General features: G+C 44.5%; 3 protein-coding genes across 5 annotated transcripts; 2 read left to right on the forward strand and 1 right to left on the reverse strand.

Annotated features, from left to right (window-relative positions):
* Positions 1-28,721: 28,721 nt before the first annotated feature.
* LOC109751797 (serine carboxypeptidase-like 11) lies at positions 28,722-38,541 on the reverse strand. 3 transcript variants are annotated; one of them, XM_073500850.1, is made up of 13 exons: positions 38,333-38,541; positions 38,118-38,263; positions 37,822-38,021; positions 34,786-34,888; positions 34,667-34,704; positions 34,452-34,553; positions 34,257-34,340; positions 33,926-34,078; positions 30,766-30,837; positions 30,546-30,667; positions 30,248-30,361; positions 30,041-30,086; positions 28,722-29,231 (listed from the first exon to the last, which is right to left on the reverse strand). In XM_073500850.1, the coding sequence occupies exons 1-13, from the start codon at positions 38,500-38,502 to the stop codon at positions 29,148-29,150; spliced, it is 1,434 nt and encodes a 477-aa protein (XP_073356951.1). In that variant the 5' UTR covers positions 38,503-38,541; the 3' UTR covers positions 28,722-29,147. The 3 variants fall into 3 exon arrangements, with proteins under 3 accessions (XP_073356951.1, XP_020166275.1, XP_020166277.1); XM_020310686.4 differs by having other exon boundaries at positions 38,118-38,540; XM_020310688.4 differs by lacking the exon at positions 33,926-34,078 and having other exon boundaries at positions 38,118-38,541.
* Positions 38,542-41,941: 3,400 nt separating this feature from the next.
* Positions 41,942-45,803, forward strand: LOC109751796 (subtilisin-like protease SBT3.8). Its single transcript, XM_020310684.4, has 10 exons — positions 41,942-42,238; positions 42,344-42,435; positions 42,518-42,615; positions 42,719-42,880; positions 42,980-43,590; positions 43,704-43,780; positions 44,341-44,592; positions 44,716-44,833; positions 44,926-45,097; positions 45,190-45,803. The coding sequence occupies exons 1-10, from the start codon at positions 42,092-42,094 to the stop codon at positions 45,738-45,740; spliced, it is 2,280 nt and encodes a 759-aa protein (XP_020166273.1). The 5' UTR covers positions 41,942-42,091; the 3' UTR covers positions 45,741-45,803.
* Positions 45,804-57,860: 12,057 nt separating this feature from the next.
* LOC109751798 (germin-like protein 2-4) lies at positions 57,861-58,917 on the forward strand. Its single transcript, XM_020310689.4, has one exon. It carries the CDS (start codon positions 57,979-57,981, stop codon positions 58,663-58,665), a length of 687 nt encoding a protein of 228 aa, XP_020166278.1. The 5' UTR covers positions 57,861-57,978; the 3' UTR covers positions 58,666-58,917.
* Positions 58,918-60,948: the final 2,031 nt, after the last annotated feature.

A 60,948-nucleotide genomic window follows, 5' to 3' on the forward strand; every position in this document is an offset into this window, starting at 1 on the left:
TTTATCCTGGTCAATTGATATGGCTTAAACTGCAGAAATCTTGTGATCTTGGGGCTTAGCTTTCCGCAATGAACAAGCAGCAAATCAGCCTCAACCTTGATCTGGAATTGGCCCAGAAGAATCTCAAGACTGCTCGTGATGAAGTAGCTTCCATGGGAGGTAACCAATCGACAACTGTCTTTCTCACTGCCGGCCCTTCTCCTTTTCATTTTTTGAACCGAGTGACTCCACTCGAGCAGATGTATGTAGTGAAAACCGTCAACTCCAAGCCCGTCTGAAGAATGTTATTTCTTTAGAGAAAATGAAGCAGGCTTTGGAGAAGAAGGATCTGGATCTTGCTGCTGCACAGAAGGAAGCACGAGGGAAAATGGCACTTGCTGACAAGAAGCTTGCTTCAGTCGGTAAGTTAGAAGAGGAGAACTCCAAATTGAAGGTTGTTGTCTCTGGCGCCAATCAGGAGGTCGAGCGACTGAAGAAAGAAAAGGACAAGCTAACTGATGAGCTTGGGAGTCTCAAGGCCAAGAAGGGCGAGTTGGAGTCTTATCTGGGCCAGCTTGCTGCAAAGCTGGTCCTAAAATTTGAAGGTACTGATGATTGACTGACTTATTACGGTCGACTGTCCAGCTTGATTATATCATCGACTCATCGTTTACTCGACTGTGCAGAGCTTTGCCAAGACTTTGAAGCGGAAACTGGGCGGGTACTAGACTGCAGCTAAGCCCCCGAGTGAGAGGCTTGCTCATCACTCGGTGGGATTTTTCAAACTTAGGCGAGTACTGGACTGCAGCTAAGCCCCCGAGTGAGAGGCTTGCTCATCACTCGGTGGGATTTTTCAAACTAAGGCGAGTACTGGACTGCAACTAAGCCCCCGAGTGAGAGGCTTGCTCATCACTCGGTGGGATTTTTCAAACTTAGGCGAGTACTGGACTGCAGCTAAGCCCCCGAGTGGGAGGGTTGCTCTCCACTCGGTAGGATTTTACAAACTTAGGCGAAACGGATTCGCGGCTAAGTCCCCGAGTGAGAGGCTTGCTCACCACTCGGTAGGATTTTTCAAACTTAGGTGAAACGGATTCGCGGCAAAGTCACCCACTGGGGGATTTCAGACGTAAACAAAAGTAACAACAACCATTTAGGAAGACTGTAAAGCCCTTGTCTTTGATAAACAAATTACAAAGGTACTTCTTATTACATCTCACCCGAATGAGTACTTAAGTATAAAAGGGGCGGAGCAGCTCCGCGTTCCAAGCCCGTGGCTCGTCTTTCTGATGCTCGACATTGTAAAGATGGTATGCTCCATTGTGGAGAACTCTGGTGACAATGAAGGGACCTTCCCAAGCAGGGGCGAGCTTGTGTGGTTTCTGCTGATCCACTCGAAGAACCAAGTCTCCCTCTTGGAAGGCTCGGCCCCTCATGTTTCTGGCATGGAATCGACGCAAGTCTTGCTGATAAATGGTCGACCGGATTAAGGCCATCTCTCTTTCCTCCTCTAGCAGATCGACTGTGTCCTGCCGGGCCTGTTTTGCTTCATCTTCAGATAAGAGCTCGACTCGGTGTGCATTGTGAAGCAAGTCACTCGGTAGAACAGCTTCAGCTCCATAAACCAAGAAGAATGGAGTTCGGCCAGTCGACCGATTGGGAGTTGTCCTCAATCCCCAAAGAACTGATGGAAGTTCATCGACCCAGGCGCGTGCTGCGTGTTTGAGATCACGCATCAGTCGGTGTTTCAGTCCTTTGAGAATCAAGCCATTTGCTCTTTCTTCTTGTCCATTCGACTGGGGGTGGGCGACTGAAGCATAGTCGACTCGCGTGCCTTGGGAAGCACAGAAGGCTCTGAACTCATCAGAATCGAAGTTCGACCCGTTGTCAGTGATGATGTTGTGCGGAACTCCATATCTGAATGTCAATTCTCTGATGAAGCTGACGGCAGTACTGGCTTCAAGATTCTTGATAGGCTTGGCTTCAATCCACTTGGTAAACTTGTCGACTGCTACAAGCACATGAGTGAAGCCGCTCCTACCAGTCTTCAGGGGCCCAACCATATCCAACCCCCAAACGGCAAAGGGCCAGACGAGTGGAATAGTCTTTAGGGTTGACGTAGGCTTGTGGGACATATTGGAGTAAAACTGGCAGCCTTCACATTTGTCGACTATATCTTTCGCCATTTCATATGCTCGTGGCCAATAAAATCCGGCTCGGTATGCTTTGGCCACAATGGTCCGAGAGGACGCATGATGACCACAGGTCCCCGAGTGGATGTCGTTGAGGATCACTCGACCTTCTTCTGGTGTGATGCATTTCTGGCTGACTCCAGTTACACTTTCCCTAAACAGTTGTCCTTTTATCACAGTAAAGGCTTTGGATCGACGGACGATCTGTCGAGCCTCTTCTTCATCCTCTAGGAGTTCTTTCCTAAGGATATACGCAATGTATGGCACTGTCCAGTCGGGAGTGATGACCAAAACCTCCATGATCAGGTCGACCACGGCTGGGACTTCGACTTCAGTCGGATCTGTGGCCCTCTTAGGCTACGGGGGCTCTTCAGTGAAAGGATCTTCTTGAACTGAAGGTGTATGAATGTGTTCCAAAAAGACGTTGCTGGGAATGGCTTCCCTCTTGGAACCTATCTTTCCTAAATCATCGGCTGCTTAATTTTTCAGTCGGGGTATAAGATGGAGCTCTAATCCCTCAAATTTCTTTTCCAACTTCCTCACCGCATTGCAGTAACCAGTCATAGCTGGGCTTCTTACGTCCCACTCCTTCATCACTTGATTGACTACCAAATCTGAGTCTCCGTAGACCATGAGGCGATGGACGCCGAGTGAGATGGCCATACGTAACCCATATAAGAGCGCTTCGTATTCTACTTCGTTATTGGCGGAATCAAAGTGAATCTGGAGAACATATCTAAGCTTGTCTCCTCGGGGAGATACCAGTACCACCCCAGCACCGAAACCATTCAGCATCTTGGAACCATGAAAGAACATGGTCCAGTGCTCCGAGTGGACTTGAGTCGGCAGTTGCTATTCGATCCACTCGGCGAGGAAATCTGCTATTGCTTGGGACTTGATAGCTTTCTTTGCCTCAAACTAGATATCCAAGGGAAGAAGTTCAATCGCCCACTTTGCCACTCGACCAGTTGCACCTCTGTTGTTCAGGATCTCTGATAATGGAGCGTCGCTGACGACTGTAATGGAGTGGTCAGAGAAATAATGTGCAACCTTCTTCGTGGTCATATAAATCCCATAAACAAGCTTCTGATAATGTGGATATCTTTGCTTTGATGGAGCCAAAACTTCAGAAACATAATATACTGGGCGCTGAACTTTATAGGCTTTTCCTTCTTCTTCCTGCTCGACCGTAAGTACTGTACTGACAACTTGTCCAGTGGCTGCAATGTAAAGCAGTAAAGGCTCTTTGTTGATTGGGGCAGCAAGCACCGGCTGGGTGGAAAGCAGGGCTTTGAGCTCTGCAAATGCTGCATCAGCTTCAGGAGTCCACTCGAACTTATCAGACTTCTTCATCAGTCGGTAAAGAGGCAATGCCTTTTCACCGAGGCGAGAAATGAATCGACTTAAGGCAGCCAAACAACCTGTAAGCTTCTGAGCATCGTGCACACGCACAGGGCATTTCATTCGGAGAATGGCACCAACTTTCTCTGGGTTAGCGTCGATCCCTCGTTCGGAAACGAGAAAACCGAGTAATTTTCCGCCCGGAAATCCGAATGTGCACTTTGATGGATTAAGCTTGATATCGTACCTTCTGAGGTTGGCAAAAGTTTCAGCAAGGTCAGCCAGCAGGTCGGAACCTTTACGTGACTTGACCACAATGTCATCCATGTATGCTTCCACATTCTGACTGATTTGAGTGAGTAAACACTTCTGAATCATCCTCATGAATGTGGCTCCAGCATTCTTCAGGCCGAATGGCATGGTGACATAACAGAAGCACCCAAATGGAGTGATGAAAGCTGTTTTTATCTCATCGGGTCCATACAGTCGGATCCGATGATACCCGGAATAAGCGTCCAAAAAGGACAAGCGCTCACACCCTGCAGTCGAGTCGACTATTTGATTGATGCGGGGTAGAGGAAAGTGATCTTTCGGACAGGCCCGATTGATATGCTTGAAGTCAATGCACATGCAAAGTGAGTCGTCCTTCTTGGGGACCATGACAACATTGGCTAGCCACTCGGAGTGGTAAATCTCTCGGATAAATTCAGCTGCTAGGAGCCGAGCTACTTCTTCACCGATCGCTTTTCTCTTCTGTACGGCGGACCGTCGAAGATGTTCTTTGACTGGTTTCACTTTTGGGTCGACTCGCAAACGATGCTCAGCCAGCCCCCTGGGAACACCCGGCATGTCAGAAGGTTTCCATGCAAAGATGTCCCAGTTCTCACGGAGGAACTGGATGAGCGCTTCTTCCTATTTGGAGTCGAGCGTTGTCAAAATTTGAGTCGGAGCAGCATTGGGATCGGTCGGGTGAATATGAATCGGCTTCGTTTCACCAGACGACTGAAATGCTGAATCCGTGGCAGGCTTCTTTGCTCGCAACAAATCACTCGGATCTGCGTTCTTTTGATACCCTTGCAATTCCACTACTGCCATTTGTGCATCGACGATCTTTGAGCCCTTTTGGAAGCACTCTTCTGCCTTCTTCCGATTGCCAGTGATAGTGATCACTCCTTTGGAACCAGGCATCTTCAATTTGAGGTACACGTAGCATGGTCGAGCCATAAAACGTGCATAAGCCGGCCTGCCCAGGATAGCATGATAAGCACTCTGGAAATCGACGACTTCAAATGTCAACTTTTCTTTGCGGTAATTCTTGGAATCACCGAAAACCACATCAAGGGCGATCTGCTGGCCGAGTGATTCAGCCTTCTTGCCAGGAATAACTCCATGGAAACTCATATGGCTTTCACTGAGTCTGGACATCGGAATGCCCATTCCTTTCAAGGTCTCTGCATACAGTATATTCAGGCCGCTGCCACCATCCATCAAAACCTTAGTCAACCGAGTGCCTTCGACGACTGGGTCGACCACCAACGCTTGCCTTCCAGGGGTGGCTATGTGTGTTGGGTGATCAGACTGGTCGAATGTAATGGTAGTCTGAGACCACTTCAAATAACTGGGCATCGCTGGGGCGACCATGTTCACTTCTCTGTCGATGACTTTCAGTCGACTTTTGCTCTCAACATCAGCAAAAATCATCAGAGTTGAATTGACGTGGGGGTAACCATCATCGTCCTCTTCCTTATCCTCAACCTTGTCTGATTCTTTCTCCTTCTCTTTGGGCTGTTTATCTCGGAATTGCTGGATTAGGAGACGACATTGTCGAGTGGTATGCTTCGGGTAAATGAGATTACCCTCCTCATCTTTTATGATGTGAATGTGGCACGGTAAATCCAGCACATCATTTCCATCTTGATCTTTTACCTTCTTGGGGTTCCATGGCCCTTTGGGCTTCCCCTTGAACTTTCCTTGAGTCATGGCTAAGGCTTCTCCGGGAGCAGCTAGCTCGGCTTTGCGCTTCTGCTTCCGACTGGAGTTCCCTCCCCCGGTTTCGTGGGCGACTGTTTTGTGCTTGCCACTCCGGAGCCGATCCTCCTCTTCACCACTAGCATACTTGGTGGCAATTTCCATCATTCGACTCAGAGACATATCTCCGGTCCGACCAAACTTCAGATTCAATTCCCGATACTTGACGCCTTCCTTGAAGGCACAAACTGCTTGGTGATCAGACACATTCTCCACCGTGTGGTGCAACGTGATCCATCTTTGGATATAATCTCTCAAAGTTTCATTCGACTTCTACACACAAGACTGTAGCTCTGTCAGCCCTGCTGGCCATTTGCATGTACCTTCAAATGTTCTGACAAATACTCGGGCAAGCTCTTCCCAGCTATAAATACTGCCAGGTGCTAGCTGATTCAACCACGCTCTGGCCGAGCCCTCTAACATCAGAGGAAGGTGCTTCATGGTCACTTCATCATTACCACCACCAATCTGCACAGCCACTCGGTAGTCTTCAAGCCAAGTGTCAGGCTTGGATTCACCAGTGAACTTGTTGACTCCAGTCGCCAACCTGAAGTTGGGAGGAATCACTGCTGCTCTGATGGCTCTGCTAAAACACTCGGGACCTGAAACATGCACCCTGCTGCCGGTCGGGTAATCTCTATCGTGGCCATCTCTGTGTGCTCTGTTCCTGTCAACCAGACCTTGAACGAGAATGGATCTCGCGTCAAAGCCCGGCTCCCGGGGGTCGACTGGAATCCTTCGCCCACCACTGTGAGGGCGTCTGTCATCATGTTGCCGAGGCGCGTATGACCCACTCCTTGGGGGAAGCGTGGGTACTCGACGACGATCGTACTGCTCACGGTTCCTGTACTGATCCTGTCGATCTCCACGTCCCTCACACCTTGGAGGCGATCTCGGGCTGTGAGCCGACTGAACTGTATCTGCCATCACAGACCTACTATGAATCCTATTCCGAGACTGTGACACAGCTGTGTTCTGCTCCCACGCCGCCCGGAGCAAAGCCCGGATCTGCATCAAACCCCTACCAGCCTCCGACTGGGAAGGTTGAATCGACTCTGCTATTCGGGTAGTAGCTGTGAGATTCTGGATTGGAGTTCGATATACTTGGGTTGGAGGCGGAAAGAGTTGACGTCGACTGGATTCAGGAACTCGCTGCCAAGCACACTCGTCGAGTGCGTGCTGGAGATTCTCCAGTCGAGTGCGCTCAGCCAAGTTGGCCAGGCGCACCTCTTCCAAGGCCCGGGCCTCGGGGGTTTCTCCACCGATAGGAGTGTGAAGTGCATCCATGTTACGGCGGCGAAGCTCTTCCCTCTGTTGCGAAGAGAGGGGCTCAGGGCGGTACTCCTCGTGGGCACGCGACGGATCGCCTCCGCCATCACCACCGTCGACGCGGGGGAAGCCAGGAGGATTGCGCGGTCCGTTAACCATCAGGACTTCCGCTGCAGGGTCACTGCTGTCGCACTCGGATGCGGTCTCAACGGAGCCAGTCGAACAGGCCGTAGAGAGTTTCGTCGGGCTCGATTGCCGCGACTTGAGGGGTGGCCGACTGGCGAGCCACCGCGTGCCTCACCCACCGCTGGAGCCTCGACCGACCGGAACGCTTGTGCCGGCGGGCTGCAGGGAGTGAAGACGCCACAGGAGCCGACCGATACTGGGTCGACAGCTGCCGCAGGAGGACGCCACGGACGCACGCGCGAAAGTGCGTTGCCCCGCGGACGGGGAGCACCTCGACGTCGAGTGGAGCCTCTTGGAGCCAAGCGGAGTCGTCTGCGATGAACACGAGCGCGCCGAGATGGATCTCGCGGCCCTCGGCCAATCCTCCGCCTGAAACCATGCTGATGGGGATCGGAAAAATCGCAACTTCTCCAACAAGTCGCTAAAACACCTGCCCCACGGTGGGCGCCAACTGTCGTGGTTCTAAGTCTGACAGTAGAATGGGGGGTAGGGATGTAAAGGCAAGGTCCTAGCTATGGAGAAGTTGTACGCACGAGTTTTACGAGTTCAGGCCCTTCTCGGAGGAAGTAACAGCCCTACGTCTCGTAGCCCGGAGGCGGTCGACTAGATTATATGCGTGTGTGTTACAGGGGGTGCGAACCCTTGTGCCAGTGGAGGGGGTGGCTTATATAGAGTGCGCGAGGACCCTGGCCAACCCACGTTACAAGGAGTTCAATGTTCATAAAGCAGGAGCATTACAGGTAACGTCTGTAGTAAAGTAATATAAATGACTATTAAGTCTAAGAGTAAATGCCTGACCGTTGCTGCGCGGAGTGGCTTTAGGTCTTCTGCACGTCGAGTGGTTTAGTGGTTGAGTGACATAAACAAAGGGGGGTCTCCGAGTGAATGGTAGGTCGAGTGGATTACACTCGACACCTTTGTTGGGTCCCCTCTATTTACTCTTGAACCTCTTCGCTTCTAGGACAAGGACCTTAGGTAGGAGGTATAGGTCAGGCCTATTACCCTACCCTAGGTCTATGTCCTCATCACTATAATTGTGGCAATGTGAGCCACTTTGTTGCGGAATGCCCTTATGAGAAGAGGGAAGACAATGGTGGCAAGCTCATCCGAAAAGACAAGGCCAAGTCCTTCCCTAACAAGAACAACTTCACCTAGAGGACTCCTCCCAAGGGGTTGGTGGCACAAGAAGAGTATAATGAGGATGATGATGATGATGATGACGGTGAGTCGGTTGCCATGGCCTCCGTTGCCATTGCGACAACTCCACGGGTGTCTCTCTTCGACTCACCCAATGAGACCATCACCGCCAAGTGCCTCATGGCTAAAGCCACCAACAAGGTAACCCCCAACATCAAAACTACCATCATTAATAATCCTTCTTTGACGGATTGCATTAGTGAACATGAGGGGTCTAATGTGGAGGAGAATGAATTTGAGTCTTTTATGAGTAAACTCAAAGGTAAATCCAAGAAGCACTTCGTTGCACTCTTGGAACAACTTGGTGAAGCCAATGACATGATCGAGGCTCACGAAGATACCATCTCTAAGATGGAGGGGCATAGTCGTGACTATGCCGATGAGATTTCAGATCTTTCCAATGCTCTTGAGGAAGAGCGAGGTCTTCGTCTGGCTCTTGAGGAGTCATACAACGATGACCACGCTAAATTAAAGAACTTGATCATGCTCTTGTTGTATCTCGTGTGCTAAACTCCGAGAAGGCCAAGCTTGGCGTTGATCTTCCTAGACTCAAAGAGGATTTTGACTTACTTGACAAGGCTCACAAGGTCTTGAAGGGTGCTCATGCTAGCCTCAAAGAGTCTCATGATCAACTCCAAGTGAAACTAACCAAGGAGAAATCCACTTTTCCTCATATGGTCTTAATTGATAATGCAAATGCTACTAACCCGTGTTGTGAGCATGTGCATCTTGTTGAGGAGAATGCAAAGTTGAAGGAGCAACTTGAGAAAGGCCTTGTGTCTTGCATACAAGGCGAGAAGAATCTCAACGAGCTTTTGAGCAATCAAAAGGAAGTTGTGGCTAAGGAAGGGATTGGGTTCGCGCCCAAGTCCAAGAACAAGAAGAATTACAAGGCCAAACGACCTCCTCCTCTCAAGCAAACCTTTGTGAAGGAGGGAGAGGGTGCTTCTAAGGAGAAGAAGAAGAACAATGTGAAGGGTATTGATGCCAAGAAGGGCAATGCTACCCCTCCCAATAAAGCCGGCGACTTTAACCCTTCTTATGTGTTATGTCGTGCTAGTGATGGACATGTTTATGCCAAATTTGTTGGTTCTCCTTATGAGTACATTGAATGGTCTATTTGGGTTCCTAAGACCCTTGTCACTAACATCAAAGGACCCATTACAAAATGGGTACCTAAAACCAAGCATTGATCTCTTGTAGGTGTTTGCTTCCGGTGGAGGATCATGGTTGCTCGATAGTGGAGCCACAAATCATATGACCGGAAGCAAGGACTTGGTGGTGGACGTGCACAAGATTCCATCTATGCCCACCAATGTCGAGTGGGGTGATGCCTCGTCTTCTAAGGTATTGGGACTCGGCAAGGTTGTCATTTCTCATGATATCACGATCGAGAAGGTCATGCTTGTTGTGTCCCTTGCATACAATTTACTTTCCGTTCGTCAACTTGCACTCATGGGCTTTTCCACTTTCTTTGATATTGATACCGTGGCCCTCTTGTGGAGCAAGACTCTTAAAGTAGCCTTTGTTGGGCATGTCGAGAACGGTCTCTATGTGATTAACTTTTTGGAGCGACCCACTAAGACCGCGACATGCCTAATGGCTAAAGTTGACGTGGGATGGCTTTGGCATCGCCGCTTATACCATGTCAATATGAGATCTTTGCAAAGTCTACTCAAGGGGGACCATGTCCGTGGACTAACAAATGTTAGTTTTGCCAAAGATCGTGCTTGCAGTGCCTGTATTGAAGGAAAGTTACATGAGAAGGCTCACCCTCCCACGACTATCATTTACTCAAAGAGGCCTCTGGAGCTCCTTCACTTGGACCTCTTCGGGCCTCCATCCTTTGATAGTCTTGGGGGTAGAAAGTATTGCTTGGTGATTGTGGATGACTATTCAAGATACACTTGGGTGTACTTCTTCAAGAGGAAGAGTGAGACCCAACAAACCGTCATCAACTTTTCAAATGAAGCTCAACGCCAACACAATGCAAAGATCTTGACAATAAGAAGTGAGAACGGCACCGAGTTCAAGAACTACACCATGGATGAGTTTGTGAGTGATGAGGGGATCAAGCATCAATATTCCGCACCTTACACCCCTCAACAAAATGGTGTAGCGGAGAGGAAGAACCGAACGTTGATGGATGCGTCAAGGACCATGATGGCGGAGTTCAAGTCTCCATACAACTTTTGGGCCGAAGCCATCAACACCGTGTATCATGCATCCAATTGGCTCTATCTCCGCAAAGGCTTTAACAAGACTCCATACGAGATTCTCACCGGTAACAAGCCCAACCTCAAGTACTTCCGGGTGTTCGGGTGTAAGTGTTTCATTCTCAAGAAAGGTGTTCAGTTGTCTAAATTTGAGGCTAGAGCTTATGAGGGCATATTTGTTGGTTATGCTACAAACTCTAATGCTTACCATGTCCTCAATAAGTCCACAGGACTTATTGAGGAGACATGTAACATCGAGTTTGATGAGAATAATGGCTCCCAAGTGGAGCAAAGTGGTACTTGTGATGTAGGTGATGAAATTCCTCCCCAAGCCATAAGAAGAATGGGTTTTGGATTTATCATACCTATTGAGGAACCACTTGTGGCCGAAGGAGTGGAACAATAAGTGGAACCATGATACGTCTCCGTCGTATCTACTTCTCCAAACACTTTTGCCCTTGTTTTGGACTCTAACTTGCATGATTTGAATGGAATTAACCCGGACTGACGCTGTTTTCAGCAGACTTTCCATGGTGTTATCTATGTGCAGAAACAAAAGTTCTCGGAATGACCTGAAACACCACGGAACGTCTATTTGGAAATAATAAAAAATCCTTGCAAAAGATGAAGACCAGGGGGCCCACACCCTGTCCACGAGGGTGGAGGGCGCGCCCCCCTACCTCGTGGGCCCCCTGGAGCTCCTCCGACCTCAACTCCAACTCTATATATTTGCTTTCGGGGAGAAAAAAATCAGAGAGAAGAATTCATCGTGTTTTACGATACGGAGCCGCCGCCAAGCCCTAAAACCTCTCGGGAGGGCTGATCTGGAGTCCGTTTGGGGCTCCGGAGAGGGGGATTCGTCGCCATCGTCATCATCAACCATCCTCCATCACCAATTTCATGATGCTCTCACCGCCGTGCGTGACTAATTCCATCGTAGGCTTGCTGGACGGTGATGGGTTGGATGAGATCTATCATGTAATCGAGTTAGTTTTGTTAGGATTTGATCCCTAGTATCCACTATGTTCTAAGATTGATGTTGCTATGACTTTGCTATGCTTAATGCTTGTCACTAGGGCCCGAGTGCCATAATTTCAGATCTGAACCTATTATGTTTTCATGAATATATGTGAGTTCTTGATCCTATCTTGCAAGTCTATAGTCACCTACTATGTGTTATGATCCGGCAACCCCGAAGTGATAATAATCGGGACCACTCCCGGTGATGACCATAGTTTGAGGAGTTCATGTATTCACTATGTGCTAATGCTTTGTTCCGGTACTCTATTAAAAGGAGGCCTTAATATCCCTTAGTTTCCATTAGGACCCCGCTGCCACGGGAGGGTAGGACAAAAGATGTCATGCAAGTTCTTTTCCATAAGCACGTATGACTATATTCGGAATACATGCCTACATTACATTGATGAATTGGAGCTAGTTCTGTGTCACCCTATGTTATGATTGTTACATGATGAACCGCATCCGGCATAATTCTCCATCACCGATCCAATGCCTACGAGCTTTTCACATATTGTTCTTCGCTTATTTACTTTTCCGTTGCTACTGTTACAATCACTACAAAACACCAAAAATATTACTTTTGCTACCGTTACCACTACTATCATACTACTTTGCTACTAAATACTTTGCTGCAGATACTAAGTTATCCAGGTGTGGTTGAATTGACAACTCAACTGCTAATACTTGAAAATATTCTTTGGCTCCCCTTGTGTCGAATCAATAAATTTGGGTTGAATACTCTACCCTCAAAAACTGTTGCGATCCCGTATACTTGTGGGTTATCAAGACTATTTTCTGGCGCCGTTGCCGGGGAGCATAGCTCTATTCTTTGAGTCACTTGGAATTTATATCTGCTGGTCACTATGAAGAACTTGAAAGACGCTAAGACAACAATTTATCCTTCAACTACGAGGGGAGGTAAGGAACTGCCATCTAGCTCTGCACTTGATTCACCTTCTGTTTTGAGTAAGCTTGCGACACCTAAACCTGCTTCTGCTATTCGTTCTGATATGTCGCATGTTATTGATGATGCCACTTCTGCTATGCATGATACTTATGATGAAACTACTTCTATGCTTGATACTACTGTGCCACTTAGTGAATTTCTTGATGAACAAATTTCTAGGGCTAGAGAGAAAGAAATTATTGAAACTGATTATATTGATGAAAGTGATGATGAAGACTTGCCTGCTATTCCTGAGGGTTATGTTTTTGATAAATAAGCTTCTTTAGCTATTTTAGCTTGCAAAGATAGATATGAACTCAAGAGGTTATTAGCTAAATGGAAGCAGCAATCTCTTAATGATAGAATGAAACCTGACCCTGCTTTTGCTACTTCACCTATCTGTGTTACTGATAAGGACTATGAATTCTCTGTTGATCCTGATATAATTACTTTGGTTGAATCTGATCCTTTTCATGGTTATGAATCTGAAACTGTTGTGGCACATCTTACTAAATTAAATGATATAGCCACCCTGTTCACTAATGATGAGAAATCTCACTACCTTTATATCCTTAAAATATTTCCGTTCTCATTAAAGGGTGATGCTAAGATATGGTTTAATTCTCTTGATCCTGGTTGTGTGCGTAGTCCCCAGGATATGATTTATTACTTCTCCGCTAAATATTTCCCTGCTCATAAGAAACAAGCTGCTTTGAGGGAAATATACAACTTTGTGCAAATTGAAGAAGAGAGTCTCCCACAAGCTTGGGGGAGGCTTCTCAAGTTACTTAATGCTTTGCCTGATCATCCTCTTAAGAAAAATGAAATACTTGATATCTTTTATAATGGACTAACCGATGCTTCCAGAGATTACCTGGATAGTTGTGCTGGTTCTGTTTTCAGGGAAAGAACACCGGATGAAGCTGAAATTGTACTGAATACTATGTTGACAAATGAAAATAATTGGACACTTCCGGAGCCAGCTCCTGAGCCTATTCCTAAACCAACTCCGAAGAAGAGAGGTGTTCTATTTCTCAGTCCTGAAGATATGCAAGAGGCAAAGAAATCTATGAAAGAAAAAGGTATTAAAGCTGAAGATGTTAAGAATTTACCTCCTATTGAAGAAATACACGGTCTTAATTTACCGCCTGTTGAAGAAACATATGATCTTAATCCTTCACCTATTGAAGAAGCTCATGTTCTTGATAACCCGACACAGGTAGTAAAGGTAAATTCTCTCTATAGATATGATAAAGCTGAAATCCCTCCTACTAAAATTGCTAGCCAATGCCTGGATGAGTTTGATAACTTTATGGTTAAGCAAGAAGATTTCAATGCTTATTTTGGTAGACAATTAAAACAAAATGCTTATATGATTGAACACTTGGGTGATTACATGGTAATGTTAAAGGTGAACTTAAACTCATTACTAAACATGCTTCTATGGTTACCACTCAAGTAGAACAAGTACTTAAGGCTCAAAATGATTTGCTCAATGAAATGAATAGTAAGAAAAATGATTATGCTGTTAGAGTGGCTACTAGAACTGGTAGAATGACTCAGGAACCTTTGTATCCTGAAGGCCACCCTAAGAGAATTGAGCAAGATTCTCAGAGAAATAATATTGATGCACCTAGTCCTTCTAAAAGGAAGAAAAAGAAAAATGATAGGACTTTGCATACTTCTAGTGAACCTGTTGCTGAAACACCTGAGAATCCAAATGATATTTCTATCTCTGATGCTGAAGCACAATCTGGTAATGAACATGAACCTAGTGAAAATATTAATGATGATGTTCATGATGATGCTCAACCTAGTAATGATAATGATGTAGAAATTGAACCTGTTGTTGATCTTGATAACCCACAATCAAAGAATCAACGTTATGATAAGAGAGACTTCATTGCTAGGAAGCACGGTAAAGAAAGGGAACCATGGGTTCAGAAACCCATGCCTTTTCCTCCCAAACCATCCAAGAAAAAGGATGATGAGGATTTTGAGCGCTTTGCTGAAATGATTAGACCTATCTTTTTGCGTATGCGATTAACTGATATGCTCAAAATGAATCCTTATGCTAAGTACATGAAAGATATTGTTACAAATAAGAGAAAGATACCCGAAGCTGAGATTTCCACCATGCTTGCTAATTATACTTTTAAGGGTGGAATACCTAAGAAACTAGGAGATCCAGGAGTACCCACTATACCATGCTCCATTAAAAGAAACTATGTTAAAACTGCTTTATGTGATCTTGGAGCCGGTGTTAGTGTCATGCCTCTCTCTTTATATCGTAGACTTGATTTGAATAAGTTGACGCCTACTGAAATATCTTTGCAAATGGCTGATAAATCAACTGCTATACCTATCGGTATTTGTGAGGATGTGCCTGTTGTGGTTGCAAACGTTACTGTTTTAACGGACTTTGTTATTCTTGATATTGATGAGGACGATAGTATGTCTATTATTCTTGGAAGACCCTTTTTGAATACTCCAGGGGCTGTTATTGATTGCAACAAAGGCAATGTCACTTTTCATGTTAATGGTAATGAGCATACGGTACACTTTCCGAGGAAACAACCTCAAGTTCATAGTATAAATTCTATTGGAAAAATTCCATCGATTATTTTTGGAGGTTTTGAATTTCCTCTTCCTACTGTCAAGAAGAAATATGATATTCTTATTATTGGGGATGTGCATATCCCCGTTGAGGTAACATAGTGTTATTCAAAATTTCTCCGGTTCCATGTTAGTCGGAATGAGTTTGTTAACAAGACTTGATCAACCTTGTTAGTGGATTCCTTTTGATGAGCATGAGATGGATGAAACTAGAAGGCACAACCTTCTGTACCCTCCTACTTTCTGTTATTTAGTTGAAATAAAGTAAAAATAGTATTTTTCTGTCTGTTTCCTGATTTATCCATGCAATATAAAAATACCCCGAAAATAAAAGTTCTCCAAATGCCCTGAAAATGGAATATGACTTTTTCTAGAATATTTGAGAATATCTGGCACTGAGAACACAGCAGGAGGGGCAAGCACCTGGCCACAAGGGTGGAGGGAGCGCCCTACCCCCTGGGCGCGCCCCCTGTCTCGTGGGCCCATGGTGGCCCCCCTCCACTCATTCCTGCACCCACACATTCCTTCTTCCTCCCACAAACACCAATATCCAGCTCAAGCACGAGTTCTAGCTCATTTTGCTGCGATTTTCGATCTCCTTGCTCAAGGCACCTCTCACAAAACTGCTTGGGGAGATTGTTCCTTGGTATGTGACTCCTCCATTGGTCCAATTAGTTTTTCTTCTAGTGCTTTATTCATTGCAAATTTGTGCTGCCTAGGTGACCATGTTCTTGAGCTTACATGTCAAATTTATATGGTTCCAAGTAGTTCTAATGAATGATATAGTCTCTAGGCACTTGTAGGAGTAGTTGCTATCAATTTTGTGGAGTTTGGTTCACTTTTATTTGAAGTTACTAAAAATTTCAGAAATTTTTCAGAGGAAGAAATATGCTTAGGAAAATGTTCCAAGGTGGTTCTTCAAGGAAGCAAGGACCCAGGCTTGCAATGCGTGATGCTGATGAGGAGCCACCAAGGGACGCTCCAGTGCGGCCTTGTGAATGGCCTTCAGAAAATTTTATGGATCGGGCGGGAATCAAAGAAGAATTTAACACATACTTGCGTAACGCTAATCTTGTGAGCTTTTAGGCAGACAAATGCCGCCAGTATCACTATCTCACTAGTTCCTTTGTGAGGAGGTTTGAATTTTCATCTTCACGCAAAAGGAAGATATGTTATTACTAGAGAGGAGGCAGATGAGTACGAGAGGAGGGCGGAGGCAGCTCGCCGCCATGCTGCAGCTCAGGAGGCAATAACTGCCGCAGCTCAGTACGACCCCAGCTACAACTACGGATATCTGCCAGGCCATCCTTGGCAATAAACCAACTTAGGCCAAAAGCCTAAGCTTGGGGGAGTACGTGTTTCTCACCGACATTACATTTATGTTCACACACTCATTACTAGATGTCGGTGCTCATATTCTTTCACTGTAATATCCATGCTAGTTTATTTTCTTTTTACTGCTTTCTTCTTATGTGTTTAATAAACTTTAAGAAAAACAAAACAAAAATTAGTGTAACTTTTAGTTAGTTTACTTTTCTTGCTGTAGTAGTCATAATTAAAGAGAAAACCCAAAAATATTTCCCGTTCTTCTTTTGTTTGTTGGGAGCTTTCCCGTGTAAATAGTTTTATTTATTTTCTTTTCTTTTGGGGTCGTAGGAGAAGACCATGATTAAATTGTTGAAGTGGCTCTTATATGCATTATTGTTGATTTAACCAAGAGCCCATATTGCTTTGTCTTCTCCTGTTTATTGAATGCTCGCAGATTTCAGCTTAGTCCAATGCACGTGCACTCTTATTATTATTCACATCGTTCGGTCGTGCAAGTGAATGGCAATTATGACGATATATGATGGACTGACTGAGATGAGAAAAGCTGGTATGAACTCGACCTCTTTGTTTTTGTAAATATGATGAGTTCATCGTTCCTAATTCAGCCTATTATGAATAAACATGTTTGCAATGACAATTAGAGATCATAGTTGCTTGTGACATGCTTGATTAGCTATGAGTTATAATGGTTTACCTTGCGTTCCAACATGCTATTAAAATGGTTGTGATGTGGTATAGTGGGGTGGTATCCTCCTTTGAATGATTTAAGTGACTCGACTTGGCACATGTTCACACATGTAGTTGAAACAAATCAACATAGCCTTCACGATGTTTATGTTCATGGTGGATTATATCCTACTCGTGCTCGTACTCAATGTTTATTAATTTTAATGCATGTTCATGACTGTTGTCGCTCTCTAGTTGGTCGCTTCCCAGTCTTTTGCTAGCCTTCACTTGTACTAAGCGGGAATACTGCTTGTGCATCCAATCCCTTAAACCCCAAAGTTATTCCATATGAGTCTACTATACCTTCCTATATGCGGTATTTACCTACCGTTCCAAGTAAATTTGTATGTGCCAAACTCTAAACCTTCAAATAAACATTCTGTTTTGTATGCTCGAATAGCTCATGTATCAACTAGGGTTGTCCGTATCTTCCATGCTAGGCGGGTTATTCTCAAGAGGAGTGGACTCCGCTCCTCACTCACGAGAAAATGGCTGGTCACCGGTATGCCCAGTCCCATGCTTTATGCAAACTAAATAAAAATAATTGCAAACAAAACTCCCCCTGGGACTGTTGCTAGTTGGAGACACTCGTTGTTTCGAGCAAGTCATGGGTTGATGCTTGTTGGTGGAGGGGGAGTATAAACTTTACCATTCTGTTTGGGAACCGCCTATAATGTGTGTAGCATGGAAGATATCGCCATCTCTTGGTTGCTATGTTGACAATGAAAGTATGCCGCTCAAAATATTATTTATCTCTATTTCAAAATCGAGCTCTGGCACCTCTACAAATCCTTGCTTCCCTCTGCGAAGGGCCTATCTATTTACTTTTATGTTGAGTCATCACCCTCTTATTAAAAAGCACTAGCTGGAGAGCGCAGCTGTCATTTGCATTCATTACTATTAATTTATATTGGGTATGACTATGATTGGATCTCTTTTACCATGAATTACAATGTCTAGTCAGTCCTTGATCTTTAAAGGTGCTCTGCATTTATGTTTTGCGGTCTCAGAAAGGGCTAGCGAGATACCATCCTGTTATATCATATTATGATTGTTTTGAGAAAGTGTTGTCATCCGAGATTTATTATTATCGCTCGCTAGTTGAGTATGCCATTGATATGAGTAAAAATGAGACCTAAGAGTTATTGTGAATGTGGTTAGTCATAATCTTTGTTGAAAACTTGAATGCTGGCTTTGCATATTTACAACAACAAGAGCAAACAGAGTTTGTAAAAGTTTTTCTTTATCACTTTCAGTTTATCAACTGAATTTCTTGAGGACAAGCAAAGGTTTAAGCTTGGGGGAGTTGATACGTCTCCATCGTATCTACTTTTCCAAACACTTTTGCCCTTGTTTTGGACTCTAACTTGCATGATTTGAATGGAACTAACCCGGACTGACGCTGTTTTCAGCAAACTTTCCATGGTGTTATCTATGTGCAGAAACAAAAGTTCTTGGAATGACCTGAAACTCCACGGAACGCCTATTTGGAAATAATAAAAAATCCTTGCAAAAGATGAAGACCAGGGGGCCCACACCCTGTCCACGAGGGTGGAGGGCGCGCCCCCCTACCTCGTGGGCCCCCTGGAGCTCCTCCAACCTCAACTCCAACTCTATATATTTGCTTTCGGGGAGAAAAAAAATCAGAGAGAAGAATTCATCGCGTTTTACGATACGGAGCTGCCGCCAAGCCCTAAAACCTCTCGGGAGGGCTGATCTGGAGTCCGTTCGGGGCTCCGGAGAGGGGGATTCGTCGCCATCGTCATCATCAACCATCCTCCATCACCAATTTCATGATGCTCTCACCGCCGTGCGTGACTAATTCCATCGTAGGCTTGCTGGACGGTGATGGGTTGGATGAGATCTATCATGTAATCGAGTTAGTTTTGTTAGGATTTGATCCCTAGTATCCACTATGTTCTAAGATTGATGTTGCTATGACTTTGCTATGCTTAATGCTTGTCACTAGGGCCCGAGTGCCATGATTTCAGATCTGAACCTATATGTTTTCATGAATATATGTGAGTTCTTGATCCTATCTTGCAAGTCTATAGTCACCTACTATGTGCTATGATCCGGCAACCCCGAAGTGACAATAATCGGGACCACTCCCGGTGATGACCATAGTTTGAGGAGTTCATGTATTCACTATGTGCTAATGCTTTGTTCTGGTACTCTATTAAAAGGAGGCCTTAATATCCCTTAGTTTCCATTAGGACCCCGCTGCCACAGGAGGGTTGGACAAAAGATGTCATGCAAGTTCTTTTCCATAAGCATGTATGACTATATTCGGAATACATGCCTACATTACATTGATGAATTGGAGCTAGTTCTGTGTCACCCTATGTTATGATTGTTACATGATGAACCGCATCCGGCATAATTCTCCATCACCGATCCAATGCCTACGAGCTTTTCACATATTGTTCTTCGCTTATTTACTTTTCCGTTGCTATTGTTACAATCACTACAAAACACCAAAAATATTACTTTTGCTACCGTTACCACTACTATCATACTACTTTGCTACTAAATACTTTGCTGCAGATACTAAGTTATCCAGGTGTGGTTGAATTGACAACTCAACTGCTAATACTTGAGAATATTCTTTGGCTCCCCTTGTGTCGAATCAATAAATTTGGGTTGAATACTCTACCCTCAAAAACTGTTGCGATCCCCTATACTTGTGGGTTATCAAACCATCACCAACTCAAGACCCACATGCTTCCGAAGAACAAAGTGAAGGCCCTCAACCAAATGAACAAGATCAAGGGCAAGATCAACCTCACGATGGTGGTGAATCACCAAGTGATGCCCAAGATCAAGTTCTCTCCTCCGATCTAGTTCAAGATCAAGAACAAGCTCAAGACGACGCTCAAGATGATCAAGTTTCCTCTCCTCAACTCACTGCTAAGGAGGAATTGGAGTGTCGTGCCGCTAAGATTGCATCCAAGCTATCCACCAAAGATCATCTCATGACAAATGTGCTTGGAAGCTTAAGAAAGGGGGTAAGCACTCGTAGACAATTAGCAAACTATTGTGAACATCACGCGTTTGTCTCTTGTGTTGAACCCCAAAAGTTCTATGAGGCGCTCGAGGATCCGGATTGGCTTAATGCCATGCATGAAGAACTCAACAACTTCGAGCACAACAAGGTGTGGAGATTGGTGCCAAGGCCAACGAGGAACCATAATGTCATTGGAACAAAGTGGATATTCAAGAACAAGCAAGATGCTCATGGAATTATCATTCGCAACAAGGCTCGCTTGGTAGCACAAGGCTACTCCCAAGTCGAGGGTATCGACTACGGTGAAACCTTTGCTCCCGTTGCTCGCCTTGAATCCACTCGGTTGTTGATTGCTTATGCTTCTCATCATAACTTTAAGTTGCAACAAATGGATGTGAAGAGTGCTTTTCTTAATGGTCCTATTGATGAGTTGGTGTATGTCAAGCAACCCCGTGGGTTCGAGGATCCCTATTTTCCCGATCATGTGTATCAACTCAATAAGGCACTCTATGGCCTTAAGCAAGCCCCACGTGCGTGGTATGACCACCTTACCGAGTTGTTGCAAGATCGCGGTTTTGAAATTGGGAAAATCGACCCCACTCTTTTTACTAAGAAGGTCAAAGGGGAGTTGTTTGTATGCCAACTATATGTTGATGATATTATCTTTGGTTCCCCTAACAAAGCTTTCAATGAGGAATTTGCCGCACTCATGACCTCCAAGTTCAAGATGTCCATGATGGGAGGGTTGAAGTTCTTTCTCGGGTTCGAAGTCAAGCAACGAAGAGAAGGAACCATCATCAACCAAGCCAAATACACTCAAGAGATTCAAGCTAAGTGATGTCAAGCCGGCTTCCACTCCAATGCCCGTCAAATGCCCACTTGACATAGATCCCAATGGTAAAGCGGTCGATCAAAAGGTATATCGCTCCATGATTGGCTCCTTGCTTTACCTTTGTGCATCTAGACCGGATATCATGTTAAGTGTGGGAATTTGTGCACGGTTTCAAGCCGCACCTAAGGAAAGTCACTTTGTGGCGGTCAAGCAAATCTTTCGATATTTGGCTCATACCCCAAACTTTGGCTTATGGTACCCAAGAGGAGCAAACTTCAAGCTTGTAGGCTATTCGGACTCGGATTGGGCAGGAGACAAAGTGGATAGGAAGTCCACTTTCGGAGGGTGCCAATTCATTGGTTGCTCTTTGGTGAGTTGGTCTTCTAAGAAGCAAAGTTGTGTGTCTCTCTCGTCCACCGAAGCAGAGTATGTGGCGGCCGGCAGTTGTTGTGCACAACTTCTTTGGATGAGGCAAACTTTAAAGGATTACGGTGTCATTTGTGACAAAGTGCCTCTTTGATGTGACAATGAAAATGCCATCAAGATTTCTCTCAACCCGGTGCAACATTTCAAGACGAAGCATATTTAGATTCGGTATCACTTTATCCGGGATCATATTAGGCGAGGGGATATCGAGCTCAACTATGTCAACACTCATGATAACCTTGCAGATATTTTCACAAAGCCCTTGGATGAAGCAAGATTTCGCGAGTTAAGGCATGAGCTAAATATCATTGATTCGAGCAATGTGGCTTGAACCTTTGCACACCCCACCATACTCAACATGATGTCTTGCTCTAGGTGTAGGCATGGACATAGGGGGGGTATTGTTCTCTCAATGAACTCTTCCTCCCCCCATTATGCATAAATTGATCATTTCTTTCACATTAGCCATTGTTGATGGTACTTGTGCTTCAAAGACGAGTTTTGGTCATGGGCCCAAGGATAATTCTTCGCGACGCCATACCATTTTAACTCAAACATAGGTGGCTCCGGCCACCGCCCTTGTGCTTAGGTGTTTTTCCTTGCTGTGTGTTTCCTTTTGCCTGGCTCTTTTGGTTCTCCTAGATGTTTGAATTCTCTAAAGAGTGGTTTTTTCTTGTTTGCTTCTTGCACTCTTGAGAGTCTTCTTCATCATAGTATAGTGACTTGCTTCCGTCCTAAGCCTTCTCATCCCAAGCCATCTTTTCCAAATGTACACAAGTTTGATCTCCTTTTTATACTTGGGCTGTTGCAACTTGGCGGTACAACCGGTGGTCAGAGCGGTTCTACCGGTCTTCCACTATGTTGTGTAGTCCCAGCGGTACTTCCGGTCCTGCACGAGCAATTCTACCGCTCCTTCCTGTACTAGTACCTCTGGCCGGTACTACCGGTTTTTGGAAGCGGTACTACCGCTGCGTCTGGAGTGGAAGTACCGCTCTCAAACACCGGACAGTTACAGGACTGGTACTACCGCTCCTCGGAGCGGTACTACCGGCTGACATCTGGGGCTTATATAAGGGGCGCAGGCTGAAGGGGTTTTCTTTTTCCCCTTCGCGCTCGTACCTCCTCTAATCCCTAGCCGCCGGTTGCTCCGTCCATCGCCCCGGAGCGCCCTCAGGCCCTCCGGATCGGTCGACCCTTCCTCGGATCCGCTTCGTTGAGGTCGCCTCGTCTTCGATCTACTCCCATGGATACCGGTGGCTCTAGTTCTCGTGCTACTCGGAAGCCTCAGAACACCAAGGAGAGGGCCCGTAGGGGCAAACCTTCGGATGACAATGAGGATTCCCATGAGGTGGTGATCCCTACCAAGGCCAATCGTCGGGAGAAGTCTGCTGCTGCCAAGCAATGTGTTGCGGTGCCAATGCCCAAATGGAAGATGCCGGACTGGCAAAGGTTTCGCTTCCAGGATCCCTACACTACAGCATTGAATCCTCGTTGGAACAACCCTCGGTTCCGGAATGAGTTACAGATGAGGATTGTGTCAGAAATCTTCGAGCATCACAAGAACAAGTTCACCCAGATGTGGTCCATTGACATCGATCATTGGAGGAACAACCTTGATTACTTTGGAGAAGCTCTGGCGATCTGTGAGGAGTTTGATTTGATCAAGCTCATGACCGTGAATTGTGACTTCGATGTGCAGCTCATCATCAGTTCTATGCTACAGTCCACTTCAGCTCTGATGAGGAGCGCCACCTCTCCTTTATGTGCCGTGATGAGTTCTTTCATGTCCCGTGGAGAGCTTTCTGCAATGCTCTTGGCTATGAGGATACCGAGGTGGAGGGTCAAGGTGGCATCCGTCCTCACGACCGAGCTCACCCCATGGACAAGGTAAAGCTTGCCCCTCTGTACATCCCAGGACATGGTATTGTGGGCAAGTCCAATGATCCTCTGCCCGTCTATGACATTATGCATCGTGTGTTCCGCTGTGTGCTGCTTCCCAAGATTGGGAACCGAGATGATATCTATGGTTATCTGGTGGATTTGCTTGTGGCCATGAAGACCAAGAGGGGATTCAGTGCCACGTTTGATGTCTCCAAGTGGTTGTGGGAGGAGATGTACAATATGGTGTTGTACCGCAAGGTACCGATCTATGCTCCTTTTGTGATGCAGTTTCTGAACACTGTTTGGGTTGTCCGTAGGCCAGGAGAGCCTCTCACCACCCCTGCTAACCTCACGGAGCATGAGGTTAAGGAGCTAAGGAAGAAGAAGCATAAGACTCCTCGCTTTGCTTCGGGCAATCAGGAGGATGTGTTTGCTACCTCGGACGACAAGGACTTTGAGATAGAGCCTGGGGCCCAGCCCTCGTGGGTTGAGAAGCTGACTTCCAAGATCAAGAAGACTTTTTGCATGCAGACTCATATTCAGAAGAAGCTCTACAAGGCCCATGTTGCTGAGAAGATGGCGCGTCGTAGGCAGATTCAGTTGATGAGGCACCTCAATGTGCCAGATGTGAAGAGTGGCTCCGAGAAGACCATCACTCATGAGGATACATGGTGCTTGGAGAACTGTCAGTGGTCTGATGAAGCGCCTGCTTCCTCCTCTATCCGTGTTCCTGAGGCGTCTACTGCAAGGTCTGAGGAGTCTGAGGAGTCTGAGGAGGCTGAGGAGCCTGACGATGATGTTGATGATAATGCCTCTGACAGCTCTGCGGCAAGTGGCGAGGAGATCTACTGAGCCCCGGGGCGCTAGCTTCGCTCTTTTCCTTTTTGGTGTATTGATGCCAAAGGGGGAGAGAGCTCCATTAGGTCACGGGAGTTGCATGGGTGGTTTATTTGCAGTTGGTCTTGAGAGTTTATTTGCAGTTGCTCTTTCTAGTGTCTTGTGGACCTATCCTGTGTTGTGATCTCGTGCATGGTGTAAGACATGCGTCCCTTATCTATTTATCTATGCACTCATCTATCAATAGAGCTTATGTATTGTTGGTGCCCTTATCCTTGTCTCTACTGCGTTATGTTTTGTTGTAATTGTTTTGTTGTCTCCGGTTGGTCTATAAAATCCAGGGGAGCATTGATCCTAGTGTGCACACTTTGCATTCCAAAAGCAAACTCTAAATAGTGCTCACACTCAGGGGAGCCCCTTCTTTATTTTCTAGAACTCCCGGACTTCTTGTGTGGTTGTCATCATCCACCAAAAAGGGGGAGATTGTAAGGGCATCTTCTGCCTTAGGGTTTTGGTGATGATGACAACACGCGTGTGGACTAATCGTGCGCCATAGTTTTCTCAGGTACACATTGTGTGGCGCAAGACGGTTAGGATTTCCCTCTATGCGGAAAAGATCAAAGACGGAGTTTCCGACGTTTTTATTCCTTTGGTCATAGGATATCCGTACTATTAAGAGGGAATCCACATCGGAAGGTATTGGGTGAATCACTTCACGTACACGTTCTTTGCACCCACCATATACCCTCCGTTTGAAGACAGAGAGGTTCCCCGTCCTCTGTCCTGTGCAGTTCTATCCATGGTGGTAGTACCGCTCCCTTGAGCGGTTGTACCGCTGGCCGGTAGTTCCGGTCTCACCACCGCTCCAAGTACCGCTCAGGGGTGACTCCCTTCTGTACCGGGTACGGTGGTAGACCGGTGGTGGAACGGTAGTTCCGGTTTGTCTTGACAAACCGGTACTACCGGTGTTCAGGGCGGTAGTACCGCCTCGGACCCCACCACCCAGGGACTGCTGGCCCAGCGGTAGTTCCGGCCCAACCTCCGCTCCAACTACCGGCCTGAGGGGTTTACTTTCTGTATGTGGCCCGGTAGTTGAGCGGTGGTTGTGCGGTAGTTTTGGTTTATTCCGATAAACCGGTACTACCGGGTGCGCCACCGGAAGTACCGCCTTGGTGCCCTAGCAGGGGTTTCCCACATTCACCGGTTGTACCGGTGTCTATTGCGGAAGTACCGCTCCTATGCATTTCTGCACATAACGGTTGGATCTGTGGGGGGCCTATTTAAGGAGGTGCTTCTCCTTCCTCCCACCTACCTCTTGCCTCTCTCTCTCCTCCATTACTGCCATTAAAGCTCCCTTTCCCGATGTCTCTCTCTAGCCACTCAAACTCGTTGATTTGCTAGGGATTAAAGGAGGAGACCTAGATCTACACTTCCACCAAAGGATATTTGATTCCCCCATACTTTCTTGTGTGGATTTTGTTACTCTTGGGTGCTTGGGCGCCCTAGACGGAAGAGGTCACTTCGGAGCCACATTCCATTGTGGTGAAGCTCCGGGGTTTCGTTGGGAGCCTCCAATTAAGTTGTGGAGAGAGCCCCAACCTTGTTTGTAAAGGTCCGGTTGCCGCCTTCAAGGGCACCAATAGTGGAATCACGGCATCTCGCATTGTGTGAGGGCGTGAGGAGAATACGGTGGCCCTAGTGGCTTCTTCGGGAGCATTGTGCCTCCACACCGCTCCAACGGAGACGTACTTCCCCTCAAAAGGAAGGAACTTCGGTAACACATCATCGTCTTCACCGGCTCCACTCTTGGTTATCTCGTGCCTTTACTTGTGCAAGATTATTTGTGTTGTCTCCCTTGCTTGCTTGTGTGCTTGTTGTTGTTGCATCATATAGGTTGCTCACCTAGTTGCATTTCTAGACAACCTACTTTGATGCAAAGTTTAAATTGGTAAAGTAAAGCTAAAAATTGTTAGTTGCCTATTCACTCCCCCCCCCCCTCTAGTCAACTATATCAATCCTTTCAGCAGTGACAAGGGTAGTGGAACTAGATTTAAATGAATTGTTGCCTAGAAAATGTTTAATAACGAGACTGGGCAATATTATTACCATCAAAATCAAAATCAGAAATCTGAACAACAATATTAGAATTGTTCCGCCTTCCGTTCATTGCTCCTGTAGGAATAAACCAGTTAAGAAATCTGTCAAACTCTAAACTTGCCTTCGAAAGATCAACTGACGTAGCATTCATTTTGATGAAGCTGTAAAATCATCAATCATCATATAGCAGGATCACACAACTGAATAACAAAAAAGCATACCATAAAAGTCTTAGATTAAAAAACTTCCCTGTCAGACATAAATACCTTTATTATTTTCGGGTTTGGCACCTGAGGCAGTGCGAGGGTTGTCGCACTGGTTTGGCATGGATGAGGATATTACTGGGCGAGGCATGGGATATCGAATATCCTGCATGTTCTGAAGGTAGTGATCGTGTGAGGCAGCGCCCGGGTTGGTGCTCAGGTTCAGGTTTGTGTTTAGGTTCAGTGTGTGGATGGAGTTGCCTGAGCTGGCCATGGGAGATTGGCGATCTTGCAGGCGGCTCAAGGCGGCTATGAGGTTAACACTCAGGTTCAGGTTTCGCATGTAGAAGTTGACTGGGCAGGGTATGAGGTATCAAAGATCCTGCGGGTAGTGAAGGTAGCCGCTGCCCAAGGCGGCGCTAGGGTTTGCATTCAAAATTCAAAAATAAGTTCATGTATTTTAAAAGTTCATGAAATTTGGGAAAAGGTCATGAATTTGTGAAAAGTTTTCAAAGTTTAAATAGTTTTCAAATTTGAATTGTTTTCATGCATTTGATAAAATAAAATAAAGAAAAAGAAAAAAGGCAAACAACAAGAAAAAAGGTGAAGATGAAAAAGAAAAAGAAAAAAACCTGAGAAAACCAAACAAAATCATGCTGGAAGACCGATAGGAATACCTCCGAGAAAAACCTGTGAATCCTTCGTGGGAAGGTTCGCAAATACTGATGAAAAGGATCTCACACCTGATGCGTCACCGTAGTGGGCCGATTCAATTTGCTTCTTTGTTCGTTTTCACACAACTTCTTTTCCGTTCGTCTATTTTTTCTGACGGTCGTTCTTTCTTTTCCTATTTGAAAATATTTTGAATACAAATGTATTAGAAACTAATTTACTTGTGTTTCAAGCGAATGTTTAGCGTGCATTTAGGAAAATATTCATGCTGTGTAAAAAATGTGTTCACACAATTTTAAAAATGTCTATATAACATTCAAAAACATGTTTATGGCATTTAGAGAATAATCACATTTTGCAAACATATTTTAGAAATTAATTTACTTGCCTTTTAAGGAAATGTTTAGGGCGCATTTGGAAAAGATTCATGCAGTTTGAACAATGTGTTCACACCATTTTCAAATTGTCCATAACATGCAACAACATGTTGATGATATTTAGAAAATGATTAGGCATTCCAAAAATATGTTCGTAACATTTTTTTTCAAGTGTTTCTACAATGTAAAGAAAGATTTATGTAACATAAAAGACATTTTGTACCATTAAAAAATGTTCATGACATTTTTAGAAAATTCTGAAAAACAAATGTTTTTCGCTTAAAAAAGTACCTATGGCATTTATGTTTAACATGTATTCAAAACATGTTCAGTGTGTACTCCAAATAAGTTCAAGGTGTATCTGAAAATCTCTTGCATAAATTTAGAAAATATTTGTCATGTATTTGGGAAATATTCAGCATGTATATAAAAAGTGTTCCCATGGTATAAAAAAATGTACAACATGTATTTAAAAAGTCAACATTATTTGAAAAAGGGATTGAAAAGAATAAAAAAGAACAAAAAATGAAAATCAATACAAGAAACAAACGAAAATGAAAGAAGAAAAAAAATGCGTGGAAGCTTCTAAAACCGGTCCAAAGTTGTCACTTTCGAAAACCGGTCGAGAAAAGCTACATTGGTCCGTCCCGTTAGGGGTAACGCTAGAGATAAGACGGTAGCTCGTCTCGCAATATACGAGACATAGCCCTTGCGTGTACCCCCACCAAGCTTCTTCAATAGGAGTATTTAATGCAACTTAGAACGAACCATAAAAGAATTAATGGTTCATGGGTAAAAATTAGAAAAATTCTTCCTGGGCTGTCAAATCGAACATGAACGCACCAGATTCTAGCGGAGTGATGTGTGCGCTCTTCTTTGCAGAAAGGTACCTCCGGACCTATCAGTTTTCTTACAATCTACTCTGAACGCGAGTGGCAGCTCAGGCTCAAAAAATCCCCAATGCGAGCGGCGTAGCAGTCCATCGCCCGTATTCCTGCCGACGGCGGCGGCGGTCTAAATCTTGAGCCTAGCTAGGCGACCACGACTATTGGAGGTCGCATTCCATCTACGTCCCCATGGTTCCTAGTCGTCTCCTCTCCGGCAATCAGACTGCCACGACGGATCTCCCCAATAGCTGCGCGACAATAGCCATTGGGCATTCCATATCGCTTGCTTCTACTGGGTGTCGGGTTGGTGAGGGTGCCTGACACGAAGAGGATGGAGTTTCACATTGCTAACCCCCCATCTAAACTTGGAGCCTTTTCCAAAGTGGATACAACCATTTCGGAGGCATGGGAAGACAAACTCAGGGTGTTTGTCCATGGAAAAGGTGCAACAGACCTTGAATTTCGTACCATTGGCACAAATAATGGTGAAAGTTTTGGTCAATGGCACTTGGAGAAGATCAACTGATTGGGTTTTCAGTATATTTTTGTGGGTTCAACGGAGAGGCACTTGTTCCTATATCATGGAGGAAGCGCATCGCTTGATGCTGGTTGTTTCTCACCGGATGTCAATACATTTTAGCTTGACACAGTGTGCACTTGAAAGGCGGACATGTGTGGCCTATACATGTTTGTTGTATTTGCATCTTCAACACCATCTCGTTCCCAGTTACTCCCTCCGCACCACAATATAAGATCACTTTGTAAGCTATTTTAGCTTGCAAAATGATCTTATATTACGAGACGGAGGGAGTAGTTTGCAATCTTTTGTCTCTGGGCCTATACTTGTTGCTGTAGGTTCCTGGTATGTGGCAATCAGGCAGATTAATTAGAGCGGTTCACGGCAAACCCAACGCCTGAACATCGCGAGACATCTCTCTGGTTGGAACTCTGGCGCAGTGTGTCCTCCACCCTATATGTATATTAGGAAATATGTGTTAGAAAATATGCATTCTGGCTCTCAGGTCCCGAAATTTTATAAAAAAAGAAGAAATAATCTCAAATGTACTTCATTTTTTAATGGCTCCAAGTGGCACAGGCGCATTTAGCAATATTCAGTGTTAGGAGTACTATACCATATTAGCATATTACAGAGTAGGGCATTTTGGGGACCGAGCTCCATGGAGACCTTTATTTTGAAACATTCAAAATTCAAACTTTTCAGATTGAAAAAATTCTAAAAACAAATAAACATGTATGCAAGGATGTAATGTATATGTGTGAAAATTTTCAGGATGAAATACCTTGAATTGCGAGCTGCACAAAAAAAATCAAACCATAGACTTTAAGGATGAAAAGTACATATGCTAAAAAGCCTCAAATTTGACTTTTTTGTGTAGATCTCATTTTAATGTATTCCGACCTTCAAATTTCCACACATGTTCACTATGTATCTAGGTATATGCATAATTTTTTTCAGAATGTTTTATAACAGAAAAGTTTCAATTTTGAACTTTTCAAATTAAGGCCTCCATGGAGCTCGGTCTCTGTTTGGAATTTTCGCATATTATATGCTTATATAGTGCATTATATATATACTTATTATGTTTTAAATTGTTCAACAAGAAATGTCTAATTGTAATCTCAAAGAAAGAAGTCAAGTTGAATGGTCCAATGACAATTCTGAATCTCATCTGGAGACAATTCTGTTGAGTATATGTCAAACTCCGGCCGGCAGAGACTATTTTTTTAGTACGAAGGCAGGGATACATATCATGTTACCTTCACCGTAGCAAACGTCAGGTTATTTGTGTATGTTATGGTGAATCTGCAGAGACATTATATTTCAAATATAAATGGAATTATACAAAGCAATATATAATAATAATAATAATAATAATAATAATAATAATAATAATAATAATAATAATAATAATACAACACCAACTGTGGAACTAATTACAGAACGTCACATATATGAATTCTCACCCTGCGGACTGTCCATCTAGATGCCAAGCCCTCCACTCGTCCACAATGGGGAAATTGAGTGATCGCACCCAAGACTGTGTACCCAGAAACGGCACAGCAGAATCATGGTCTCCACTATACAAGGAAGATAGATGAGGTTATAAAACGTGACAACTTGAAAATCAGAGATGGAAATGAGAGCATCTCCTATTATTTTGATGCATTTATGCTAATACAGTTCTGCACAATTGTGCCTAGCATGTGGTATAAAGCAAATATTTGTTATAAGATGTAAATTTTTGACCTTAATAGCGTTTACCTATATACTAAGGCAGGATAACCTTTTAACGTCATATTACGATGGTACTTTATTGTGCTCTTGATGTCAAAAGAATAGGGTAGATCTCCTTCATGGCACCTCACCCATTCATCCTTGCTTCCCTAAGTAAATGACGTATGGAGTTAAGATAGCAGAGTTAATATTTTGATGTAAATACCAAGATAAAATTTCTTCCCAAGGAGAAAAATTAGTAGCTTACCTTCTTGATCCCAAGGGCATCCCTGGTGATGTTGTTGTTAGCCCAAAAATATGATAGGTAAGTACCATAGTTCTGTAGATGGAAAAATTAACCTGATTTAAAAACAACTTTTGATGTTGTAACAACAATTTAACAAGCTTTGGGCAAAAAAATCCTATTTGTATTTGCGAGTTCTCAAAGTGCAATCCATGATATACTTTCAATATCAATTGTATATTAAAATCAATATGGAAAAACAAAAGAGAAATGGTAGAAATTATATCATTGAAAGGAAAAACATCCGGCGGTTAATCTGGTGGGCCATCTTTTCGTCATTGAACAACAGCCGATATATCTGCATAACTATAACTATATATATTGTGACCGATAGATTTCCGCAATTATACCTACACAAATCACAATTGGTGGTTGATAATAACTATACCTAAACATATCACTGTCGGAAGATCTTCATAAGTGCACATGAAGAGATTACAACCGATACATCTTAATAATTGTACCTAAGCAGATAAAAACTAATAGATTTGCACAAGTGTAGTGTAGTGAGTACATAAACATATCATAACCGATACATCTTCATAAATATACCTAAACATTATCCTGCGGTTCTTACTATTAATGAAGAACAATCGAACAATGTTCATAATCGTACATAAACATCACTAGGTCATGGATATTATGGACTATGAATACTAATCTACTACAAATATATTCATAATTTTACGCCTGATATACAGATAATATAAACAGCTGACAATATGAACCTTCACTCCACATACAAATCTAACATCACATACTTACAACATATTGTTCAGACCTACTCTATTAACGAACAACCGACTTGGCTGAACTTCAGTTCCTTATACTGCTCTAATATAACGCGCAAACTATTAGTCAGCTCAGAATTAAATTTTAGTTCCTTATAATAATCTGATATCATATACAACCAAACTGGTGGCCCGGTACAGTTGACCGAGAGTACCTTATTTGTGGACATAATGGACTCAACTCATTTTGCTATATATTTTGATATAACATCTCCTAGAAACAACCAACAATCCAAAGTTTAATTCTCTGCAATATACCACGTACTTATCATCGATCAACACCGAAAATGCCAAACGGAGACCGAGCTCCATGGAGGCCTTTATTTGAAAACTTTAAAACTCAAACTTTTCAGTTTAAAAAAATTCTGAAAATTAATACACATATACCTAGATACATAATGTACATGTGTGCAAATTTTCAGGTCAAAATACATTGAAGTGTGAGCTACACAAAAAAAGACAAATATGGGGCCTTTTAGCATATGTACTGTTCATCTATAAAGTCCATGGTTTTGGTTTTTTTGTACAGATCGCAATTCAAGGCATTTCGTCCTGAAATTTTTCACACATACACTTTACATCTTTACATACATGTGTAAATTTTTTCAGAATTTTTTGAAACTGAAATTTATGAATTTTAAATTATTCAAAATAAAGGGCTCCATGGAGCTTGGTCTCCAAAATGCCCTACTCGATCAACACCACCTACAAACTACTGACTGGATGGGTCACTTATAAACTTTAATGCAACATTTGATCTAAGGATTCCTACAAATGAAATATCTGGATGTAATTTGGGCTTCATTTTTTTTCAAAAGGAGGATGACCCCCGGCCTCTGCATCTAGGCGATGCATGCAACCATTTTAATAATTATTCACAAAGACCTTACAAAGTAATACATCAATAAGTTTGAAGCCACCATCTTGGCAACATCTGTCGCTACTCCTATCCACTTGATGAAGGGGTGCCGATTGTCTGAGCCGAATACCAAATAGACATCGCACAATGCCTTAAATTTAAAGCAGGATGCACCAACCAAGCCGCATGTTGCCGGGTCTCGGGAACACACCGGTCCGGCACACTCTCATAGGCCGCCGCCGCCGTCTTCCACTTATCCATCTCTAGAGCAGGTACTGATGCACCGACCTTGCCAGGCCCGCAGTCGACGCCACCATGATGCCAGACAACTCCACCATCCTGCACGTATCCATCCACACACGACCATCGTCGAAACTCCGTAGCGCCATGCCGCCGAGATCCGCCGTCAGCCTTGCGGTAGATGACACTTCTTCTCCTCTTGTCCCTCCAGCCAGCACTTGCTCCAAAACGATGCCCCTAAGAGGGAGGACGATACCGAAGGCACCGTCATCGTTCGATCCGGTAGACCTAGATCTAAGATTCCCCCCGGAACATCCCAATCAAGTTGACATGACCAGCAACGACGATTCCTCGAGAAGGAAATGACGTCAGAGACGTCGCCATCGTCCACAAAGACCGTAGTCAGACAAAATTTTCACCGGAAGCTGTGTCATCTCGATCTCGCGGCTAGCTGGAACTGTGTGGAGACGTATGCCGCTGTCGGTACTCCGACAGAGATCCTCCATCCCCTCACCGGAGCCCTCATCACGCCGCCGGCCATCCACGTGAAGAATAGACGACGGATCTGGGTGGGATCCAGATCCACAGCCACCGCCATGCCCACCATCGGCAGAGAACCGGTCGGTTCCCAGTGGCCATGGGGGCTAGCACCGCCGCCGCAAGACCAGGGGCTCCGCCTTGGCCGCTGTGCACGTGTTCCTCGCTGGACTCGCCCCAGCCGATCCATGAAGGACGCCGTCGCATCCAGCACCCGGCCCCTTCGGCGTCGGGCCCGCCACCACCACGGCCTAAGCCGGTGGCTGCGGTGGAGGAGAGGCCGTGTCATTTTTGGCTTCTGGTGGCGCTGAGATCGCCCCCTAGCGGCGCCCTGGGGAGGCGTCGCGAGGGGAGAGATTGAGAGGATAATACTTGCAATCCATCGGAAGACGAGGGGATTCGTGAGGAGAGAGATTGAGAGTAATCTGGTCTTCATACAATTACTACCTCCATCCTGGTTTATAAGTCCCCTTTATATTTTGTGTCAACTTTTGACTAGAGATTTAACTAACAAAATATTAATGCATGTCACTAAAAATTATATCGTTGGATTCATATTTGAACATAGTTTCAATTATATTGCTTTTCTGACATGCATTAGCATTTTGTTAGTTAAATTTAAAGTCAAAGTTTGACACAGAATACAGAGGGGACTAATAAACCACCAGGACGGAGGTAGTAACTCGGAAGGACTTACATGGCAATCCATTGGAAGACGAGGAGGTGGATGTTTCAATACTCCTGCTTCCTCCTTTAGGATCTTTCTTTCTATGCTCCCGTCGTTTGTTCCGGAAGACGCATAGACACACTTTTTAAACAAAATGTGTGGTCGATAGATTTCATCATACAGCTACAGGGAAACATCAATTAGTTGCTTCAAAAGCAAGATGGCATAACGATGTGTCAACCATACGAGTCAAACAGTGGAGAGTGACATGCTTGAGACAGGAAATTAGTATCCTTACTTTTCACTTAATAATTTATGTAGAAATGAAGAGGCGGGAAAGTTCAAGTAGTTTAATCCTTACTCGATCGAACCTGTCAGAAGCTTGAGCGCAAAGCGCAGTCTTGGGGTTGGTATAAACTTCCCCATGGCAGTGCTCCATTATCGTCTAGGTCACATGCAAACACATGGACACAGAATTAACTAGCCACCTACGGGCGAAACTTGTAGGCTGCGGGTCCATAGGTGAGCAGTGTTGGAGCCATGTATAATTAATCACCTCGTACAACTGGTCTGAAATTATTCCCATTCCATGAAGAAATGGCACTCTCGATTCAAAATCGATGCTTTCACCGGTGCCCGGGTTGCCGACCAGATAGCCCTGACCATTTTTAAAATCAAATACAAACTGTGGTCACAATCAGATTATTGCAGCTAAAGTTGTTCGTGACTTGAGAGCTATAATGGAATAGATATTGTGTGCATATAGTGCACCTTAAGATTAATTAACGGCCTCACCCTAGCTTCAATATCTGAAACAACATATTGTTGAACTATGAATAAACTATCCACCTTTCCAAAACACCTTAAACTGAGTCACGGTAACAATGTACCTTCTGAGATCTTCTGCGCGAGAAATGGAACGATCTTTCCACCGGCCGAGTCTCCTCCGATGTAGAAATGATTTGCGATGTAATATGGATGCTCAGTGGACCACTGATCCCGAAGATAAATACAAAATTGTAACAAACAATCAGTCAAATCGTGTGTGTGTTCTTTGTTGGAACCTCAAAAGTGATTCAATATTTTTGCAATTGTCAAAAAATTTGAGGAAAATGCAAACTGAGGGTAGCTCAGAAGGTTATGATTCTTGTGGTGGAACCAACCCACTAGAGTTCAAGTCTTACACTTGGTGCTGGTTCACGCATTTTTCTGGATTCATTTCTGCTTTTTAGGCGATGTTCGTTCAGTGGGAGGAGACGTCCCCGTCGACTACGAGGCGCCTGTGGTGACTTCGTCAATCACAAGATATTGTGTCGGCTCAACATATCAAAGGTGCTCCTAGGGTTAGGGTGTGCGTATGTGCGTTTATAGAGGTCAGTGTATGTGAGCATTTGTGATTGTACTGTGTTAAAAAATCGGGGAAAATAGACATATTTTGTTCGTATTCTTTTGGGTGTCTACAAATTTTCATGCAAAAATGCAAATGTTGCCACCTGTGGAAAAAACTAGTGCTCTGATAATAGCCTCTTTTAAGCACATGTTTGTTATTTTTTTACCAGGATCACAATACATGTCATTTATTCGTGAATATGAATGTTCTAAAAAAATAATGTTTTTTTAATGTTTTACTGTTCATGTTGTCCTTTGTCCTCTAGTATGTTTCCCACGTATAAATAGCAACAAGTTTTCGTACAAAAAAAATCACCTTTACCCCTTAAACTAATTTGGGCTCACTTGTATATAACCTCTATATGAAAAGTTGGGGTCCATAAAACCCCTTAACCAAAGGATGTTGCTCACAGATTGGGTTTGCATGACCAATTGCCACATAAACAACGGTTATTAGAATTGGAGTGTGGCGGTTTAGGGCCTCTTTCGGGAGGCTTCCCCTCTCTTTCCCCTGCAGCAGCGATCTGGGTCGAAGCAAAAGCAGCAAGCAGCGGATTTTGGCCTCTCTCTCTCTCTCTCTCTCTCTCTCTCTCTCTCTCTCTCTCTGTGTGTGTGTGTGTGTGTGTGTCAGCTCCGGGAGGAAGGCCCATACCTCGTCATGTGCATAGTTATGTTATCTTTTTTCTTCAGTAAACCGGATTCATTCCTGGTTCTTCTTCTTTTCCTAGAGTTGGTTGCAGCCATGGCGACTGGAGTGGGATGGCTTGACGGATTTGAATTCGGCTTTGGTAGCCACCGAGGTGGTGGTAGATCAAAAAATACCCTAAACCCGGGCTCTGATACCATGTTATGATGCAACTTGTGTTACTAGGAGGCCAAAGCCAGTATATATACATGTACAAGAGGATGCCAAAAGGCCAAAGGTCATCATCAGTATAACTCTAACAACAGAGGGGAGGAGCGGGGAATTAAAATTTGCAGATGGGATTGGAGCTCATCATTGTGCCGGCCTTCATCGGCACGCCATTGATCTTTCTGGCCGGAGGGCATCCGTTCTTCTACCTCCTGACTGAGGAGCCAACAAGGAGGGGGCAGGTCTGAGTGGTTCCCTCCCGGCGTCATCAAGGTTGAATCCTTTCGGCAATCGTGTTGATCCAGTTGCGTTTTTCCTTTTGCCTTTGGAGACCCCTTTTCAAGAGTCAGAGATTAGTCCGTAAACTATTGTTTGGTTAGGGTCTTATTTTAAACTGCCTTGTTTCTTGTCGGATGATACTACTTTCATCTGGGTTTATTAGTCCACGTCGCATTTTGGGCCAAAGTTTGAGCACATGTTTCAGTAGCAAAATATTAATACATGTCACAAAAAATTACATTGTTGAATTCCTATTTAACTGTAGTCTTCAACAATATTATTTTTGCTATGTATAATTTATATTTTATTACTCAAAATCATGATTAAAATATGACCTAAAATACGAGGTGACTAGTACTCACCCGCAACCAGGAATAATTGCGGCTACTAGGCCGAATAAAGGTTGGCTTCTGCTGGTCCCAACTACGTCCACACTGTGCATGAGGATGTGACAGCGTACTCCAATCAAATACTAAGTTTATTAACTGCTTGATCACCAAATTACAAATACTTAATAATTCAGATTAAAAAGTGTTTAGTTGTCAGATTTGAAATATGCTTAGTTTTTTTTGGCGAATGATTTAAACATGCTTAGTCGACAGGTTACAAGTATTTTGTTGTTGGATTTGAGAATGCTTAACTCCCAGATAATAGAGTGTTTACTTACCGGACTTAAACTTACTTTGTTGCTAGATTACGAGGTGCTTACTTGGCAGATCATAAAAGCTTAGTTGTCAGATTTTAAATACTTGTCTTTTCAGTGATTTAAACATGATTGGTTGTCAGATTTTAAGCATACTTAGCTGCTAGATTATAACTGTATACGAAGTGCTTAATCGCATGCTTAGTTGTCGGATTATTAGGTACTTGATTGCCAAATTAAAAAAAAGTTTAGTTGTCAGATTACATTTTTGAAAGTGCTTAGTTTTCGTCAGTTTCATGTACTTGTTGTTAGGTTTCAAACTTTGTACTACTTCCTAGACTACAAAGCTTTTAATAGGACGTGTTCAAGTTGCAGAGAAGAAGAAGAAGAAGAAGAAAGAACCAGCAACTCATCAGTGCAGCGCATTGTAGCATGTTGGACCGCACCGTGGCTTGCACTGTACCACCTGATATCACTGTGGCCCGATCATAGAGAACCCGTGCTGCATCTCCGCACTGACGCACAGGCGAGAATAATTTGGGCCTTTCGCCGTCCGACAGGCGTTTGTGCAATTGAAGTTAGGATGGGAGCTACCAAGCAAATTAATTTTTTTTGTTCATTGTTTCTGATATAGCTTATCACTCATGCCAAGTGGTAGCTACCAACCAATTTGAGATTTGAGAATAACTTACTGAGGCTGGCTGCAATCTTGCCGGGTCCGGAGAAGATTCTAGGATTTCCGAGGAGAAAAGTACTTCCTACCTTGGTGAGGAACTTTTTGAGCTGCAGCGAAGAAGAGACTTCTCCAACATGATAGCCTGTGGGATTCCTGGAGAAGGAAAACCCGGCGCCGACGGGCGAGTCGACGAACAGGATGCTGGCAACTTTGGTCCATGAGTAAGGATGGTACCGCAGCCGTGGTATGGTACCATTGTAGGGCTCGCCAATTATTTTTAACGGGCCTGCAAACGCAATTGATTTTATACTCAACCAATACAAGGAAAGGGAAAACCGCCGGCGAGTGAGAGACAGAGAAACAAAGTAGTCGTATCACGGACCTATCTCGAACAGCAACGCGCGGAGCACGCTGCAGCGGTCACCGCCGGTGAGCCAGAGGACGACCGGGTCGCGCCGTGGGTCGCCCTCCGACTCGATGAAGTAGTAGAACAGCTCCGAGCCCTTCTCCTCGTCCACGATCACGTACCTGCCATGGACAAAGTGCAGTTGCTTGCAGTGTGTCCAAGAACGTACGTGCCTGACCAGGAACACGTGCCCGGTCTCAAGCCGGAACGGGAGGGCTCCATCCAACCCTGGAAGCCTGGTCACCAGCGTTGGAGCCGCCTCGGCGGCGAGGAAACGGCAGCAGCGTGCCAGAGCGGAGAAGAAGCAGAGGAGGAAGATGAGCCGCAGTGCCATCAGGGGCCGAGACAGTTGCGCCTCCATGCTACTGAATTTCCCCAAGAAAACTTCGCTCAGCTACTTCCCCTGTTTCCAACTTATTATTGAGCAACCTCCGTCCGTTCATCCAACTGATCGTGACACGCGGGCTTTATTATATTTTAATTGTCTGGCAGCTGGTCTACATCACAGATCAGATCAAGGGCTCCTTTCATTCAAACAAATTTTAGAGTATTAGAATCCTTAGAAATATTTTGCAGTATATTTTTAAAAGAAAACCGCAAATGTATTCATTTATAATAACCATTACATTGTTTATGAGGATTGCTACTCAGTTGAGGCGGTCCTATAAGCCTTTTCCCAGTAGTGAAAGGCCATGATGACCATCTTCCTGCCCCAAAAATCAACTTTGATCCGTACTTCATGGAAGTGGAGGCTACGATTCGTTGAAGCATATCTGCCCGGGGCTCACGGTAGTCCGAAGAGCGGCGCTGCCGAACATAGGAAAGACATGTCATGGGGATGGGGCTCCGCCGCGGCTGAAAATAGACTAGGTTAGAATAGACTAGCCTAGTCCGCTGTAATTTGGTTGAATTATGTTCGAAATGTAAATTTTTTCGTCCAGTTAATATGAAAGTCATTTGGTTTACATGAAATTTATTCGGATAGTTGAAACGCGGTTTGAAATGTATGTGACTAGCTTTGGATGACCGGCTCCCGCACCAGTCTCCGTGGACTAGTCCCTTCCCGATTCACGGGTCATTGTTGAAGATGCCCGAACTACGTAAGTTTATCGCTGCTGAGAAGGGCAGAACATGAGTTTTCACTCCAGACAAGAAACAATGCTCCAACCATCATCATGCAAATGGATTTTCCGCTAATCGCGTCAGCCAGTACTCCATGCCAGGCCGGAGTGGCCTAGCAGACCCGGTGAGACATCGGTGTAAAGAGGTCTAGAAACTTTGGGTTCGCCACGCCGCCTCACATCCTCAGACCTGTCTCAAATGTACAAAGAGAGGGTAAAAAGGTGGAATTCACTCTAAAAATCATCACCCTTGTATTTGTATGTACCTTCACGCCAAGTCGCTGCAATTACGCGTGCATCTTTTCATTCATCGACTTCCAATTGCCATCCTTCTCGTCAAGAATCTTGTCCACCGTAACAATTCCTTCCTCGATTGCCTGGTGGATGATGAATCAATGTGCATGTTGGAGATTTCCACCATTCGTCCACAGCTCGACGTATGCATCAATGTCTTGCATGCAATAGTCGAATTGGGTCGTGACCCTCTTGGGCCCGGCACCTTCGTCGCCGCGTCCAAAGCGATAAATCAGCGGGGAGATGGGCGCCGGATGGGACCTACGGCGACTGACTTCCAGTTCGTCGGCTCTTTCTCGCAGATCAATCAACCACAAAGCAATCTGGAAGGCTCGTACCGAGAAGAAAATGCAGAATTTCCCCCTGGTTGCTGGTCAGACGTCGCATCTCGACCGTTCATATCGAAATTCATTCATCCGGAGAGTGCCAATCATACGGCCGTTGGCTGCAGCAAATTCTCTCTTGCTGCACGTTCAAAATTGGCTCCGCGCGAGACTGCATGCGATCGTGACGGCAGCCTGAGCTGGACCGCCGCGCTCACCATGCTGTCACGCGGCGAGCCTCACCGCTGCCTGCTCCTGTCACTGGTTTGCGGGTCCTAGACTATTAGCTAGGCCTTTTTAATGAAAAATAGAAAAAATTACGGGAAGATGTTTATGGGAACTAAGAAAAGTATCTATTTTAAAATTCCCGTAAATTATACAATCAGCCGGTAAAATGACTTTTAGACAAAAGTTTTTTAGGAGAACTATTGGAGTTGCTCTCAACACTTTGAAACTTTCAAATAAAAGTTTATCCTTTCAAACTTTAACCAGAAAAACTATTTGGATTTCATCAGATTTAAAATTTAAGCCAGCCATATCTAAACTAAAAAATACCTAAATTTATTTCGGACAAATTCAACTAACAAATTTCAGAAGAAAAAGAGTCCAGTGTAAGGGTCGCTGTCAGAGTATGTATCTACAATGATGCGACATCAACATTTTTCTACACATGTTGACATTTTTTTTTAACATAGTACAAACGCAAGCGCTCAGATATACGCGCATACACTCACGCCTATGAACGCACACACGGATTACCTACCCCTATGAGCACCTTCGGGAGACTGAGCCGGCATATCATTTTGAGATTTACGAAGTCACCATAGGCTCCTCGTACTCGATGGGAACGTCTCCTCCCATTGAACGCGCATCGCCGAAAATCCCGAAATAAATTCAGGAAAATGCGAGAACGATTTGGAGAGAGGAAATTGCTTTTACTAGTTTGAGTGATCCATTCAAGTGACTGAATGGTTGGTTGTTTTAAGGGAAAGCTTAGGTTGTACCACATGCCAGTGTACCCTCTTTTCTCGTTGACCATTTTTGCATCAAAGCTCATCCGAAATAACTTATTCTTTTTTGGTTTCTCCCAAACAAAAGAAGATTTGAATTTGAGATTTGCAGATCAACATCACACAAGTACTGCCATGTGCAGAAAAGTTTTTGGATTTTTTGGCGCAACATGGATTTTTAAAAATGATACAATTCATTCAAAATTTAAAATTCGACAAATTTATGTTTCATCAAAACAAATTATACAATAACGGACAACTGTGTATGCTTGTTATGCAAAGTGTCAAGGTTTTCAAATGTTCTATAGTTTGGAAGAAACAAAAAAGATAAATTTCTATATATGGATAGCACGAATCTTGACGCTAACTGAACGGTCTAGACACAAGACACTGGTATGGAGTACAAAAAATCCTCGCTCTTTTAAGCTTATTTTATTCTCCATATGTTACACAATGCCATTTATTGTTCTGCGCATGTGGTATATTGTAACTTTATATTATCCAACGTATGCATGCTTTCATATGAGCATTAATCGCCAGAGAAAATATTAAACAAATTCGATGAAAAAAATGACCTCGTACAAGGAAAGTATAAGAAGAGACATAGTTTCCCGATAATTCATCTTTAAACTTGGGCTCCTTTGCTAGTGGGTAAATGACATTCGAGGAGCGCGTGACAAAAAAGGCAAAATGAGCTTCGGCCGGTGCGTTTTTTCAAACTTTCTCACATGCCCTTTTTTATTTTGCTGAGAGCAACTCAAATGGCAAACACCATCAAATTTGGCACGGGCATCACGCATGAAAAAAAATCGGTTTTCTTGAAATATTTTGGTACTTTCTGATTTTACTGTTCATTCACGGGAGTAGCTGGACCCAGGAGCTAAATCGCCGCGTCCCGTGGTTTCTCCACAATTTTTTGCTTAAGAAATGAGGGAGTTCCTTACTCTCTCCGTTGACTGGTCCACACAATTGAAGATGAATATCGGAAGTTTTCTCGCAAAAAGAATATTGTTTTGCTAGAACATTACCATTGTTTTGTCTAGTTGCTATGCCTGGACAGCCTTTCGCCTGCTAGGTCTGGACTATCGACGAGACCCAAGGTCAAGATCACAGGCGGCGTGGGAGAATGGATGTCTCTCCAGTCGGCAACGGCGGCATGAAGGAAGAATAGTATGACCGCGGCATCCATATAAGCTAAGCCCATGAAGCGCCTCCCAGGACTAATCAACAGGCAATCGGCAATGGGTTTACACCATTCTTCCTCCTCCCGCTCAGGCGTAGCCTGGGTGCTGCTGCTGATCTGCTTGTGGACGCTGTCGTTCAGAGCACACGGAGGAGGCCCTCGCAAGGTAATTAACCTACATGTTTCAGTAGTAACTACTAGTTTAAGTGATTAGTTAGCTGTGGAGCTGGCTAAGCTACTTAACTGCCTGCGTGCGTGCGTGCGTCTCTAGCTCTACATAGCCTACCTAGGTCATGTGAAGCATGGACATCCCGACAATGTGGTGGCCTCGCACCATGATCTCCTCACCACTCTTCTCGGAAGGTATGTTAGTGCGATCTCTACGGCCTTAATTTGCCTGCCTTTATAGGGTAAGAAAAACAAATTAAACATTGGTATATTTTAGTAAGGAAGGATCTTCGGCCTCTGTGGTGTACAACTACAAGCATGGCTTCTCAGGGTTCGCCGCCATGCTCACCGCAGAGCAAGCAAAACAACTTGCAGGTTGGTGGGCAGTTGTTGTCCAATTGACTTGTCAATTTTGCTTGCATAATTGCATGTGTTGAATGTTGAATAATTAGCATGTGATGTGATGTGTTGTGGGCAGAGTTTCCGGAAGTAATCAGTGTTCAACCGAGTAAAAGGCATACCCCAACCACTACACGGAGCTGGGACTTTCTTGGGCTCAACCACCAGATGATGGGCAGTGATATGCTCCACGGAAGCAACTCTGGAGGAGAGGACGTGATCATCGGGGTGATTGACACCGGTTAGCATTTAAATTGATTAATCAGCACTGCATGCATGACTTCGTAACCCTGTATTTTTTTTCATTATGAAAACATTTCACATCATATCAATTAATTAGGGATCTGGCCGGAGTCGAGAAGCTTCAACGACGCAGGGTACGGGCCGGTGCCATCAAGGTGGAAAGGGAAGTGCCAAGTCGGACACGACTGGGGCAGCAAAAACTGCAGCCGTAAGATCGTCGGTGCACGGTTCTATAGCGCGGGAGTTCCTGACCAGTTCCTCGAGACAGACTCGCTCTCGCCCCGGGACCACAACGGTCATGGCACACACTGTGCGTCCACTGCGGCGGGCTCGGCCGTGGAGGCGGCCAGCTTCCACGGCCTAGCCAAGGGGGTCGCTCGGGGAGGCGCAATGCGTGCTCGCATCGCGGTGTACAAATCCTTCTGGGGCCTTGGCTTTGGGAACACAGCGACCGTGCTGGCGGCCATCGACGACGCGGTCCATGACGGAGTGGACGTGTTGTCAATGTCCTTCGGTATCGACGAGAACTCGTTCGGCGTCCTGCATGCGGTCCAGAAGGGGATCACCGTCGTGTATGCGGGGGGTAACGAGGGGCCAAGGCCACAGACCGTCAGGAACGGTGCACCGTGGGCTATCACCGTTGCGGCAAGCAAGATTGACCGGTCGTTCCCGACGATGATCACGCTGGGAAACAAACAACAGATAGTGGTACGTTTTTATTCACATGCAACTGAGGGACTACTTGACTTAGGGGTCTTCTTTATGCTTTCTGGTATTTCGCTCAAGAATGAGAAGCGAACAAACTTTGTTTTTCCTTGCAGGGACAATCTCTCTATTGCCTAGGGAAGAATTCGTCAAAGAGCAGCAGTGGTTTCAAAGGTCTTGTGGTTCCAGTGAGGTAAGTGAATCAAAGATATATATTTTTTTCAAACATTTTTGCGTGGTTAGATTTTGTAAGCATTACTATTCTTTCCCCATCGGTACCCTAACAAGAACATGCTTACAATAGACTAATTCGTACCATTTTCGTGGGTTCTTCTTTTAGTACCATTTTAGCGGGCAATTCCAAATCCGACAAACTTTTCACACTCATTATTCTCACCCTGTTGCTATCCTATAAAGCAAAACACAATTTTTGTATAGTTAGATTGTGTACGCATTATTATTCTTCCCCCATCACTACCCCAACAGAAACACAATTATAGTTCTTCTTTTAGTACCATTTTCGTTGGCAATTTCAAATCCGATAGACTTTTCGCACTCAATATTCTCTCCTGTCGCTATCCTATAAAGCAAAACACAATTATCTTCTTACATCATTTTTGTGGTCAATTCAATCTTTTTCCCTTTCAAAAAGTAGGATATCCCCCTTACCTCTGCATCAATTGATGCTCACAGCCATAGCAATTCGAACTAAAGAAGACTATACTTGACTTAATTTTACCTTCTGTATTTTAGTTGTGCCATGGATATTCTCAATGGCACGGACGTGAAAGGGCAGATCTTGTTCTGCACCATGCAGCCAGGGGATCAAGATGTGTTCCAGCAGGCGTCACAGTACGTCCAAGATGGCGGGGGGTCCGGTGTTATCTTTGCCCAGTATACCACGGACCTAAGCTTCACAGCACTAGATGTCTGCCAGGGCATAGCCTGCATTCTCGTGGACCTTGACATTGGAAAGAAGATCGCCAGCTACATGGACGATGCAAGGTATCCACAAAAACTTTCATTTTTGTGCAATGGGGGTTTGAGTTCGGTCAAGGTGGCATGCGAGCCCCCTTCTGATCGTCGGAGAGAACTTACTTGTTTTGTTTTGTTTTGTTTTGTGAGCAGCTCTCCCATGGCGAAGATCGAACCGGCGCGCACCGTCACCGGGAAAGAGACACTGGCACCAAAAGTGGCGATGTTCTCCTCCAGAGGCCCGTCGCCTGATTACCCCGCCATTATCAAGGTATGTGCCAGCCGCTAAGCTAAAATGTACTGTACTTCATATGCTCCGTGGCAACACAGGTCATCTCAGTACGTTGATACATCTTTTAACAGCCAGACATAGCGGCACCTGGAGTCAACATCTTGGCGGCAAAGGAAAATTCCTACGCAATTTTGTCGGGGACGTCGATGGCAGCCCCACACGTAGCAGGCGTTGTTGCCCTGCTGAAAGCTCTTCACCCAAACTGGTCTTCTGCTGCAATCAAATCAGCCATCATCACTACCGGTAATAATTAAGCACACAGTTAGCACATGCCCACCAATAACTCCGTGCGCCATAATTTCATCTATTTTTGTTGATTTTGCATGGTGGTGAAGCACATATAACCGACGAGCACGGCATGCCGATACTGGCGGAAGGGCTGCCTCGGAAGATTGCCGACCCGTTCGACTATGGAGGCGGCAACATCAACCCTCGTGGGGCGGCTGATCCGGGCCTGGTTTACGACATTGATCCACAAGATTATGATAAATACTTACGCTGCACCATCATCAAGAGGGCCTCCGTGCACTGCAACGCGACAGGAATGCTACCAGTGTACCACCTGAACTTGCCGTCCATCTCGGTTCCCAACCTAAGGAGTCCGGTCACCGTGTCAAGGACAGTAACAAACGTTGGGGATGTCGATTCCGTGTACCATGTAGAAATCCAGAGCCCTGTCGGAGTAAGGATGGAGGTTGATCCGCCTGTACTAGTGTTTGATGCGAAGAACAAGGTTCACACGTTTCGAGTGAAACTGTCCCCTTTGTGGAAACTACAAGGGGATTACACTTTTGGCAGCCTTACATGGGGTAATGTTGGGAAGGTGGTGAGGATTCCAGTTGCGGCTCGGATTACAATTCAGGATTTCTATGCGGATGTTGCATAGTTAATTGGGCGAAACATGCAAACATAAGATAATATTACATGATTGCATGATTATTCACTTTCACATGCACCTGTTGATTATTATGTGTCACCGTGTTGATCAGAGATGCTACTAGTGAACTTATGAACCCGACTCAACTTCCTTGACAAGAAAACCTCTAAACTCTCACTTACTTGCTTTTATTTTCAGTTATGCAAAAATATAGGACCACTTCATATATATACCATCATCTACTCATTACTTATTGCAACTAGAAGAGCTAGTATTATGAACAATCACACAAGAACTGCTGACACAAGTAGTCTCTTGATTTTAATTTAGTGAGAAAGAGAGACTAGGCAATACATGTACCTCTACGAATTAATGACCTTGATTCTTCACTGAGGGGAGAACTTGCTGCTTCCGCAAAATGATTTACGCATGAGGGCCCAATAACTAGCTGGCCATTATAGGGATTGGAGCAAGTAATAGGCGGCCGCCTAGTCCACGAGAGAAAAACAATAGCAAAGTTATTTCAAACAACCAACGGGTGGTGGTGGGTGAAGGAAATATGCCCTAGAGGCAATAATAAAGTTATTATTTATTTCCTTATTTCATGATAAATGTTTATTATTCATGCTAGAATTGTATTAACCAGAAACTTAGTACATGTGTGGATACATAGACAAACCGAGTGTCACTAGTATGCCTCTACTTGACTAGCTCGTTGAATCAAAGATGGTTAAGTTTCCTAGCCATAGACATGAGTTGTCATTTGATTAACGGGATCACATCATTAAGAGAATGATGTGATTGACTTGACCCATTCCGTTAGCTTAGCACTTGATCGTTTAGTATGTTGCTATTGCTTTCTTCATGACTTATACATGTTCCTATGACTATGAGATTATGCAACTCCCGAATACCGGAGGACCACTTTGTGTGCTACCAAACGTCTCCGATGGTGTTTGTTGAGTTGGCATAGATCGAGATTAGGATTTGTCACTCCGATTGTCAGAGAGGTATCTCTGGGCCCTCTCGGTAATGCACATCACTATAAGCCTTGCAAGCAATGTGACTAATGAGTTAGTTACGGGATGATGCACTACGGAACGAGTAAAGAGACTTGCCGGTAACGAGATTGAGCTAGGTATTGAGATACCGATGATCGAATCTCAGGCAAGTAACGTACCGATGACAAAGGGAACAAACGTATATTGCTATGCGGTTCGACCGATAAAGACCTTCGTAGAATATGTAGGAGCCAATATGGGCATCCAGGTTCCGCTATTGGTTATTGACCAGAGAGATGTCTCGGTCATGTCTACATAGTTCTCGAACCCGTAGGGTCCGCACGCTTAACGTTCGTTGACGATATAGTATTATATGAGTTATGTATGTTGGCAACCGAATGTTGTTCGGAGTCCCGGATAAGATCACGGACATGACGAGGAACTCCGGCATGGTCCGGAGATAAAGATTGATATATGGGATAATAGTGTTTAGTCTCCGAAAGGGTTCCGGAATTCACCGGAAGAGGTTCCGGATGTTTCCCGAAATGTTTGGGAACGAGAACACTTTATTTGGGCCAAAGGGGAAAGCCCACAAGGTTTTTGGAAAGCGCAAAAGGAAGTTTTGCGGAGTCCAGGGGCCAGACGCCAGGGTCCCTGGCGTCTGGGTCCAGACGCCGGGAACCCTGGCGTCTGGCCCTGGAGTCCGAGAAGGACTCTTGCTTTTCGGGTGAAACCGACTTTGTGGAGGATTTTACTCCAAGTTTCTACCCCAAGGCTCAACATATAAATAGAGGGGTAGGGCTAGCACGCAAGACACATCAAGAAACACCAAGCCGTGTGCCGGCAACCCCGTCCCCTCTAGTTTATCCTCCGTCATAGTTTTCGTAGTGCTTAGGCGAAGCCCTGCGGAGATTGTTCTTCACCAACACCGTCACCACGCCGTCGTGCTGACGGAACTCATCTACTACTTCGCCCCTGTTCCTGGATCAAGAAGGCGAGGACGTCATCGAGCTGAACGTGTGCTGAACGCGGAGGTGTCGTACGTTCGGTACTTGATCGGGACGGATCATGAAGGTGTACGACTACATCAACCGCGTTGATAAACGCTTCCTCTTACGGTCTACGAGGGTACGTAGACAACACTCTCACCTCTCGTTGCTATGCATCTCCTAGATAGATCTTGCGTGATCGTAGGAAATTTTTGAAATTACTGCGTTCCCCAACAGTGGCATCGGAGCCAGGTTTATGCGTAGATGTTATATGCACGAGTAGAACACAAGTGAGTTGTGGGCGATACAAGTCATATTGCTTACCAGTATGCCATACTTTGGTTCAGCGGTATTGTTGGATGAAGCGGCCCGGACCGACATTACGCGTACGCTTACGCAAGACTAGTTCTACCGACGTGCTTTGCACACAGGTGGCTGGCGGGTGTCAGTTTCTCCAACTTTAGTTGAATCGAATGTGGCTACGCCCGGTCCTTGTGAAGATTAAAACAGCACTAACTTGACGAAATATCGTTGTGGGTTTGATGCGTAGGTAAGAACGGTTCTTGCTCAGCCCGTAGCAGCCACGTAAAACTTGCAACAACAAAGTAGAGGACGTCGAACTTGTTTTTGCAGGGCATGTTGTGATGTGATATGGTCAAGACATGATGCTATATTTTATTGTATGAGATGATCATGTTTTTGTAACGGAGTTATCGGCAACTGGCAGGAGCCATATGGTTGTTGCTTTATTGTATGCAATGCAATCGCCCTGTAATTGCTTTACTTTATCACTAAATGGTAGCGATAGTCGTAGAAGCAATAGTTGGCGAGACGACAACGATGTTGCGATGGAGATCAAGGTGCCGCGCCGGTGACAATGGTGATCATGATGGTGCTTTGGAGATGGAGATCAAAGGCACAATATGATGATGGCCATATCATATCACTTATATTGATTGCATGTGATGTTTATCCTTTATGCATCTTATTCTGCTTTGATTGACGGTAGCATTATAAGATGATCTCTCACTAAATTTCAAGGTATAAGTGTTCTCCCTGAGTATGCACCGTTGCCAAAGTTCGTCGTGCCGAGACACCACGTGATGATCGGGTGTGATAAGCTCAACGTTCACCTACAACGGGTGCAAGCCAGTGTTTGCACACGCAGAAATACTCGGGTTAAACTTGACGAGCCTAGCATATGCAGATATGGCCTCGAACACTGAGACCGAAAGGTCGAGCGTGAATCATATAGTAAATATGATCAACATAGTGATGTTCACCGTTGAAAACTACTCCATCTCACGTGATGATCGGTTATGGTTTAGTTGATTTGGATCACGTGATCACTTAGATTATTAGAGGGATGTCTATCTAAGTGGGAGTTCTTAAGTAATATGATTAATTGAACTTTAATTTATCATGAACTTAGCCCTGGTAATATTAGCATATCTATGTTGTAGATCAATAGCTCGCGTATAGCTCCCCTGTTTTATTTTGATATATTCCTAGAGAAAAATAAGTTGAAAGATGTTAGTAGCGAAGATACGGACTAGCTCCGTGATCTGAGGATTATCCTCATTGCTGCACAGAAGTATTATGTCCTTGATGCACCGCTAGGTGACAGAACTATTGCAGGAGCAGATGCAGACGTTATGAATGTTTTGACAAAAGCTCGGTATGATGACTACTTGATAGTTTAGTGCACCATGCTTTGCGGCTTAGAACCGGGACTTCAAAAATGTTTTGAACGCCACGGAGCATATAAGATGTTCCAAGAGTTGAAATTGGTATTTCATACTCATGCCCGTGTCGGGAGGTATGAGACCTCTGACAGTACTTTGCCTACAAGATGGAGGAGAATAGCTCAACCAGTGAGCATGTGCTCAGATTGTCTGAGTACTACAATTGCTTGAATCAAGTGGGAGTTAATATTCCAGATAAGATAGTAATTGACAAAGTTCTCTAGTCACTATCACCAAGTTACTAGAACTTCGTGATGAACTATAATATGCAAGGGATGACGAAAACAATTCCCAAGCTCTTCGCGATGCTAAAATCGGCGAAGGTAGAAATCAAGAAAAACATCAAGTGTTGATGGTTGACAAGACCACTAGTTTCAAAAAAAAGGGCAAAGGGAAGAGGGGGAACTTCAAGAATAACGGCAAGCAAGTTGCAGCTCAAGTGAAGAAGCCCAAGTCTGGACCTAAGCCTGAGACTAAGTGCTTCTACTGCAAAGGGACTGGTCACTGGAAGCGGAACTACCCCAAGTATTTGGCGGATAAGAAGGTTGGCAAAGTGAACAAAGGTATATTTGATATACATGTTATTGATGTGTGCTTTACTAGTGTTTATAGCAACCCCTCGGTATTTGATACTGGTTCAGTTGCTAAAAGTAGTAACTCGAAACGGGAGTTGCAGAATGAACAGAGACTAGTTAAGGGTGAAGTGACGATGTGTGTTGGAAGTGGTTCCAAGATTGATATGATCATCATCGCACACTCCCTATACTTTCGGGATTAGTGTTGAACCTAAATAAATGTTATTTGGTGTTTGCATTGAGCATGAATATGATTTGATCATGTTTATTGCAATACGATTATTCATTTAAAATTAGAGAATAATTGTTGTTCTGTTTACATGAATAAAACCTTCTATGGTCATACACCCAATGAAAATGGTTCGTTGGATCTCGATCATAGTGATACACATATTCATAATATTGAAGCCAAAAGATGCAAAGTTAATAATGATAGTGCAACTTATTTGTGGCACTGCCGTTTAGGTCATATTGGTGTAAAGCGCATGAAGAAACTCCATGGGCTTTTGGAATCACTTGATTATGAATCACCTGATGCTTGCGAACCATGCCTCATGGGCAAGATGACTAAGACTCCATTCTCCGGAACAATGGAACGAGCAACAGATTTGTTGGAAATAATACATACTGATGTATGCAGTCCGATGAGTGTTGATGCTCGCGGCGGGTATCGTTATTTTCTGACCTTCACAAATGATTTGAGCAGATATGGGTATATCTACTTGATGAAACATAAGTCTGAAACATTTGAAAAGTTCAAAGAATTTCAGAGTGAAGTGGAAAAATCATCGTAACAAGAAAATAAAGTTTCTACTCGTGGAGGAGAATATTTGAGTTATGAGTTTGGTCTTTATTTGAAATAATGCGGAATAGTTTCGCAACTCATGCCACCTGGAACACCACTGCGTAATGGTGTGTCCGACCATCGTAACCGTACTTTATTAGATATGGTGCGATCTATGATGTCTCTTACCGACTTACCACTATCGCTTTGGGGTTATGCATTAGAGACAGTTGCATTCACGTTAAATAGGGCACCATCTAAATCCGTTGAGACGACACCTTATGAACTATGGTTTGGCAAGAAACCCAAGTTGTCATTTCTTAAAGTTTGGGGTTGCGATGCTTATGTGAAAAAGTTTCATCCTGATAAGCTCAAACCCAAATCGGAGAAATGTGTTTTCATAGGATACCCAAAGGAGACAGTTGGGTACACCTTCTATCACAGATCCGAAGGCAAGACATTCGTTGCTAAGAATGGATCCTTTCTAGAGAAGGAGTTTCTCTTGAAAGAAGTGAGTGGGAGGAAAGTAGAACTTGATGAGGTAATTGTACCTGCTCCCTTATTGGAAAGTAGTTCATCACAGAAATCTGTTCCTGTGACTCCTACATCAATTAGTGAGGAAGCTAATGATGATGATCATGTAACTTCAGATCAAGTTACTACCAAACCTCGTAGGTCAACTAGAGTAAGACCCGCACCAGATTGGTACGGTAATCCTGTTCTGGAGGTCATGTTACTTGACCATGACGAACCTACGAATTATGAGGAAGCGATGATGAGCCCAGATTCCGCGAAATGGCTTGAGGCCATGAAATCTGAGATGGGATCCATGTATGAGAACAAAGTGTGGACTTTGGTTGACTTGCCCGATGATTGGCAAGCCATAGAAAATAAATGGATCTTCAACAGGAAGACGGACGCTGATAGTAGTGTTACTATCTACAAAGCTAGACTTGTCGAAAAAGGTTTTTGACAAAGTTCAAGGTGTTGACTACGATGAGATTTTCTCACTCGTAGCGGTGCTTAAGTCTGTCCGAATCATGTTAGCAAATTGCCACATTTTATGAAATCTAGCAAATGGATGTGAAAACTACATTCCTTAATGGATTTATTAAAGAAGAGTTGTATATGATGCAACCAGAAGGTTTTGTCAATCCTAAAGGTGCTAACAAAATGTGCAAGCTCCAGCGATCCATCTATGGACTGGTGCAAGCATCTTGGAGTTGGAATATACGCTTTGATGAGTTGATCAAAGCATATAGTTTTGTACAGACTTGCGGTGAAGCCTGTATTTACAAGAAAGTGAGTGGGAGCACTACAGCCTTTCTGATAAGTATATGTGAATGACATATGGTTGATCGGAAATGATGTAGAAATTTTCTGAAAAGCATAAAGGAGTGTTTGAAAGGAGTTTTTCAACGAAAGACCTCGGTGAAGCTGCTTACACATTGAGCATCAAGATCTATAGAGATAGATCAAGAACGATTGATAAGTTTTTTTCAATGAGTACATACCTTGACAAGTTTTTGAAGTAGTTCAAAATGGATAAAGCAAAGAAAGGGTTCTTGCCTATGTTGCAAGGTATGAAGTTGAGTAAGACTCAAAACCCAACCACGGCAGAAAATAGAAAGAGAATGAAAGTCATTCCCTATGCCTCAGCCATAGGTTCTATAAAGTATGTCATGCTGTGTACCAGATCTATTGTATACCCTGCACTGAGTTTGGCAAGGGAGTACAATAGTGATCTAGGAGTAGATCACTGGACAGCGGTCAAAATTATCCTTAGTGAATAAGGATATGTTTCTCGGTTATGGGTGACAAAAGGTTCGTCGTAAAGGGTTACGTCGATGCAAGTTTTGGCACTAATCCGGATGACTCTAAGTCTCAATCTGGATACATATTGAAAGTGGGAGCAATTAGCTAGAGTAGCTCCGTTCAGAGCATTTTCGACATAGAAATTTGCAAAATACATACGGATCTGAATTTGGCAGACCCGTTGACTAAACTTCTCTCACAAGAAAAACATGATCACACATTTGTACTCTTTGGGTGTTAATCACATGGCGATGTGAACTAGATTGCTGACTATAGTAAATCCTTTGAGTGTTGGTCACATGACGATGTGAACTATGGGTGTTAATCACATGGTGATGTGAACTATTAGTGTTAGATCACATGGCGATGTGCAAGTGGGAGACTGAAGGAAATATGCCCTAGAGGCAATAATAAAGTTATTATTTATTTCTTTATTTCATGATAAATGTTTATTATTCATGCTAGAATTGTATTAACCGGAAACTTAGTACATGTGTGGATACATAGACAAACAGAGTGTCACTAGTATGCCTCTACTTGACTAGCTCGTTGAATCAAAGATGGTTAAGTTTCCTAGCCATAGACATGAGTTGTCATTTGATTAACGGGATCACATCATTAAGAGAATGATGTGATTGACTTGACCCATTCCGTTAGCTTAGCACTTGATCGTTTAGTATGTTGCTGTTGCTTTCTTTATGACTTATACACGTTCCTATGACTATGAGATTATGCAACTCCCGAATACCGGAGGACCACTTTGTGTGCTACCAAACGTCACAACGTAACTGGGTGATTATAAAGGTGCTCTACAGGTGTCTCCGATGGTGTTTGTTGAGTTAGCATAGATCAAGATTAGGATTTGTCACTCCGATTGTCGGAGAGGTATCTCTGGGCCCTCTCGGTAATGCACATCACTATAAGCCTTGCAAGCAATGTGACTAATGAGTTAGTTACGGGATGATGCACTACGGAACGAGTAAAGAGACTTGCCGGTAACGAGATTGAGCTAGGTATTGAGATACCGACGATCGAATCTCAGGCAAGTAACGTACCGATGACAAAGGGAACAAACGTATATTGTTATGCGGTTCGACCGATAAAGATCTTCGTAGAATATGTAGGAGCCAATATGGGCATCCAGGTTCCGCTATTGGTTATTGACCAGAGAGATGTCTCGGTCATGTCTACATAGTTCTCGAACCCGTAGGGTCCGCACGCTTAACGTTCGTTGACGATATAGTATATGAGTTATGTATGTTGGCAACCGAATGTTGTTCGGAGTCCCGGATAAGATCACGGACATGACGAGGAACTCCGGAATGGTCCGGAGATAAAGATTGATATATGGGATAATAGTGTTTAGTCTCCGGAAGAGGTTCCGGATGTTTCCCGAAATGTTTGGGAATGAGAACACTTATTTGGGCCAAAGAGGAAAGCCCACAAGGTTTTTGGAAAGCATAAAAGAAAGTTTTGCGGAGTCCAGGGGCCAGATGCCGGGGTCCCTGGCGTCTGGGTCCAGACGCCGGGAACCCTGGCATCTGGCCCTGGAGTCCGAGAAGGACTCTTGCCTTTCGGGTGAAACCGACTTTGTGGAGGCTTTTACTCCAAGTTTCGACCCCAAGGCTCAACATATAAATAGAGGGGTAGGGCTAGCACCCAAGACACATCAAGAAACACCAAGCCGTGTGCCGGCAACCCCGTCCCCTCTAGTTTATCCTCCGTCATAGTTTTCGTAGTGCTTAGGCGAAGCCCTGCGGAGATTGTTCTTCACCAACACCGTCACCACGCCGTCGTGCTGTCGGAACTCATCTACTACTTCGCCCCTCTTGCTGGATCAAGAAGGCGAGGACGTCATCGAGCTGAACGTGTGTTGAACGCGGAGGTGACGTACGTTCGGTACTTGATCGGGACGGATCATGAAGGTGTACGACTACATCAACCGCGTTGATAAACGCTTCCGCTTACGGTCTACGAGGGTACGTAGACAACACTCTCACCTCTCGTTGTTATGCATCTCCTAGATAGATCTTGCGTCACCGTAGGAAATTTTTGAAATTACTGCGTTCCCCAACAGTGGGAGGGAAGGGAGATGATGGTTTGAACAACCAATGAGTGCTATCACCACGCAACTGCTATTTGCGGCACGATGGGGCCCACCACCAACACACAGAAGGCCCATGTGACAAATGTCATAGGCGAGCAGGGACAAACGCATGGCCCACCAACAAGAACATAGACATGATATTGTAGCTATTAAGAAACAGTATAATGGATTGAGCTATGACTCCTCACAGCATTCCAGACCGTCTGGGCCGTTGTCTGATATCTCTTGTGTTGTTGCTCCGTAGACTTACCTAGGCCCATTGTAGTTAATTGGGCTAGAAGTGCACATCAGGCCAGACCTAGACTTCTAGTAGGCACTGACCGATCTCCGTTGTGAGCCTACTGCTCTTCTCTCATGGTGAAGGAAGCAGCAACGACGCCGGCGGTGGCTACAGCTAGACCACGTTCCAGTGCAAAAGCTTACCTTGATGGCAGAGGCGTTTTACTACCCTTCTTTCTTCTACTAATGGAGCTTAACTCATTCGTCCTCCCTTTATCGGTGAGATTGTATGAGGCGATAGTGTTGGTGATAATGGGCGTGAGGGACTGAGGGTCGACTTGAAACTAACTCACGTGCGCAAGGAACGAATTGACGGCCATGACCTTGCATCTATTTCTGTTTGGGTTCACCACTGCAACTATGCAAAGACGACACGGGTGTGAAGTTCATAAGGATCCCAACTCCTTCTCCATGAAACTTTACTGTAATCGAACTGCCACCGAGCCACGTCCCCGAGCCAGTTTGCATTTTGTCCATGCTATTAAGCCTCCTCGAGGCGCTATGTGCCTTCACACCAATCCCTCCCATCCCGCAATAGGTCTGCCTGCGAGATAGTTCCCGCATTATTTGCCCGGTGAATTGCTCCCAAGCTACTACACCAAGTTCAGTGAATTGCTCCCAAGGCACCACACAAAATATTCATCAGATGAAGCTTTATATTCATGACACAATCATTTCAAACACTCATACTTAGTATATCATATTCATGACACTATCATTTCAAACACTCATACTTAGTAGATATACTGGTACAATATTAATTCGGATAGATATTTCTTCCATTTTTCTATTAAAATGGACGAGCATGGACACACGCGCCTTCATGTTCTAGTATACTATAGAAAGGTCCACCCACGGCCTCACGCCCTTTCCACGTGTTGCCCGATGTGTGCAGCTGGTTGGGCTAGGACCTAGGAAAGAGAAATAAACATAAACTCTTATATTGTACTTATTCATATCAAAACAGTATAAAATATCTTGTATTATGCAACAAAGGAGATAAATATAAGATCAAAAGTAGATACTTGACACGTTCACATGCCCTAAAATAAAGCCCTAACTCCTAGGGTGACGGATGAGTCTTGAACCCAAGACCTTGTTTCTCATACCGTATGGAATTGAACTGCGTGCACCAACATGTTGTCCAATCAAGATATGAACCGATGAAAAAAGAGATGGGCAATATATTTCAATGCTCCGGCCATCTTTCTCCCTTCGCTCCGATGAATAAGGCATATTTCGTTTCGCTGAAACGAGACTTTGACCAAAAATTACTCTTTAAATATTTGATTTATGTGATACGAAATCACTACCATAGCAAAGTACTTTTAAATACGAATCTAGTGGCACAAATTTCAAGTCATGTAACCTTGTACTTGTGGAGTAATTATTGCTCAAATGCATGTCTTAACGAAACAAAATACACCTTACTTTTAGGAATGAAAATACTGTAGGAGTAGTACTTTCAAGTGTGTATACACCACGTGTGGTAAGGGCCTGTTTGGTAATCCACCAGCTCCACGAATCTGGCGGAGCACCTATTCCACCACTCTGAAAATTTGAACTGCAGCCTGCTCCGCTCCGTGATAGAGTTGTGGAGCGGAGGGCCTCCGAACGGGCACTAAGTGTACCCATCATAGAAATGACTGTAAGTACACGATAACGAAACGGGGAATAATGGAATATCACGTACGTACTGTGCCGACCTGTATGTTCTTGCGTTGCAATGATGCATGCTAGGGCGAGTTGCGTCGGCGGCAAGGGATTGCCCGGTGGCTGCAGCCGGCGGTTGGAGGCAGGCACCGCACCGCACGGAGAGTCTGCTACGCCACGAAAGCATCATGTGCCCGGAGATAGCGGGATCATGGAAAGGTACAAGCACGTAGCCACGCTCACAGTCGCAGGGCCACACCCACTCGATCACCACCCGTATATGCCAATAATTAATATTCGATCACCATGCACACATGCTTAGTTGATCTAATTATGGAGAATCATATACACCATCACTAAACCGTTCGATGGACCATCACCATGCACCCTGGCCCTCCACCTTTTGGTTCCGAATATATCCCTGACACGACAAATTGTTGAAGAATCTACGTATTTCCTCGATGTGTTTGCTATTCATATGGTGACTGGAAAAAAAATCGCCGCGTCCGTTGATTCTTGAAGAAGGCGGCGTGAAGCAGTTGGCCACGATGTCTCCGACGAGGCCGAGCCAAGAGCCCAGAACCGTGCCATAAACGGAATGAAGCTCGGATGGCAGAGGGTCGATGACTTCGTCGGTCGGGTGGGGGAAGGAGGGGAGGGCTCGTCGAAAGCTTGTTCAGTTAGGCAGGGTTCGAATATGTTTGAAAGGGATTGGGGGGGATTAAATCCTTTGCAAGTCAAAAAAAACCCTCAAACCTCTTCAATCCTCTTCAATCCCCTGGCATGGGGATGAACCGAACAGGGCCTGAAGGTGGCGGGGATAGCGCGGCTCGGTGCAATGTCGCCGATTGTGGAAAAGTAGGGGATATGGAGGAGGAGTGGGGCGCCCGGAGGAGAAAGAAAAATGGCCGGGAGCGGGAGAGGAAGAATAAACCGCAGCCGTTAGATTTCAATTGATTGAAACTACCCAAAAAAAAAATCAGTCGACCCCTTTCCTGGACGGCTGGAATACATACGATAGTCTTCATAGACTTTTAGCGACTTTTCCGGTCAGAAATGGCGACGGGTCGCTATCCCCACATAACGGTCTCATGGCCTACAATCCCACTACGTGCTTCCACGAAGCTGCAAGCTCCTTTGCAGGCCCTGTTACACGCGGCGTTGCGACCTGTCTACATAAACACACCGCACTAGCGCCCAGCCAAAAATGCAGTCCGTCGTTAGCCACACATTTCCAAAGACCAACTAGGACGTCAACAAGTGAAGTGCAGTGAGCGGACGCGGTCGAGCAACCAAAGGATGGCGCTGCACCATCTTGGCCTCCTCCTGCTCGCCGTGCTGCTCCCGGCGGCGGCCATCGGCGCCGACCCGGACGCCGTGCAGGACTTCTGCGTGCCGGACCCCGGGCGCGGCCGGCCCGTGGAGCTCAACCTCATTCGCTCCTACCCGTGCAGGAGCCCGGCCAACCTCACCGCGGGCGACTTCGCCTTCTCGGGCGTGCGCGCGGCGGGCAACTTCTCGGCCGACACGGGGTTCGCGGGGGTGTCCGTCACGCCGGCGCAGTTCCCGGGCCTGCACACCCTCGGCATGTCCTTCGCGCGCGCCGACCTCTCGGCCGCCGGCGGCGTCAACCCGCCGCACTACCACCCGCGCGCCACCGAGACGGCGCTCGTCCTCGCCGGCCGCGTCTACGCCGGCTTCGTCGACACCGCCGGCCGCCTCTTCGCCAAGGTGCTCGTGGAGGGGGAGGTCATGGTGTTCCCCCGGGGCATGGTGCACTTCCAGCTCAACGTCGGCGACCAGCCCGCCACCATCTACGGCACCTTCAACAGCGAGAACCCCGGGATCGTGCGCATCCCGGCCACCGTGTTCGGGTCCGGGATCAGGGACGCCGTCCTTGAGAGGGCCTTCGGGCTCTCCCCCGAGGAGCTCCGGCGGATCGAGAAGAGGTTCGGCGTGCCCAAGAAGGCCGAGCTGGAGGACTAGTTAATTCCTAGTTTACTATACTTCGTTCGTTGCTGGTCGGCCATGGCCGCATGTGCATGATTAGCTGACAGGTAGACTTGTGGGTTGGGAGTATGGGCGATACTACTTATTTCTTTTCCATTTGACATTAATATATACTTGTGGATTTATAGTGGTGGTTGGTAGGGCTCATCCGTGTAATGATATGAAAAGTGTAAGGTATACAAATCTTGAGGCGAGTATATATGATAGTACCAAACAAATTAATGTTCATGTCACTCTAGCTAACACTCACTTCAGCCATGTCTTCTCTTCCTTTGAGATGATGGAGGGGTTGGACCCCGAGAGGAGCTTCAATTCTGGATGTTCTGCTCCCGCCGGTACAGGTGAGCCTGAGCCAGTGGACGTGGTGCGCAACGCGGACAGCTTACGAGGGATCCGCTGGTACCTTACACTTTTCACGTCACGTTCGACAGGTAACCCTGACCATCATAGTTCCCCAGACCAAGGATAATGATATATAGACACCCCCGAAAGTCTGTAGGAAATTTCAGATGTAGCATTTTGCAATTTCAAGAGGTCCTCCCTCATCATATACTAGTATTCACATAACCTTTCTAATCAGTAATATAGTCGTCACTCCATAGTTGTGTTAAGTTTTTTTCTTTTTGAGAGAACATAGTTGTGTTAAGTACTCGTACTAAAGAAGCTTGATGGGTATATACGCGCAAGGGCTATGTCTCCCCTATTGCGAGACGAGCTACCGTCTCATCTCTAGCGTTACTGTTAACGGGACGACCCAATGTAGCTTTTCTGGATCAGTTTTCGAAAGCGACAGGTTTGGACCAGTTTTAGAAGCTTCCATGCGGTTTTTTTTGTTCTTCTTTCATTTTTGTTTGTTTCATGTACTCTTTGTTTGTTCTTTTTTATTTTCCTTCATTTTTTCAAATAAAGTTGACTTTTTAATATATGTTGTACATTTTTCATATACACACGGACCATATTTTTGATACATGTTGAATATTTCTCAAATACATGATGAATATTTTTCAAATACATGTGAAAGATTTTTCAGATACACCTTCAACAGTTTTGGAGTTCATGTTGAACATTTTCTGAATACATGCTAAACAGATTTCATCAAATGCCATATGATATTTTTCGAATAGCGCAAAACATTCGGTCTTACATTATTTTATAAAATGCCATGAAGATTTATTTTAATGGTATGAAATGTATTTCAAATTATGTGAACCATTTGTTTACATTGTATAAATATTCTTTAAAAAATTGTACGTATTTTTGCAACACTAGATCAGCTTCTAAATGCCATGAACATGTTTATGAATGTTATGGACATTTTTCAAATTGTGTGAACACATTGTTCACACTGCATGAATGTTTTTTAAATGTGCGCTTAACATTTTCTTTAAACATAAGTAAATTATTTTCTAAAAATATTTGTATTTTGAATATTTTCAAATATGAAAAGAAAGAATGACCGTCATAAAGAACAGAAGAACAAAGAAGAAGCAAATGTGAGAAAACGAATGAAGAAGCAAATTGCGCCTGCCCACTACAGTGATATATCAGGCGAGAGATCCTTCTGTCTTCCAAATTCTATTTGGCGCCTTAAGTGCCACTTATAGGCATATTGTTACACGAGGCACACACCACACAGCACTATGTAGCAAAATGGCGCGCCTATGTATGGTTTTTTTCCACCGGTATTTAGGAACCTTCCCATGAAGGTTCTGCCGGTTTTTCTGGGCGGGTTTTCTTTTGTTTATTCATGCATGATTTTTCTTATTCTTCTCATTTTTCCTTTTAACTGAATTGTTCTTTGCCTATATTCTTTTATTTTTATTTTTATCAAATGCATCAAAAAAATTAAATTTGAAAAAATTCCAACTTAGAAATCTTTTCACAAATTCAAAAACTTTTACCAAATTTCATGAACTTTGTTTTCGAATTTTGTGATGTTTTTTCAATTTTCTGAACTTTCTCCATTTGTAATTTTTTAAAATTGTTGAACTTTTTTATAATTTTGTGAACTTTTGTCAAATTTATAAACTTTTCAAAAAATGTGAACTATTTTAATATTTTCGTTTTAATACTTTCACTTTATGAATAAATACAGATGTGAATATGGATGTCATTGTATACGAATGCAGAGCGGATGTTACTCGAATGCGGATACATTGGGTGTTTACTCGATTTGGAACGGATATGAGTAATAGCGACATATTATATGTCTAAAAAAGGCAACAACTATGGGACACAACAATCAACTTCAAACATACA

This window comes from Aegilops tauschii, chromosome 6, assembly GCF_002575655.3.
Source record: "Aegilops tauschii subsp. strangulata cultivar AL8/78 chromosome 6, Aet v6.0, whole genome shotgun sequence".
NCBI classification, from domain to species: domain Eukaryota; kingdom Viridiplantae; phylum Streptophyta; class Magnoliopsida; order Poales; family Poaceae; genus Aegilops; species Aegilops tauschii.

What these genes read in the sequence shown, in the direction of transcription:
- LOC109751797 (XM_020310686.4), bottom strand. Translation starts at nt 38,502, where the DNA reads ATGGAGGCGCAACTGTCTCGGCCCCTGATGGCACTGCGGCTCATCTTC. An exon ending in GGCCGTTAATTAATCTTAAG is followed by an intron (nt 34,554 to 34,666) that starts GTGCACTATATG and finishes AAAAATGGTCAG; the next exon opens with GGCTATCTGGTCGGCAACCC. An exon ending in TGACGTTTGCTACGGTGAAG is followed by an intron (nt 29,232 to 30,040) that starts GTAACATGATAT and finishes ATATACATATAG; the next exon opens with GGTGGAGGACACACTGCGCC.
- LOC109751798 (XM_020310689.4), top strand. Translation starts at nt 57,979, where the DNA reads ATGGCGCTGCACCATCTTGGCCTCCTCCTGCTCGCCGTGCTGCTCCCG.
- LOC109751796 (XM_020310684.4), top strand. Translation starts at nt 42,092, where the DNA reads ATGAAGCGCCTCCCAGGACTAATCAACAGGCAATCGGCAATGGGTTTA. An exon ending in GCAAGCAAAACAACTTGCAG is followed by an intron (nt 42,616 to 42,718) that starts GTTGGTGGGCAG and finishes TGTTGTGGGCAG; the next exon opens with AGTTTCCGGAAGTAATCAGT. An exon ending in AGCTACATGGACGATGCAAG is followed by an intron (nt 44,593 to 44,715) that starts GTATCCACAAAA and finishes TTTTGTGAGCAG; the next exon opens with CTCTCCCATGGCGAAGATCG.